The sequence below is a fragment of the Homo sapiens genome, chromosome 2 (assembly GCF_000001405.40).
Source record: "Homo sapiens chromosome 2, GRCh38.p14 Primary Assembly".
Taxonomy (NCBI): domain Eukaryota; kingdom Metazoa; phylum Chordata; class Mammalia; order Primates; family Hominidae; genus Homo; species Homo sapiens.
The window spans coordinates 117,007,888-117,079,976 of NC_000002.12; the positions used below are offsets into that span (position 1 = coordinate 117,007,888).

Here is a 72,089-nt window from a genome sequence, read left to right on the forward strand (position 1 = left end):
ATGATGTCTGGCACATCCGGACAATGGAATATGATGTCTGGCACATCCAGAGAAAGGAATATTATTTAGTGCTGTAAATAAATGAGCTATCAAGCCAAGAAAAGATGTGAAGGAAACTGAAGTGGCTATTATTAAGTGAAAGAAGCCAATCTGAAATAGGCATATACTGTATGATTCCAACTATATGACATTATGAAAATGTCAAAATTATGGGGACAGAAAGATCATCATTTGCCAGGGGTTGAAAGGGAGGAAGGGATAAATAGGTGGCACACAAAATATTTATAGGGCACTGAAACTACTCTGGATCATACTACAGTTGTGGATACTTGCCATTATACATTTGTCCAAACCCATAAAATGTACAATACCCAGTAACCCCTAATGTAAACTGGGGTCTTTCAGTGATAAAGATGTGTCAGTGCAAGTTCATTAATTGCAACAACACACCACTCTGGTAATGAAGGAACCTATGTATGCATAGGGGCAAGAGATATGGGGAATCACTATACCTTCTCAATTTTTCTGTGAACCTAAAATTGCTCTAAAAAATAAAGTCTAATTAAAAATATAAATAAACCACCACTAGGGTAACACATTTTGTTTTGTATTCTATAATCAACCATGACAATCTCCGGACCATGATAATCTCCAGACCATGATAAAAAGCTGTGTTCTAAGAGGATTTAATAAAGTAAGACACCAGAGAACAATGTGTACATAGTATCACAAACAAAATCTTTATTGAATTTCACACAGCATAGAGGAGTATTTCCTTATCCTAAGTAATTCAAAATAAATATTTGACAAGTATTTCTGTACTAATCAGTTATTGAACTTCTAGTTGTATTTCATGCAACCATTGTTTCTAAGCCTTAAAAAGTGTTAGCCAAAGAAGGAACGAATGAGAAAGATGAATTCCAACCATGTTTAAGTGAATCCCCAAAGTTAATTAAGGTAAAACACCTTATAAAGAATTCCCTGGGTGCCAAGCTGTATAACTATACTTTGGTAAATCAAAAAATTATAATTTTTCTGTTGTTTGAATTTTTAATGTATATGTTTTATGAAAACAATAGTTATTTTGTTTTTAAATGTCCTTACATTTATATGCTATAATATAATTACTAGCTGCGTATGCCCATGCTTTCTGTTAATTGTAAGCTCTCTGTGGGAGGGTATTTTGTCTTTTTAATGTAATACTCAAGACACGCAAAATATGTTAACAGATGTGTAATTTGTCATAATAATTATAACATGAAAAGCCATAAGCACACCAATCATCTTAGGAATATACGTATTCCTACGATAATAAATGCTTGATGCTCCACGTATTCTTTCTGACTCTGTATTTCTTCCACCACTAGTGGTACCAACTATCCTCAATTTTATTATTCATGGTTTTGCTGTCATGTTATGGTATTATTCACTCATGGATGCTTTCTGATGTGATATATCTTTTTTTTTTTAGCTTTATAAATATCAAGGTTTTTCTCCCCTAACATGCACCTATGCTGTTGCATGTAACTATAGCTCATTCATATTCCCTATTTTATACAATTCAACTGTTTGAGTCTCCCCAAATTTACTTACCCCATTTTCCTGAATGCCATTTGGTTTGTGTTCAGGGGATCAATGTTTGTTTGTTTTTCCTATTGTGAACAAGACACACTGCACATTCATGCCAGACCTCCTGCAAACCAGTAAGTTTCTCAAGTGAACACACACACATTCACACAAACACAAAGAAATGGATGAACTGTGTTTTATAATGTGTCCACCTTTATGAGTTAATGCTTTTTAAAAGTGAATTATTTATACCTCTACCAGAAGTATAAAAGTACATTCAGTCCTCCATATTTTTGCCAACATTTAATATAGCCAGGATTCTTGACTTGTGTTATGTGTTGCTTTGTAACCAATTTGGGGGTATAAAATGCTATCCTATTGTCGGATTAATTACCATTTTTCTGATCAGTAATGTAATTATGCATTCTTTTATTTCATTCACATTGTTTTTTCTCTTTTGTAAAATATCTCCTAATGTATTATGCTTACATCAAGGTTGAATCATTGATTATATATGGGTTTTGAGGCATGGTTTCTTTCAGCAAATTTTTTTGAGATTCATAAATTCTTCGGGTAGTTGTAGTTCATTCTTTTTTATTATTGAGTACCATTTGGCTGTATACACTTTATCAGTTTTTCTATTGACAGTTTTTGACTATTATGAATAAAGAGGCTCTAAATAGTTGCTTGTAAACAGTCATTGCCTGAACATAGTTTTTTTCTTTAATTTTCCTTGGGCAAATAGCTGAAAGTGAAGTTGTAAGGTCATATGGTAAGTATGTTTAACACTTACCAAAGCTGTTAGTTTTTCAGTGTCTATATGCAATTTTATATTCTCACTAGAAATGGATGAGTGTTACAGTTTTGCCAATCCCTACTACCACTTGATATTGTCAGTCTTCTTGATTATAACCATTCCAGTGGATGTGCAGTAGAATTTCATAATGGTGTTGAGTCGCATTTTAGTGCAACTCATGATGTTTCACATCTTTTCATTTGGTTATCGGTCATTTTTATATCTTCCATGTGAAATATTCCGTTGTTTTTTCCTATTTGGGGAGCCGAGTACCTTTTCGTAATTTAATTGTGAATGTTTATATATTCTAAATAAAAGCTGTTTTTCAGATATATGTATCATGTTTCACAGCGGGGTTTTTTCCACTTTGTGGCTTGTAATATATTTTCTTAATAATATTTTTAAACAACATAGGTTTTTGATTCAATAAAACACAATTTATTACTTTTTCTTACATGGCTCATGCTTTTTCTGTTTTTACTAAAAATATTTGTTTATCCCCAAATTGCAAAAATTTTCCCCATGTTTTCTTCAAGAAATATTATAACTTTAGTTTTTTTAGATTTACGTTTATACGCCACATTTTAAGTTGATATTGTTGTACGTAAGATAAAGGTTCAAGTTCATGTTTGCTAAGTTATGTCTTGTTGCTCTGCATCTAATTTTTTGGTATTGAAAAAATACGACACATATATTTTCCCATTGACACATCATGGTAGTGTTCGTAAGAATGTTAGTGGACCATATACACTGTGGGTCCATTTCTAGATTCTCTTCTGTTTCATTGACCTATGCAAATTTCCCTAGAGTCAGTCTTGGAATCAAATAGTTCAAATATTCAAGTTTTGTTATTCTTTAGCAAAACCCTTTTGGCTGTTTTAATTCCTCTTGTCAATATAACATATTTAATTATAGTGATAATTTTATGCTAAAGTCAATTGGCATTTTGATTTGAATTTCACTGAAGCTGTTTATCAATTTGATGAGAACAGATACCGTAGCATTATTGAATCTTCTGATTCCTAAACATGGCATATCTCCATTAATATATATATTATTTAATTTCTCTCAGGAGTGCAATTATAACACTCATTATTGCTTTTAAATTTTCAATTTCCAATTGTTCATTGTAAAAATATAAAAATATAATTGATTTTTTGTGTATTAACCATGTATTCTGTGATCTTGCTAAACTCACATATTAATGTTTAGTGGAATTTTTTGTAGATTGCTTTGGATTTAATATATACACAATTATGGCATCCGACAATAAAGACAATATCCTTATTTATATATCTGTATGTTTTATAATTGCTATTATTTATTTTCCTTTCCTTAATTCACTGGTTAGGAATTCTAGCGGAAGTCGTAAAGTGGCCATTATTGGTTTGTTCTTGATATTAGGAAGAAAATATTCTTTTTCATTATGAAATGTGATGTTAGTATAGGTTTGTTGTATATGTCCTTTCTCAGATTGAGAAAATAGGTATTTAAATTTTTCAAATTATTTTTCAGCATTCATTAATTGAGTTGGTAGAATGCTGTTTTCCTCTTATATTCTCCCAATATAATGAAACATATAAAATGGTTTTCAAAAGTTGCAACAGTATTTTTATTTTGCTTGAAATTTGTTTCACAGTAGGATATATTGACTATATTGGTGAATATTTCATGTACTGCAGTTGAATATGTATTTTTCAGTAAGTATGTGATACATTCTGTTAGGTTGATTGATAACATCTTATATATTCTTATTGGTGTTCTCTGTGTGTATTCTATTATTTACTCATCGAATAGTCGATATCTAGAACCATAATTGTGGATTTGTCTTTTTCTCTTTTTTTTTTTTTTTTAATTATACTTTAAGTTTTAGGGTACATGTGCACGTTGTGCAGATTAGTTACATATGTATACATGTGCCATGCTGGTGCGCTGCACCCACTAACTCGTCATCTAGCATTAGGTATATCTCCCAATGCTATCCCTCCCCCTTCCCCCCTCCCCACCACAGTCCCCAGAGTGTGATATTCCCCTTCCTGTGTCCATGTGATCTCATTGTTCAATTCCCACCTATGAGTGAGAATATGCGGTGTTTGGTTTTTTGTTCTTGCGATAGTTTACTGAGAATGATGGTTTCCAATTTCATCCATGTCCCTACAAAGGACATGAACTCATCATTTTTTATGGCTGCATCGTTTTTTCACTGACCCGGTGAGGCGGGGGGGTGAGCCCCGAGGGGCTCTCGGATTTGTCTTTTTCACCCACCAGTTTGATGTGTGGTTTGTTATATACATCAAAGCTCTGATTTAGATCTTTCACATATACCTTCTTAACAAGTTTACTGCTTTATTATTATAAACCGTTACGTTTTATGCTTGGTAATATTCTGTCTTCTGAGGTCTATTTTGTTAATATTGTAGAGTCAAATCAGTTTTCTTAATATTAGTGTTTGCATGGTGCATATTTTGCCATTGTTTTACTTTGTCATATTTTTATCTTTAAAGTGAGTTTCTTGCAGAGAATACTTAAGGCTCTTTTATTTTTTATTCATTCTAATCTGAATCTCTGACATTTGATTGAAATTTTAGACTATTGTCAATGAAAAATAGTCAAACTTTGTAAAATATTTTATAAGGTCTATTCTAAGCCAAATCTGAGCGGCCAAGGCCCAAGACAACAGTCTCAAGAGGTCCTAAGAACACATGCCCAATGTGGTTGGGCTACAGCTTATTTTTATACTTTTAGGGATCAAAAGTTATAGGCAGATATCAATCAATACATGTAAGGCATACATTCGTTTGGTCTGGAAAGGCAGGACATCTTGGAGCAGGGGCTTCCAGGTCATAGGTGTATTTAAAGATTTTCTGATTGGAAATTGGTGTAAGAATTAAGTTATTATCTAAAGACCTGGAATTAATAAAAAGCAATGTCTGGGTTAAGGTAAGGGACTGCAGAGGCCAAGATTCTTATTATGCAGATGAAATCTCCAGGTAGTAGGTTTCAGAGAAAAGAGTTGGTAAATGTCTCTTATCAGACCTAAAAAGGTATCAGATTCTTAAATTTCTCTTGGATTAAGAAAAGACCAGGAAAAGGAAAAAGACTCTCTATTGAATGTAGATTTTTCCCCACAAGAGACAGCTTTGCAGGACCATTTCAAAACACATCAAGGAAATATATTTTGAGGTAAAATATTTTGGTTTCTTTCAGGGCCTACTATCTGTCATGCAATGCTATACTACTGTCAGGTTGAAATTTGGTATTTTATTGCTACACACAGTCTGTTTTGACATTCTTAGGATCTCTGTTTTAATGTCAATGCTGGTGAGTTATGCCTGAATTCCAAAAGGCGGATAGTATAATGAGGCATGTCTGACCCTTCCTTCCTTCCCATCATGGTCTGGAGTAAGTTTTCAGGTTTTCTTTGGAATCCCCTTGGCCAAAAGGTGGGGACATTCAATCAATTGGGAGTGTTTGAAATTTTATTTTTTATTTATACTATTTATTATTAATGTAATTATTAATAAAAATAGGTTGGTGTCTATGATCTGAAAATATATATTAAAATTGTCTCATCTTTTCTTTGGTCGTTCTATTTCTTCTTTTCTCCTTGATTTATTTTGAGTTTATGAGATATATTTCTAATTACATTTTATGTCCTCTGCTGGCTTATTATTTATGCCTTTTTATTTTATTTCCTAGTGGTTATTCCTGAACTTATAATAGTATTTTAACTTATCACAGTCTATCACCTAATTTATTATTTTACATATAATTTATTAAGAGTACAAAAGTACAATTCCATTTCACCTCTTTCATCCTAGTTGCAATTTTGACAATAGCATTTAATCTCACAGATTTTGCAAACCTCATAAGACGTTATTATTTTTGCTTAAAACAGTTAACCATCAGTTTAAGAGGTTTGTTTCAAGTGCTTTATATACATATTTTGCATTTCTGGTGTGCTTTACTTCTTTGTGCAGATCAAAATTTTTATCTGGCATAACATTTCTTCTGAAGTTTCTCTAAAATTTTTTATTGGGTTGTTACTCTAAACAAGTTCTCCCAGTCTTTGAAAAATTATATAGTTTCTCTTCATTTATAAAATATATTTTATAGTTGACTGATAATTTTATTGTTTCCACATTTTAAGAGTATCATTCCATTGTCTCTTGAAACATATAGTTTATGATGAGAAGTATATGGTACTCTATTAGTTCCTTTTTTGTAGAAGACAGCAAACTTTCTCTGCAAAAATCTAAATTGTAAATATTTTAGAAAATAAATATTTTAGGCTTTGTCGCTGATAAAAGGTCTATGAGACAAAAGATCTCTGTCTCATATCCTTTTTTCTGTTTTTTATTGTTGTTTCTAAACTTGTAAAAAATGAGAAACTCATTCATAGTTTGAGAACTGTACAAAAACAGGCCATTAACTAAATTTGACCCATGGGCTGTAGTTTGCTGGCCTTTTCTCTATTGTAATTACATGTCCTTTTAATTTTTATTATTGTAATATTTTTATCTTGTTTTTTAGAAATTTATGTGTTTCTATCTTTGGTGTTCCTTAGCTAACATATATATGACATATATAATTCCCAAGATTAGTTATAACATAGTTATCAATATTTTAATAGCCTTATTGATGGATAATTTTCATGACATAAAGTCCACCTGTTTTAAGTGTACAATTTAATGACTTTTAGTAGATTTTCAGTGTTAATTCTTTCATCATCATAATTAAGTTTTAATACATTTTCTTCGTCCCAAAGAAATTGTTTATTCCCTTTTGTGGTCAGTCTTCTATTCCATCTCAAGCACAGGAAACTTCTAATCTATGTTCTGTCTCTGTAGATTTTCCTTATCTGAACATCTCCTATAAATACAGTCAGATAGTTGGTCTTTTGCTTATTGTAGTGACTCTCATCTAGGAGTAGTTTTGCAACCAGGGAATATCTTACAATGTCTACAGACATGTCTAGGTGTCACAACTAGGGTGGGTGCTATTAGCATCTAGTAGATGGATGTCAGGGATGTTAGTAGACACTCTACAAAGTAAAGACAGCTTCTGCATGACAAATAATTGTTTATCCTCAAAATTCAATACTACTAAAATTCAGAAACTCAGACTTAGTATAATGTTTTGGAGGTTTATCCATATCATAATTTTATCCATTGTTCGGTCCCTTGTATTGCTAAATGATTTTTATTATGTGGATATACAACATTATAACATATGTAACAGAGGATGCACATTTACATTGCTTACATTTGTGGCATCTTTTGCATTGCTGCCATGAACAGTTGTTTGTAAGACCTTTTATATATATACATTTTCATTTCGCGGGTAAATGCCTAAGAGTAGAATTGTCAGAGCATATAATTATTTTTCTGTTTATTAGTCATTTACATATCTTTGAGAGTATGTAATAAATATATATATGAGCCATCATATATCTTTATTTTGAGACTTAGTAATTCCATTAAACTCCATTGCTTATTTTACTTTGGTTTAGATATCCCCTTATTATTGGCTTTTAATGTTCTTTATACATTTTAGATATGAGCACTTTATCCTACATGTGGTTTGGAAATATTTTGTCTGTGGCTTGTCCTTTCGCTTTCTTAATAAAATCTCTTGTCTCACACATACATACACCCCTCACACACACCTCTCAAGAGTAGTAAATATATTGACATGACAAAAAAAATCAGAAAATATACGAAATAAACATGAGCAAGAGGTTATCTGAAATGCTTCAATGCATTGGTTTGTATTTTCAATTTGGAAAGATTGAACTTACTCCTTTATGTTTTTTAAGCAAGCCTGAAGTTAAAGCATTTGTAAAGGCTTTTGTTTTCACTGTGTTTACATATTTTATAGAGAATGAACTTATCTCCTTTGCTTGGTCTGTTTCTCTTTGGAAGTTATTGCCAGAAGTCTCAGGGAGCTCTGCATTCATAATTGAAGTCAATCTTCTCATGTTCTATCTTCTAGAGATAGAAACACTATGTTCATACCCTTTACAAAATAAACCTATCTTGAATGCTAATTATTCAGTCACCTCACAACTCTTTCTTCCCTAGGGTAAACACTACACTTTTTTATCCTAGCCATAGTGTTTATAGTTTTCATCCTTGAGCAGTTTGAGGCTTGTTAAAACACTCTTTAGTTTCTCCACATACTTTTTTAACTTAATAAATATTTCAGATAAAGAATAGCTATATTTGCATTTTTAAAACATGAGCATCATTAAACTTCTAATAAGAATACAAATACACAGTTAATATATGCATCTATATGATTTTGAATTTATGTTCAGTTTTATGAATTTTCACATGAATTTTGCACTGTTGATATTCATACATGCATAGTGGGTCATTTGTTATCATGCCAAAAGTTATCATTTGCTGTAGTATTACAGACACTTTTCATGAATAAATAATCTTTGTTGGTATTCCTCTCAAAAGGCTTATACAAAGTCTCTATCACACACTACTGAATAATCATTTTACTGTCGAACTTTTGAATAATTCTAGAAAAAATTTTTAAAAAGCAAGAAGAATACACACTAATGATTAATTAATGATTGAGAATAATATATCATCTAAAATGTTCGGAAAGATACGAAAAATGACAAAAGTCGACATACTTTAATAAGCAATGTAGCAATGGAAAGACACTGAGGAAAGTGTGTTAGTGATTGTGTTTTTGGTTGCCAAGAATTTGAGACTATTTTCCTGTAAATGGTCACCACGGTGGATATTAATATTAAAAAACAGTTTAAGGGAAAAGAGATAATGTTTAAGAAACAATCAATAAATGGTTGTATAATATTTACTGAAAACCAATTATGTGCTAGGCCAGTGTTATACACTCACAAAACAATAGTAAACAGGACAGAAAGTTGTGAGAACTAAAATCTAATCAGAACAAACTCATTCATACAAACAAATTTGTTTTCAGGTAATCCTTACAAGAACTTTTTGAGATGTATATAATGATTTCCATCAAATGATTTAGCAAACTGAGGCTTAGGAGGATGCAGTTCTATGCCCGAATACAGGCAGACATCAGAGATATTGCAGATTTAATTCTATGCCCGAATACAGGCAGACATCAGAGATATTGCAGGTTTAATCTCAGACCACTACAATAAAGTGAATATTGCAATCGGGCAAGTGACACAATGTTTTTTTGCTTTCCAGTGCATATACAAGTTATGTTTACACTAGGCTGTACTCTATTAAATGGTGTGCAATAGCATTATGTCTAAAATAACAATGTACACACCTTAATTAAAACTATTTTATGGCTAAACGATGCTGACACCAAGACATGAAATGATCACACACTATAGGACAGAGCTGATAGATTTGCTTGCCACAAGCCTTAAATTTGTAAAACATGTGATATCTGTGAAGCACAATGTAATGAGGTATACCCTATATCTGAACATGAAAAGAAGTCTTGTTCTAATCAATGTTTTCAAACTAAAATATCAATTTATCTCCAATCTACCCCATATATTAGCCAATATGTTCACAAGAAAGACTCATGCAAAGCTTGCATATTTAAATGAATAGCTACATATCAATCCAAATTAGAGTTCTGTTTCTCATATTTTCCTTATTCAACATGCATCCCAAGTAGAAATGTGCTTATAAAGACTTCTGCCCATGACACTGTAAAATATCAAGTAAAAGGGTATTCCCAATTATTAGCACTCACAATGATTTCTCAATTAGATATTAATACCTAGCTTGGAATACTGCTGGTCATCTGTTGAGCTAAATTACATGAAGTACTTTATCCCTAGATTACTTACGCAACTCTGTATTTATAAAATGAGGTTTCTGTGACAATAACCTATTCAATTTTAGTTGTGTTTGAGTAAGCAAAAACAAATATCTTCAGAACTAATCACTTATAAATTATTTCTATTCAGGACTATCCAATAGTCAAGAGGCAGAAATCTAGCCCCCATTGTTTGATGTCCAACATGTAACTGTGAAAATATTTTTGAACATTAAAATATCAAGAAAACAATAAAGTAATCACACCAAGAAAGAAAAAATTCTGGAACTGAGTCAATTCAAAACCCATATATACCCTGGGTAAATATATGAAAACTCTTCTGTGTCAATAAAGTGACTGCAAAATAGCAGATAATAAGATATATATGATTTATAAAAGAAAAAACTCAGAATTATGGTGAAGGGTTACAAAAACTGAAGTGTAATAGTGTAAATAAAAAAGATTTACATTTAATAAAATACAAAGTTTCAGTTATATTTAAATTTTAAAAAATCATATAATCTTATTCTTTAAAAGGTAAAATTTTTATGTATGACTATTGGTGTTTTAACAGCTATGACGGTGTTTTTGCGCAGCAGCAATTCTCAATCCAAATTTAGAGCTCAGATATTTGATTTCTGTTAGTGCTATTTGCTAAAAGGAAGCTGAGATATTTGGGGGTTGTGGATTCTGCATCCCGGTGAAAAATAATAGAGGCTAAAAATAGGCTTAGAACATCTTTATCCCACAATAAAGCAAAACATAGTTTCAAGGATGTAATGAATTGCTCTAAAACAAGCAAAGAAACGGTCTTTTCCTCATTAGATTTAATTATAATATGTGTTTGAAAGGTTATAAATATTAGATGATACATTGGTTAGTCCTGCTACATACCAAACATTTCTGAAGTCTCGATGACTTATAATAACATTCAATCCTCATCCATATTGTATACATGCATACATGCTACTGCAGCTCTGTTTAGCATGATTTTATGTGTCTTTTTCTGGGACCCAGGCTAAAAGGATATTCTCAATGTGAGACATGCACTTTCTTGGGACAGAGGAGAGGACCAAAAGAGACCAGTCTGCACCATAAAATCTTAAGACTTCTGCTTAGTTATAGGCTATGTTAGATCCACTCACATCCCCTTAGGCAAAGCAAGTTGCATGGCTAAGTCCAACATTGTTGAGGGAAGAAAAGATATCCCTCTTATGGGAGGAGAGAGAGAGTAAATATTTGCATAAAATAATATATTCTATCACAGCATTCCAAATAAGACAATTATAAGATATAGAAGTATATACAGTAGAACATGTTGAATTTTTAATTAAATATTTAAACTGAAGTGCTAACAAGCATAAGTATTTTCTTTAAATACAGGCCAGTTCATGAACTATAGATACATGTTATGTTTTCTTTCATTTTATTTTGAAGTGTGGTGATGGGTGTGGAAATACCAGTTAATTTCAATCGTTATTAATAATGAAAAGAAAAAAGTGATGCAACATTTATTCACTATAGGTGGTCATACTCTGTGATGAAGCAGAAAGAAATTTGAACTCTGTTTCAGTTGACAAATCAGCTAGCATCCTAAGAGAAGAGCTAATTGTGCTGGTTAGGTTTCTTATCCCTCAGGATTTAAATCTTCTATTAATTACAATAAGATACAATTAAGGCTTACATGTATTATCACATAAATTACCCCCATCAGGTTAATATATAAGGATGCCAGGATAATGGGTCATACAGCACTGAACAAATCTAAAGAACACATCCTTCTATAGAACAACAATCTGAAAAAGGATAAAAGTAAAACAAATGGAAAGAAAGTGGTTTCAAAAAATCCCGATGAGGGCTTTTTTTATAGTACTATTGTTGCTTATCAGTACATAGTACATTCATACATAACAACACATTACGAATCCAGTTCACATGCATATAGGCACGTATTAATAATGTCTTAATCAACTGTTACACATTTACTATTATTAGCTGTACAATCAAATCTAATCCACGTGGATATTGATCCGTACTATATATCCTTGATATTACATAGTACATACCTTCATTCATCAACCATGGCAAATTTTAGTCCGGACATCCCTTGTCCACATGGTTATCAATTTTTGGTCTACCTACCAATTTTTGGTCTCTTAATCAACCAACCTCTTAGAAATCATCATCCCACTCGGGAGTGCTACCCTCCTTGCTCCAGGCCCATAACATTTGGGGGTGAATATACTGAAACTATACCTGACATCTGGTTCTTACTTCAGGGCCATAATACTAAGATCGCCCACATGTTCCCCTTAAATAAGACATCTCAATGGACTAGTGACTGCCACCCTATTAACCAGTCAGGGGAGGACTGTCATGCATTTGGTATTTTTAACTTTGGGGGATGCTGTTACTCCCCATCGCGGAAGGCCTGGTCCCTGCCAGATCTGCTGTAGACGAACTCGGATTTGATTCCTAACAAACTAATTGTAGAAGCTGAGCTTATATTGAATATTCCGGGTTGACATAATAACCATAAGGTTAATTAATTCATGCTTGAAAGACATAACAATCAAGACGCTCAGGCACTTACCCTCACGCACTTTCGAGAACTATTTTTGATTAAATCCGCGACCCCTCTCCTCCTATCTGTGACTTTACCATCAACCTAAGTAAACTGTATCCTTGCCAAATCACAAAAACAAGAGACTAAAATGCAAACTAGTCAGAGTCCAGAGATCATATTTTAACCACAAACACTCCAACAGCTACTCCTCGACTGATGTAATTTTTCTAAAAATCTTAAGACTCTCCTACCAAAGTAATCCCCATTTTGTATAACAAATATAATAACTAAATTTCCACCCTAATACTAATACACCTTGAGCATCTCCCTCTGAAAGCCCTGCCCCATTATATCATACCCTAAATTAACCATACTCTAATTATGACCAATCCTCCCAGCTAAACCTCTGCCAATAAAGACCCTGAATTTCCAGAACTCTAAACAAATATTTACACTTCTTTCTTTCTTTTTCTTTCTCTCTCTCTCTTTTTCTTTCCTTTCTTTCTTTCCCTTCTTTCTTTCTTTCCTTCCTTTCTTTCTTTCTCTCTCATATTTTAACTTTTCTACTAAGTATTTATATAGTTAATGGATGTTAATTATTCAAAGCAAGACACTGAAAATGTCTAGTTGGGTCCACACCACCCGATGAACAGATAGGTTTTGTCCTGGCCTTTTTATTAGCTCTTAGTAAGATTAAACATGCAAGCTTCCCTGCCCCAGTGAAAATCCCCTCTAGATCACCGGGTCAAAAGGAGCAGGTATCAAGCACGCACGAATGCAGCTCAAAACACTTTGTTAACCACACCCCCACCGGAAACAGCGGTGATAAATCTTTAGTAATAAATGAAAGTTTGACTAAGCTATACTAATGTTAAGCGTTGGTTAATTTCGTGCCAGCCACCGCGGCCATACGATTAACCCGAGCTAATAGGACTCGGCATAAAGAGTGTTTAAGGTCTACCCTCAATAAAGCTAAACCCCATCTAAGTTGTAAAAAACTCAGCTGAAATAAAATATACTACGAAAGTGGCTTTAATACCCTGAAGACACAATAGCTAAGATGCAAACATTAGTTACCCCACTATGCCTAGCCATAAACTCTAATAGTTACATTAACAAAAACAGTCGCCAGAGTACTACAACAGCTTAAAATTCAAAGAACTTGGTGGTGCTTTATATCCCTCTAGAGGAGCCTGTTCTATAACTGATAAACCCCAATACACCTCACCACCTGTTGCCCTCCAGCCTTATACTGACTGCTATCTTCAGCAAACCCTTAAAAGGCTATAGAGTAAGCACAAGTACGCACATAAAAACATTAGGTCAAAGTGTAGCCCATAAGGTGGCAAGAAATGGGCTATATTTTGTATGTCCAGAAAATCTCATGACAATTCTTATGAAATCTAAGGACTCAAGGAGGATTTAGCCATAAACCAAGAGCAGAGCACTTGGTTAAATAAGGCCGTGAAGTACGCACACACCGCCCATCACCCTCCTCAAATATTACTGTAGAAATCACTATTACTAATAACTTTCTACATGCATACAGAAGAGATAAGTTGTAACATGGTAAGCATACTGGAAAGTGTGCTTGGACAAACCAAAATGTAGCTTAACTCAAAGCATCCGGCTTATACCCAGAATATTTCAGCATGACCTGATCAATTTGAACCAACTCTAGCCCCGAACGTTGCTAAAAATATTATCAAAATATCTTAAACCATTTACCTTAGACAAAAGTATAGGTGATAGAAATTTTTATCCTGGTGCAATAGACATAGTACCATAAGGGAAAGATGAAAGAACTGTATCAAGACCTAAAAATCAAAGACAAGCCCTATACCTTTTGCATAATGTATTAACCAGAAATAACTTTACACAGAGAACGACAGACAAGTCCCCTGAAACCAGATGAGCTACCCAAGAATAACTGAAAGCGCACACCCACCTATGTGGCAAAATAGTGGGAAGATTGATGAGTAGGGGGGACAAGCCTACCAAGCCTAGTGATAGCTGGTTGTCCAAGATAGAGTTTTAGTCCAACTTTAAACTTACCCACAGAATTACTTAATCTCCTTGTAAGTTTAACTGTTACTTTAAAGAGGGACAGCTCTTTAGAGCGTAGGAAACAACCTTCCTATAGAAAGTAAAAAATATTATTACCACCATACTTGGCCCAAAAGCAGCCACCAATTAAGAAAGAGTTTAAGCTCAACGTCTAACTACCTTAAATTCTAATCGCTCTACTGAACTCCTAACATCACGTTGGACTAATCTATTATTTAATAGAAGCAATAATGTTAGTATAAGTAACATGAAGACATTCTCCATTGCATAAGCTTACAGCAGACTGGAATAACCCATTGACAGTTAACAGCCTAATATTAATAAATGATACAATAAGCACCCTATTATTTACACTGTTAACCCATCTCAGGTAAGCTCTAAGGAAAGATTACAAAAAGTAAAAGAAACTCAGCAAATCATACCCTGACTGTTTACCAAAAACATCACCTCTAGCATTAACAGTATTAGAGGCACTGCCTACCCAGTGACATATGTTTAACGGCCACAGTATCCTGACAGTGCACAGGTAGCATAATCACTTGTTCCCTAAATAGGGACTTGTATGAATGGTTACATGAGGATTCAGCTGTCTTACTTTTAATCAGTGAAACTGACCTATCCGTGAAGAAACAGATATAAACAAATAAGAGAAGAAGACCCTATGGAGCTTTAATTCATTAATGCAAATAAAAACTCAAACAAGCCTACAGGCCCTAGCCTACTATCCTTGCATTTAAAATTTTGGTTGAGGTGACCTTGGAGCATAATTCAACCTCCGAACAACCTAAATTAAGACTGCACTAGCCTAAGTGAGTTAAAACACACTGACCCAATGATTCGATCAACAGAATAAGTTACCCTAGGGATAACAGCTCAATCCTATTCTAGAGTTCATATCGACAATAGGGTTTACGACCTCGATGTTGGATCAGGACATCCAAATGGTGTAGCCACTATTAAGGGTTTGTCTGTTCAAAGATTAAAGTCCTATGTGATCTGAGTTCAGACTAGAGTAATCCAGGCCGGTTTCTATCTATTTAACATTTCTCTTAGTATGAAAGGACAAGAGACATAGGCCCACTTCATAAAGTGCCCTCACTCCATAGATGATGCTCTCTCATTCTAACAAATCATCACACACACTATTCAAGAACAAGGTTTGTTAAGATGGCAGAGCCCAGCAATTGCATAAATCTTAAAACTTTATAATCAGAGGTTCGACTCCTCTTCTTAACAACATGCCTATAACTAACCTTCTCCTACTCATTATCCCCACTCTTATTGCTATAGCATTCTTTACACACATCAAACGCAAAATTTTAGGCTATATACAACTATGCAAAGGACTGAACATTGTAGGTTCCTACGAGATGCTTCAACCATTCAGTGATGCAATAAAACTTTTCACCAAAGAACTGTTACAGCCCTCAGCAAGTACTATTACCCTTATATTACTGCTCCAGTCCTTGCCCTTTCTATCACTCTCCTCTTACAAACTCCCCTCCCTATACCAAATCCTCTAGTTAATTTTAATATAGACCTCCTTTTTATACTAGCCACATCAAGCCTGACCATCTATTCTGTGATCAAGATGAGCACCTAATTCAAAATATGCACTAATGAGTCCATTACAAGTTATGGCCCAGACAATGTCTTATGAGGTCACCCTAGCCATTATCCTACTATCAGTCCTACTGAGAAGCGGCTCGTTTAACTTACCAAACACTCGTCATAATGCAAGAATTCGTATGACTGCTCCTACCATCATGGCCCCTAGACATAATATGATTTATCTCCACACTAACTAGCAGAAACTAACTGAGCCCCTTTTGATCTAGCAGAAGGATAGTCAGAGTTAGTCTCAGGCTTCAACATTGAATATGCTGCAGGCTCATTGGCCCTCTTTTTTATAGCAGAATACATGAATATTATCATAATAAATGCCCTAACCTCTTACTTTCCTAGGAGCACGACACATGATATATTCACCAGAACTCTATACCACAAATTTCATTACCAAAACCCTTCTTTTAACCACCCTATTTTTTATGAATTTCAATGGCATACCCTCGATTCCACTACAACTTACTCATATACCTTCTGTGAAAAAACTTCCTACCACTTACACTAGCATTCTACATATATCTCAATGCCTGTCCTAATTTCCAGCATCCCACCCCAAACATAAGAAATATGTCTGACAAAAGAATTACTTTGATAGAGTAAATAATAGAGATTAAATTCCTCTTATTTCTAGAACTATAGGAATTGAACCTACCCCTGAGAATTCAAAATTCTCCATTCTACCTATTACACCATGTCCTAGAGTAAGGTCACCTAAATAAACCATCAGACCCATACCCTGAAAATGTTGGTTACACCCTTCCCATACTAATTAATCCCTTGGCTCAACTTATTATTACTCTTACTATTTTCACAGGAACTCTTATCACCACAATGCTAGGCTCACACTGATTTCTCATCTGAACAGGCCTGGAAATAAACATACTAGTCCTTATCCCAAACTTAACTTAAAAAATAAATCCCTGCTCTGCAAAAGCAGCCACTAAATATTTCCTTACACAAGTAACTGCATCCATAATTCTCATGATAGGTATCCTTTCCAATAGCCTGTCCTCCAGACAAGGAACAATAATAAACACTATTAATCAATGTTCATCCTTAATAATAATAGTAGCCCTAATGATAAAACTAGGAATAGCCCCCCTTTCACTTCTGAGTCCCAGAGGTAACCCAAGGAATCTCTTTAACATCTGGTATACTTTTTCTCACATGACAAAAACTAGCCCCTATCTCGATCATGTTTCAAATTTTCCTATCAACACGAACATCCTCCTGTTGATCACAATCCTATCCATTATAGTGGGTGGTTGAGGAGGACTTAACCAAACACAATTGTGTAAAATCCTAGCCTACTCCTCAATCACTCACACAGACTGAATAATTAGCAGTACTAATCTATAACCCAAACATTACCATTCTAAACTTTATTATTTACCTCATCTTAACAACAACTGCATTTCTAGCACTCAACCTGAGTATAAGCACCACAACCCTGTCACTGTCTCATGCCTGAAACAAATTAGCATGGTTGACACCTATAATTCCACTAATTCTATTATCCCTAGGAGGTTTACCCCCATTAACAGGGTTCCTGCCTAAATGAATCATCATCCAAGAATTTACAAAAAACAATAGCCTTATTACACCAACCATTATAGCTATCATAACCCTACTCAACCTGTACTTTCATATAAGCCTAATTTATTCCATCTCAGTGACACTATTCCCTGCATCTAATAATATGAAAATAAAATGACAATTCGAAAACACAAAACCCACACTACTCTTCCCCCGACTTCTCATCTCTTCTACCCTCCTCTTACCCATCTCTCCATTAATACTAACCATAACTTAGAAATTTAGGTTAAATAAGACCAAGGGCCTTCAAAGCCCTTAGTAAGTAAGTCACACTTAATTTCTGTAACAGGTCTGAGGACTGCAAGACTCTATTCTGCATCAATTGAACGCAAACCAAGCATTTTAATTGAGCTAAGCCCTTGCTAGATTGGTGGAATTCAAACCCATGAAAATTTAGTTAACAGCTAAACACCCTAATCAACTGGCTTCAACCTATTTCTCCTGCTGTTGGGGGAGAAAGGCAGGAGAAGCCCCGGCAGGATAGAAGCTGCTCCTTTAAATTTGCAACTCAACATGAGAAATCACCTCAGCGCTGGTAAAAGGAGGCCTTGACCTCCATCTTTTGATTTACAGTCTAACGCTTACTCAGTCATTTTACCTTTTTTTCCCCACTTATGTTCATCAATTGTTGATACCACAAAGATATAGGAACACTAAAAGTGCTATTCGATGCGTGAGACGGGATAATAGGCACCGCCTTAAGCCTTCTAATTCGAGCAGACTTAGGCCAACTAGGAACTCTGCTAGGAGATAATCAGATCTACAATGTTATTGCTACCGCCCACGCATTCGTTATAATTTTCTTTAAGGTAATACCAATCATGATGGGGGGTTTCAGCAACTGTCTACTCCCTCTGATAATTCGTGCACCGATATGGCATTCCCCCGGATAAATAATATGAGCATCTGACTTCTCCCCCCATCTTTTCTACTCCTACTTGTGTCCTCAATAGAAGCCGGCGCTGGAACCAGCTGAACAGTTTATCCCCCTTTAGCAGAAAACCTAGCACATGGAGGAGCCTCTGTGGACCTGATCATCTTCTCGCTCCACTTAGCAGGTATTTCTTTTATTTTAGGGGCCATTAATTTTATTATCACAATTATTAACATAAAACCCCCCGCCATATTTTTATTCTTCTCTTTTTATTTCTTTTTTTTTTTTATTCTTTTCCCTGTTCCTCCTGCTTATTACAGAAAAAAAAAAAAAAAAAAAAGACCCAGAAGGTACAGAAAAGGAAGGACACAGACTACGGACTTTGGCACCCATGATATGACCCAGTGATGAATTCCAAGTTTACTTTTGCCTCATATAGTTCAGAGTTGGTATCAGGAACTTGGAAATGCCCACGGGTGCAGAGAAGAAACAACAACAACAACAACAACAAAAGTTTGCTCTCTCTAGCCAAAGGACCTGAAAACTGTCAGCCTAGAAAGACAGAAAAAGTTTAGACCATAACTGCTCTACTCTAGCCAAATGTGAGAGGAAAAATAACAGACAAAAATAAACAAGCCAACTGTATCCACGCCCCCCACCCATGCCAACAAAGCTACCTGGAGAGTCTAGATTTCCACCTTTATCAGCTGTCCCCACTCCTCCCACCCAGGGTGGTGTCACAGAAGGCCATAGAGGGAGCTGGAATTTTATGCCTGCCAGTTAGTAACAAGGTCCCCTTTCCTGAATGTGTCAGTGGAGAACACAGAGAACCTGAACTTCCACCCCTACCTGACCATAATAAGATGTCCCTCCACCATCCCCACTGGCTGATACCAGAGGAGGTCTAATTGAGTGGTAGAATTTTGCTACAGTCCAGCAGTAGCAAAGCTACTCCCTCCGCCCATGGTGCCAGTGGAAATCAGGATGGGAAGAGTAATGACATATTCTGATTTCTCCCAGCCAGGGAGGTATCAGGGGAGGCCTAGCGTGGAGCTGAAACTCCTACCCACACACAGTAGTAACAAGGAGCTCTCTTCCCTTCGATGCCGTGCATGTCACGTAAAGAATCAGGAGTTTTAATAGCATCTGGCAGTCATGAGGTGAAGACACCCCCCGTTTCTGCCAGAGTAGTATTGGAATAAGTCAGCTAAAAGAGATGGTTTATATATGATTCTTGGAGTCATAAAATAATGAAAATGATGCAAATTGACAGTCATATCAAAAAATAGGAAGATCTCAAACTGAATGGAAAAAGACAATTATTAGATGACAATACTAAGATTAGAGTTATCTGACATATTTTAAAACAGCCATTATTATAAAAATACTTCACTAAGAATTATAAACATGCTTGCTGATATGGTTTGGATACCTGTCCTCATCCAAATCTCTTGTACTGTAATCTCCAGTGCTGGAGATAGGGCCTGGTGGGAGGTGATTGGATCATGTGGGTGAATTTCTCATGAATAGTTTAGCACCATTTTCTTGGTACTGTCCCCATGATGGTGAGTGAGTTCTTGTAAGGTTCTCGTGATAGTGAGTGAGTTCTTGTAAGATCTGGTCTTTTAAAGTATGTGGTAACTCCCCTCCCTCATTCCTGCATTTGCAACATGATCTGCCTGCTCCTCTTCAGCTTCCGGCATGATTGTACATTTCCAGAGGCTTTCCCAAAAGCTGAGTAGATGCCAGCATCATACTTCCTATAAAGCTTGCAGAACCGTCAGCCAACGAAATCTCTTTTCTTTATAAATTACCCAGTCTCAGGTATTTCTTTATAACAATACAAGAATGGCTTAATACATTTGGAATAAATGACAAAAAGATAAATGAAATAAATAAAAAATATATAAAGTTTCACCAAGGTATAGAAGATACAAAGAAGAACCAAATGGAAATTTTGAAACTGAAAAATACAATGACTAGGTTTTTGGCCAAGATGATTGATTAGAAACAGTAACAGCCGGGCGCGGTGGCTCACGCCTGTGATCCCAGCACTTTGGGAGGTTGGAGGCGGGCGCATCACGTGGTCGGGAGATCAGCCCATCCTGGCTAACACGGTGAAACCTCATCTCTACTAGAAATACAACAAATTAACTGGGTGTGGTGGCGGGTGCCCGTAGTCCCAGCTACTTGGAAGGTTGAGGCAGGAGAATCGCTCGAACCCAGGAGGCGGAGGTTGCAGTGAGCCGAGATGGTGCCACTGCACTCCAGCGTGGGCAACAGAGCAAGACTCCGTCTCAAAAACAAAACAAAACAAAACAAAAGAACGAACGAAAGAAAGACAAAAGAAACAGCTATAATGCGTGGCACTAACAGAGAGAAACAAAAGGGGTGAGTAAATACAGCACCTTTAACTGAAACATCCAGGTACTAGCATGGGGACTGATCAGGGAAACAGCTGGACCCAGGGAGAATGAAGAAAAGCATGGCAGGGTCACAGCCCACCTGGGAGGACATGAAACCAACGGAGCCCCCACCCTCAGCCAAGAGAAGCAGTGAATGAATGTGCGACCCTAAGAAACCAGGCTTCTTCCAGGGATCTTTGAAACCCTCTGATTTAGGAGATACCCTCATGGGCCCACTCCACGCTGGCCTTGGGTCTGATACACAGAGCTGTGTGGAGTCTCAGCAGAGCACACACAGAGACCCAGGAGCTCTACATTCTCTGGCCTGGGGAATACCTGGCAAAAGTGACTGCAACTCAGGCAAGGCTGGTCTGTACACACCCCTAGAAAGGGAGCTGAGCAGTGTTGGTCTGAGGGCCCCACTTCCATGGCACCTCACGAGGTAAAACTGACTGGCTTGGAATTCCAGCCAGCTGCCGGTCACGGTGTGTGCCTACCTGAGATGGGATGGAACTTCTGGAGAGAGAGGCAGACTTGCCATCTTTGCTGTTCAGATGACTCAGCCATTCCAGCGTGCAGGCTTCGGAGAATCCAAATGGACTGGATGTGAAAGGGCATCCCCCAGCACACTACAGCTCCTTTATCAAAATATGACCAGACAGGTTTAAGCGGGACGGGATCCTTTTTTCTCACTGAGCAGAGCCTCCCAGCCAGGGCCTCCAGCCACCTCCACTGGCGTTCTATGGACAGAGTTCTGATTTCTCCTTGAGACAAACTGCCCGAGGGGAGGGGTGGGCCTCAACCTTTGCTAGTTGGGTTACTCAGCTGTTCCAGTCTGTGGGCTTTGGAGAGTCTAAGCGGACTGAGGCAGAAAGCAGTACCCGAGCACCTGGCCGCCACTTTGCTGAGGCGTGGCCAGACTGCTTCTTTATATGGGACACCTGGATCCATTCCTCTTCACTGGGAGGGATTCAGCTGGGGCCTCCCGCCACCCCTGCTCATGTTCTACAGCTGACAGAGTTCTAATTTCTCCCTGGGACAGAGTGGCCTGGTGGTGGGGCGGGCTGCCACCTTTGCTGTTTGGGTGTCTCAGCCATTCCAGCCTGAGCAAGGCAGGGGCTGAAGGGATCACCCAACAAGCACAGCTGCTCTACCAAAATCAGCCAGACTGCTTTTCTAAGTGGGGCCCTGATCCTGTTCTTCCTGTCTGGGTGAGAGCTCCCAACCGGGGTCTCCAGCCACCTTCTACAGGTGTGTTTGGGTGGCCACAGGTCTGTGCCTGCCTGGGACAGAGCTCCCAGAGAAAGGGACAATCTGCCATCTGTGCTGTTTTGCAGCCTTCACTGGTGATACTTCCAGGTACTGAAAAATGTCAGGTGACTAGGGTCTGGATTGGACCCTCAGCAAACCACCAGTAGCCCTACAGAAAAGTGCCATACTGTTAAAAGAAAAACAAACAAGCAAACAAAAAGAAATAAAACCCCATAAATTCCCCATCCAAACATCAGTCACCTCAAAGACTGAAGGTAGATAAGTCCACAAAGATGAGAAAAAGAGCAGAAACACTGAAAACTCACCCTCTTTCCACCAAATGACCACAACACCTCTCCAGCAAGGGATCAAAACCAAGCTGAGGCTGAGATGGCTGAAATGACAAAATTAGGTTTCAGAATGTGGATAAAAATGAACTTTGCTTAGCTAAAGGAACACATTAGAACCCAACACAAGGAAGCTAAAAATCATGATAATGAGGGAGCTGACAGCCAAAATAGCCAGTGTAGAGAAGAACATAACCAACCTGATGGAGCTGAGAGAAACACTACAAGAACCTCACAATGCAATCACAAGTATTAATAGCAGAATAGATCAAGCAGAGAAAAGAATCTCAGAACTTGAAGACTGTCTTTCTGAAATAAGACAGGCAGACAAGAATAGAGATTGAAAAAAGGAAATAACAGAACTTCACAGAAATATAGGATTATGTAAGCAGACCAAATCTATGACTTATTGGTTGCCCGAAAGAAATGGGGAGAATACAACAAATTTGGAAAACATATTTCAGGATATCATATAGAACTTTTGCAACCTAGCTAGAGAGGCCAAGATTCAAATTCAAGAAATGCAGAGAACCCCAGTAAGATACTCCATGAGAAGATCAACCCAAAGACACATAATAATCAGATTCTCCAAGGTCAAAATAAAAAAAAATATTAAAGGCAGCCAGAGAGAAAGGCCAGATCACCTACAAATGGCAGCCCATCAGACTAACAGCCAACCTCTCAGTAGAAACTCTACAAGCCAGAAGAGATTGGGAGTCAATATACAACATTTTTAAAGAAAAGAAATTCCAAGCCAGAATTTCATAAACGAAGCTTCATAAGTAAAGAAGAAATAAGATCTTTTTCAGACAAGCAAATGCTGAGGAATTCATTACCACTAGGCATGCCCTTACAACAGCTTCTGAAAGAAGCACTAAATATAGAAAGGAAAAACCATTACCAGCCACTACAAAAACACACTGAAGTACACAAACCAGTGACACTATGAAGCAACCATATAAACAAGCCTGCACAATAACCAGCTAGCATCATGATGACAGGATCAAATCCACACATAACAACATTGTATTAGTCAATTTTTATGCTGCTGATAAAGACATACCCAAGACTGGGAAGAAAAAGAGGTTTAATTGGACTTACAGTTCCACATGACTGGGGAGGCCTCAGAATAATGGTAGGAGGCAAAAGGCACTTATTACGTGGTGATGGCAAGAGAAAATGAGGAAGATGAAAAAGCAGAAATACCTAAAAAAACCATCAAATCTCATGAGACTTGTTCACTACCATGAGAACAGTATGGGGGAAACTGCCACCATGATTCAAATTATTTCCCACTGAGTCCCTCCCACAACACATGAGAATTATGGGAGTACAATCCAAGATGAGATTTTCATGGGGACACAGAGCCAAACCATATCATTCCACCCCTGGCCTCTCACAAATCTCATGTCCTCACATTTCAAAACCAATCATGCCTTCCCAACAGTACCCCAAAGTCTTAACTCATTTCAGCATTTACCCAAAAGTCCACAGTCCAAAGTCTTATCTGAATCAAGGCAAGTCCCTTCTGCCTATGAGCCTGTAAAATGAAAAGCAAGCTAGTTACTTCCTAGATACAATGGGCGTACAGGTATTATGTAAATACAACCTTTTCAAATGGGAGAAATTGGCCCAAATAAAGGGCTTACAGAGCCCATGCAAGTCCAAAATCCAGCAGGGCAGTCAAATTTTAAAGCTCCAAAATGATCTCCTTTGACTCCATGTCTCACATCCAAGTCACGCTGATGCAAGAACTAGGTTCCCATAGTCTTGGTCAGCTGTGTCCCTGTGGCTTTGCAGGGTATAGCACCCCTCGTGGCTGTTTTCACGGGCTGGTGTTGAGTGTCTGAGAATTTTCCAGGCACATGGTATAAGCTGTCAGTGGATCTACCGTTCTGGAGTCTGGAGGACTGTGGCCGTCTTCTCATAGCTCCAGTAGGCAGTGCCCCAGTAAGGACTGCGTGGGGACTCCAACCACACATTTCCCTTCCACGCTGCCCTAGCAGAAGTTCTCAATGAGAAGTTCCCCATGAGGGCCCCACCCCTGCAACAAACTTTTGTCTGAGCATCTAGGCATTTTCATACATCTTCTGAAATCTAGGTGCCTCAATTCTTGACTTCTGTGCACGAGCAGGCTCAACACCACATAGAAGCTGCCAAGGTTTGGGGTTTGCACACTCTGAAACCATAGACCAAGCTTTACCTTGGCCCCTTTTACAATGGCTGGAATGGCTGGGGAGCAGGGCATCAAGTCCCTAGGCTGCACACAGCATGGGGCCCCTGGGCCTGGCCCACAAAACCATTTTTTCCTCTTAGATTTCCAGGTCTGTGATGGGAGGGTCTGCCATGAAGACCCATGATATGCCCTGGAGACATTTTCTCCATTATCTTGGGGATTAACATTTGGCTCCTTGTTACTAATGCAAATTTCTGCAGCCAGCTTGAATTTCTCCTCAAAATATGGGTTTTTCTTTTCTACTGCATTGTCAGGCTGCAAATTTTCCTAACGTTTATGCTTTGTTTCTCTTTTGAAAGTGAATACTTTTAACAGCACCCAAGTCATCTCTTGAATACTTTTCTGCTTAGAGATTTCTTCTGCTAGATACCCTAAATCATCTCTCTCAAGTTCAAAGTTCCATAAATCTCTAGGGCAGGGGCAAAATGCCGCCAGTCTCTCTGCTAAAACATAACAAGAGTCACCTTTGCTCCAGTTCCCAACAAGTTATTCATCTCTATCTGAGACCACTTCAGCCTGGATTTCGTTGTCCATCCCATTATCAGTATTTTTGACAAAGCCATTCAACAAGTCTCTAGGAAGTTCCAAACTTTCCCACATTTTCCTGTCTTCTGAGTCCTCCAAACTGTTCCAACCTCCACCTGTTATCCAGTTCCAAAGTCGCTTCTACATTTTTGGGTATTTTTTCAGCAATGCTCCACTCTACTGATACCAGTTTATCGTATTAGTCCATTTACGTGCTGTTGATAAAGACGTACCCAAGACTGGGAAGAAAAAGAGGTTTAATTGGATTTACATGTCCACATGACTGGGGAGGCCTCAGAATTATGGTGGGAGGCAAAAAGCACTTATTACATGGATGCAGCAAGAGAAAATGAGGAAGCTGCAAAAACAGAACCCCCAATAAAACCATTGGCTCTTGTGAGACTTGTTCACTACCATGAGAACAGTATGGGGGAAACTGCACTCATGATTCAAATTATTTCTCACTGGGTCCCTCCCACAACACATGGAAATTATGAGAGTACAATTCAAGATGAGATTTGTGTGGGGACATAGAGCCAAACCATATCAGACACTAATCTTAAATGTAAATGGGCTAAATGCCTCCATTAAAAGACACAGAATGGCAAGCTGGAAAAAAAAATGAAGAACCGTTGGTATGCTGTCTGCAAGAGACCCATCTCACATGCAAAGACATACATAGGAAAGACAAACATAGACACACATAGGATGAAAATTTTTCAAGAAAATGGAAAACAGAAAAAAGCAGAGGTTGCAACCCTAGTTTCTGAGAAAACAGACTTTAAACCAACAAAGATTTTTAAAAAAACAAGAGCATTACATAATGCCAAAGGGTTCAATTCAACAAGAAGAGCTAACTATGCTAAATATGTATTCACCCAATACAGGAGGACCTAGAATCATAAAGCAAGTTTTTAGAGACCTTTAAAGAAACTTTACTTCCACACAAGAATAGTGGGAGACTTCAACACCCCACTGTCAATATTAGATTATCGAGGGAGAAAATTAACAAAGATATTCAGGACCTGAACTCAGCTGTGAATCAAATGGACCTGACAAATATCTACAGAACTCTCCACCCAAAAACAACAGAATTCTTCACATTGCCACATGGCGCATACTCTGAAATTGATCACATAAAATCAAAGCAAATGCAAAATAAATGAAATAATGACAGTCTCTTGGACCACAGCACAATGAAATTATAACTCAAGACTAACAAATTCACTCAACATACAACAACATGGAAGTTGAACAACGTGCTTCTGAATGACTTTGTGGTAAATAATGAAATTTAGGCATAAATCAAGGAGTTCTTTGAAACTAATAAGAACAAAAGTACAAGTGCCAGAGTCTCTGGGACATAGCTAAGGCAGTGTTAAGAGGGAAATTTACATCACTAAATGCCCACATCAAGCATTTAGAAAGATCTCAAGTTATCAACCTAACATCCCAACTAATAGAAGTAGAGAACCAAGAGCAAACAAACCCAAAACTAGCAGAAGATAAGAAATACCCCAAATCAGAGCTGAACTGAAGGAGTTAGAGACATGAAAAACCCTCCAAAGGATTGACAAATCTAGGAGCTGTTTTTTGAAAAACATAATCAAATAGATAGATCACTAGCTAGACACAAAAAGGGAAAAAGAGAGAAGATTCAAATAAACACAATCAGAAATGATGAGAAGAATATTACCACTGATACCATACAAATGTAAATAACCCTTAGAGAATATTATAAACACCTCCGTGAACATAAAGTAGAAACTCTAGAAGCAATGAGTAAATTCCTGAACACATACACCCTCCCAAGACTGAACCAGGAAGAACTGGAATTGCTGAGTGGACCAGTAACAAGTTCTGAAGCTGAGGCAGAAATAAATAGCGTACCAACCAAAAAAAGCTGAAGACCAGACAGATTCATAGCTGAATTCTACCAGATGTACAAAGAAGAGCTGCTACCATTCCTACTGAAACTTTTTCAAAGAATTGAAAAAGAGGGATTCATTTCTAACCCATTCAATGAGGCCAACATGATCCTGATAACAAAACAAACCTAGCAGAGATAAAACTAAAACAGAAAACTTCAGGCCAATATCCTTGATGAACATCAATGCAGAAATCCTCAACAAAATACTGGCAAACTGAATCCAGCAGCACATCAAAAAGCTTATCCATCATGATCAAGTAGGCTTCATCCCTGGGATGCAAGGTTGGTTCAACATACTCAAATCATTAAAAGTGATTTATCACATAAACAGAGCTAAAGACAAAATCCACATGATTATCTCAGTAGATGCAGAAAAGACTTTCAATAAAATTTAATACTGCTTCTAGTTAAAAAGTCTCAAGAAACTAGGTATTGAAGAAACATATCTCAAAATAATAAAAGCCATCTATGACAAAACCACAGCCAATATCATACTAAATGGGCAAAAACTGGAAGCATTCCCCTTGAAAACCAGCACAAGACAAGGATGCCCATTCTCATCACTCATATTCAGCATAATATTGGCTGTTCTTGCCTGGGTAATCAGGCAAGAGAAAAAAAATTAAGATATTCAAATAGAAAGACAGCAAGTCAAATTATCTTTGTTTGCAGTTTCTGCATTTAGAAAACCCCATTGTCTCAGCCCAAAAGCTTCTTCAGCTGATAAGCAGCTTCAGCAAAGACTCAGGATACAAAATCAATGGGCAAAAGAAACTAGAATTCCTATACACCAACAACAGGCAAGCAGAGAGCCTTGCACAATCCTATTTACGATTGTCACAAAAAGAATAAAATTCCTAGGAATACAGCTAACAAGGGAAGTAAAGAATCTCTACAAGAAGAACTACAAACCACTGCTCAGAGCAATCAGAGATGACACAAATGGAAAAACATTCCATGCTCATAGATGGTAAGAATCAATATTGCAAAAGTGGCCATACTTCCCAAAGCAATTCATAGATTTAATGCTACTCCCATTAAACTACCATTGACACTCTTCACAGAACTAGAAAAAAAAATCTTAAAATTCATACGGAACCAAAAAAGAGTAAGAATAGCCAAGACAAACCTAAACAAAAAGGAAGCATCACACTACCTGCCTTCAAACTATACTAAAAGACTACAGTAGCCAAAACACCGTGGTACTGGTAAAAGAACAGACACAGACCAATTGAACAGAATAGAGAACCCAGAAATAAGACTGTACACCTACAACCATCTGATCTATGAAAAACCTGGCAAAAACAAGCAATGGGGAAAGGATTCCCTATTTAATAAATGATGCTGAGAGAACTGGCTAGCAATATGCAGAAAATTGAAAATGGACCCCTTCCTTACACCACATACAAAAAAGAACTCAAGATGGATTAAATATTTAAATGTAAAACCCAAAACTATAAAAAAACCCTGGATACAACCTAGGCAATAAGTTTCAGGACACAGGCACAGACAAACATTTTTTGATGAAGACCCCAAAAGTAATTGCAACAAGCAAAAATTAACAAGTGGGACCTAATTAAACTGAGGAGCTTCTGCACAGCAAAAGAAATTACCAGAGTAAACAGACAGCCTATGGTATGAGAGAAAATCTTTGCAATCCATGCATTAGACTAAGGTCTAATATCCAGTATCTATAAGCAACATTTACAAGAAAAAAAAAAACCCTTAAAAAGGGGGCAAAGGACATGAACAGACACTTCTCAAAAGAAGACACATGGCAGCCAACAATCACGAAAAAAAGTTCAACATCACTTGTTACTAGAGAAATGTAAATCAAACCACAATGAGGCTGGGCACGGTGGCTCACGCCTGAAATTCCAGCACTTTGGGAGGCCAAGGTGAGTGGATCACCTGAGGTCAGGAGTTCGAGACCAGCCTGGCTAGCATGGTGAAACCGCGTCTCTACTAAAAATACAAAAATTAGCCGGATTTGGTGGCAGGCACCTGTAATCCCAGCTATTCAAGGGGCTGAGGAAGAATTGCTTGAACCTGGGAGGCAGAGGTTGCAGTAAGCCAAGATCATGCCACTGCACTCCAGCCTGGGTGACAAGAGTGAGACTCTGTGAAAAACAAAAAACAAACAAACAAAAAAACCCACAATGATATATATCTCACACCAGTCAGAACAGCTATTATTAAAAAGTCAAAAAAAAATAGATGCTTGTAAAGTGGTGAAGAAAATGGAAGACTTTTACACTGTTGGTGGGAGTGTAAATTAGTTCAGCCATTACAGAAGACAGTGTGGCTGTTCCTGAAAACCTAGAGACAGAAATACCATTTGACACAGCAATACCATTACATTATTTACCCAGAGGAAAATAAATTATTCTGTTACAAAGGCATGGGCTGGGCATAGTAGCTCATGCCTGTAATCTCAGCACTTTGAGAGGCCAAGGTGGGTGGATCACTTGAGGTCAGCAGTTTGAGACCAACCTGGCCAACATGGTAAAACCCCCTCTCTACTAAAAATACAAAAATTAGCCAGACGTGGTGGCAGGTGCCTTTAATCTCAGGTACTCAAGAGTCTCAGAAGGGAGAATCTCTTCAACCCAGGAGGTGGAGGTTGCCGTGAGCTGAGATTGTGCCACTGCATCCCAGCTTAGGTAGCAGAATGAGACTCTGTCTCAAAAAAAAAAAAATGTACATGTACACGACAAGTTCACTGCAGCACTATTCACAATAACAAAGGTATGGAATCAACCCAAATGCTTGTTTTTGTCAGATTTTTCATAGACCAAATGGTTGTAGATGTGCAGTCTTATATCTGGGTGTTCTATTCTGTTCCATTGGTCCATGTGTCTGTTCTTATACCAGTACCATGCTGTTTTGGTTACTACTGTAGCCTTATAGTATAGTTTGAAGGCGGGTAGTGTGGTGCCTCCTTTTTGCTTATGATTGCCTTGGCTATTCTGGCTTCTTTTCTTTGGTTCCACTGCATCATCCAATGATAGGCTGCTTAAAGAGAATGTAGTACATATACGGCATGCAATACTATGTAATCATAAAAAGCAATGAGATTATGTTCTTTGCAGGGACATGGATGGAGCTGGAGGCCATCATTTTCAGCAAACTAATGCAGAACAGAAAACCAAATACCACATGTTCTCACTTATAAGTCGGAGCTAAATGATGACAACACATACAAACATACAGAGGAACAATGCACACTGGGGCCTACCAGAGGGCAGACAGTGGAGGAAGGAGAGCTTCAGAAAAAATCACTAATGGATACTAAGCTTAATAACTGAGTAACAAAAAAATCTGCACAACAAGTGCCCATGACACACATTTACCTATGTAACAAACCTACCCATCCTGCACAAGTACTCCTGAACTTAAAAGTTAAAAGAAAGACACATTCAATCTATAAGTAAACTCTTAGAACTAAGTGAGTTGAGCAAGAACACATGATAAAAGATAAACATTTAAAAAGGTTTTATTTCTATATACTAAAAATGAACCAGAAATATTAAAAATGCAATTTAGAATCATTCAAAAAACAGGAAATACTTAGATGTAAATCCATTAATAAATATACAGAATGCTGAAAGCTACAAAACACAGATGAAATAAGTCAAAGAAGACACTGATTTATTGAAAGTTTATTGCATTTGAAGACTAAGATGCTATTTACCCCATTTGATACATAGGTTTGACATGACTTCTGTCAAAATCCCAGCAAAAAATTTTTGCTAATGTAAAATTTAAACAGAAAGGCAAAGGAACTAAAATAGCAATAACAATTTTGTATGAGAAAAATGAAGTGGGAAAAAAGTGTATCTGATTTTAAAACTTATTGTATAACTATAGTAATCAAAGCTGTATGGTATTGACAAAGGGGTAGACACATAGATTAATGTAAGAATAAATAATTGAGAAATAGACCCATCCGTATATACCCAACTGATTTTTGACAAAAGTTTAAAATTAATACAAGGAAGCAAAGATAGACTTTTCAACAAATGGTTCTGGGGCCACTGAACATTTGTAGGCAAAAAATAAGCTTCTACCTAAGCTTCATTCCTTTTACAAATATTAACTCAAAATGGATCACACTTAAGTATAACCATACAAATCTATAAAACTTTTAGTGAAAAAGCACAGAGGAAAATCTTTAGAATCTCAGGGTAGGTAAAAAGTTCTTAGACTTGTCACCAAAAGCATAATTCATAAACAGAAGAATTGATTAATTTGAATTCATCATAAAACAAAATAAAACAAAACAGAAAGCATTTGTTCAACAAAATACCCAGTTAAAAGGATGAAAAGACAAGTTATATACCGGGAGAAAATATTTGTAAATCACACACCTAACAAAGCACTAGTACTTAGAATACATAAAGAACTGTGAAAACTCAACTGCAAAAGCAAAATAGCAATTCAATTAGAAAATTGACAGAAGATGTTTAGTAGCATTTCGTTGAAGAGAATATATACATAACAAATAAGCATATGGAATAGATTCAAAGCCATTTGCCATTAGGGAAACACAAAATAAATACCCAATGAGATATCACCACACACTTGTCAAATTGCCTAAGTTTAAAAAGATGTGACAGCACAAAATACTGTTCAGGATGCAAACTCTATCATGTACACGTACTTTTGGGAATGTACAGCACCTCTAGTAAACAGGCAACCTCTTAAAAAACTTAAGAGGCAACTACCACATAACCCAGCAATTGCACTCCAGAACACTTATCCCAGAGAAGTGAAGACTTAGGTGCATATAAAAACTCATACAGAAATGTTCACAGCAGCTGTATTCATTATACATGATTCCCCCAAACTAGAAACAACCCAGAGGTCTTTCAACAGAAGAAGGATTAAACTGACATATTTGTATGATGGAATAGAACTCAGCAATAAAAAGGAGTGAACTGTTAATACATTAAACAATCTGGGTGAATCTGAAGGGCATTATTGTGAGTGAAAAAAAGTCAATTTCAAAAGATTATATGCTATATTATTCCATTTGCACAAATTTTGAAATGAGAAAATTATAGAAATGCAAAACAGATTAGTGTTTCCCAAGGGTGATGTAGAGAGCGTTGGGAGGAGGGAAGTGGAAGTGGTTTTAAAAGGCAACATAACAGATCTTTCTGCTGATAGAAATGTTTTGTATCTGTCAACATCTTGATTGTGATATTGTACTTTAGTTCTTTCAAGATATTACCCTGGGAGAAACTGATAAAGAGTATATGTGATTTCTGTCTACTGTTTATTAAACTTACATGTAAATCTATAATTATCTCAAAATAGAAAGTTTAGTTACAAGAAAAAGTAATGGTGAACAAATAAACTTTAGTGAGAAAAAGTGCCCTGTGGTTCTGAATCATCACAAGAGAAATTTTCATAACTTAAATTTAAGTTAAGAAGAATCTATAGGTTTGTAACTCAGATCTTGTAATTTTAGCTGATTGAGAAGGTATGAAAATAAGTATAGAAAAGTAACTCAAGATATGAGTAAAAGCAAGAATAAGAAAAAATTAAAAAGATAAAACCATGAAAAAATTACACATCAAATATCTTAATCATGTAAATGTTTTATACAATTTTAGCAAAAAAATGTAATAACTATGTATTTTCTATATTTTTGAGAAAAAATATTTGGTTTGTGATTATAATGGAATACATTTAAGTATACTATATATACACTATATGTACACTATATATACACTATAGTTTATATATAGTGTATATAAACTATAGTATATATGCACTATATATACTATAAATACACTATCGTATATATACTATACACTATGTTGTACTATACTATATATACACTATATATACCATATATGGCCTATATACTATATATACACTAGTATATACATACTATATACACCCTATATATAGTGTATACTACATACACGCTATATATAGTGTATACTACATACACGCTATATATAGTGTATACTACATACACGCTATATATAGTGTATACTACATACACGCTATATATAGTGTATACTACATACACGCTATATATAGTGTATACTACATACACGCTAAATATAGTGTATACTACATACACGCTAAATATAGTGTATACTACATACACGCTATATATAGTGTATACTACATACACGCTATATATAGTGTATACTACATACACGCTATATATAGTGTATACTATATATACGCTATATGCACACATAAACTATATATACAGTATATAATATGCGTATACTATATACACAGTATATACTACATGTATACTATATATAGTATATAAGATATATACTATGTATATAATATATATACTAGGTATATATATCCATATATATACTATATACTATAGTATATACATATATATGTACGTATATATGTATATGTACATATATATGTAGTATGTATATATATACATATATACACACTATAGTATATACATATATATACTATATATACCCTATATAGAGTATATTATATACAGTATACTATATATACTATATATACCCTATATAGAGCATGTCTATGCTATATATGGCATACTCTATGTATACTATAGAGTATGCTATATATAGTATATAGTATACTCTATGGTATACTATATATACTATAGAGTATACTTTATAGTATATATACCTATATTATATATATATACATACACTGTATAGTATATATGGTATATATACTATATATGGCATATATAGTTTATATATATACTATATATGGTATATATAGTTTATATATATACTATATATGGTATATATAGTTTATATATACCATATATGGTATATATAGTTTATATAGTACATATAGTATATATACACACTGTATAGTATATATTATGTAGTATATATACTATATATACTGTATATATAGTATAAATACTATATATAGTATACACTATATACTATACACTATATATACTATATACTATATACTATATATAGTATACTATATAGTATATAGTATACTCTATATGTACTATAGAGTATACTATATATACTATACATAAAATATTTTTATATATAGTACAGCGTATACTATATACTATATATAGTATACTCTATATGTACTATAGAGTGTAGTATATACTATACAGTATACTCTATATATACTATACAGTACACTATATATACTATATATAGTATATTTTATATATAGTACAGTATATACAGTATATATATTATACTATATGTAGTACATATATAGTTTAGTATATATAGTATATATACTATACTATATGTACTACATATATAATAGTATATATAGTATATATACTATACTATATGTAGTACATATATAGTTTAGTATATATACTAGTATATAGATATATAGTTATATAGATATATAATAGTATATATAGTATATATAGCATATATAGTATATATGCTATATATACTATATAGCATATACTATATACTATATATACAGTATATATAGCATATATAGCATATATAATATATATACTTTTGATATACATACTATATACAGTATATATAGTATATATACTGTATAAATATACTATATATACCGTATATGCACACTATATGCTATATATACTATATACACTATATACAGTATATATAGTACACTATACTATATAAAGTATATATAGTATACAGTACACTATACTATATACATTATATATAGTATATATTATACATAGTATATAGTATATAAATAGTATATATAGTATATACAGTATATATATAGCATACTTTATATAGTATACACAGTATATAGATACTATATATGCTATATATAGTATCTATATACTGTATATTATATATACTAATATAGTATATATGTATATATATACTGTATATATAATATATACATATATAGTATATATACTATACATACACACTATACATATGTATATATACTATACATACTATATACTATATATCCTATATATACTATATAGTATATTATATATCCTATATATACTATATAGTATATTATATATCCTATATATACTATATAGTATATTATATATACTATATACCATATATACTATATATACTGTATAGTATACTATATATACTATATAGTATACTGTATATACTATATAGTATACTGTATATACTATATAGTATACTGTATATACTATATAGTATACTGTATATACTATATAGTATACTGTATATACTATATAGTATACTGTATATACTATATATACTATATAGTATACTGTATATACTATATAGTATACTATATATACTATATACCATATATACTATGTATATACTATATATAGTATATACTATGTATATGCTATATATAGTATATATAGTATATATGCTATATATAGTATATATAGTATATATGCTATATATACAGTCTATATATAGTATATATACTATATAGACTATATATATAGCATATATACTATATATACTATATATAATATATATGGTATATACATAGTATCTATATGTAGTATCTATATATAGTACCTATATATACTATATATAGGTACTATATATAGTATATATACTTTATATAGATACTATATATAGTATATATACTTTATATAGTATATATAGTATATGTAGCATATATAGTATATATAGTATATATAGTATATAGTATGTATAGTATATATAGATTATATTGTATATACAGTATATATACTGTATATACTATATAAATAGTACATACAGTATATACAGTATATATGTACTATATATAGTATATACAGTATATACAGTATATATGTACCATATATAGTATATACAGTATATACAGTATATATGCACTATATGTTATATACAGTATATACAGTATATATGTACTATATAAATAGAATATACTCTATATACAGTATATATGTACTATATAAATATATACACTATGTACAGTATATATGTACTATATAAATAGTATATACACTATATACAGTATATATGTACTATATAGTGTATACAGTATATACAGTATATAGGTACTATATATGGTATATACAGTATATATGCACTATATGGTATATACAGTATATATGCACTATATATGGTATATACAGTATATATGTACTATATATGGTATATACAGTATATATGTACTATATATGGTATATACAGTATATATGTACTATATATGGTATATACAGTTTATACAGTATATATGCACTATATATGGTATATACAGTATACATGTACTATATATGGTATATACAGTATGTACAGTATACATGTACTATATACAGTATATACAGTATACATGTACTATATAGTATATACAGTTTATGCAGTTTACATGTACTATATACAGTATTTATAGTATATATAGCACATATATATGCTAGCATATATTATACTATCAGAGGCTTGGCAGATATTCCATATATACTGTATATATACATATATATGGAGTATTTATACTGTATATATACTATCTATACTGTATATAGTATATATATATCATAAGTATATATATCAAATATATATATCATATATATGATATATATATCATGTGATATATATATATCAAAACTATATATATCTCAAAAGTATATATATACTTTTGATAATCTCAACAGTATGGATTATTCTCTAATAATTATGCTAAGTAAAAGTCACCGTACAAAATAAAATACTTACCATATAATTGCAGTTACATAAAACTGTAGAAAATGCAAACCCATTGATAGTGAGTGAAAGCTGATTAGTGGTTGCCTAGGTACCTGAGGGTGGGGAAGATGGGAAAAAGAGGCTACAAACAGAAGTGAGGAAACTTTGTGGAGGATGAAAATGTTCATTATCTTGACTGTGGTAATGGTTTCATGGATATACGCATATGTCAACAGATTAAATTATACACTTAAAATTTGTGTCATTTATTTTAGTTTAGTTATATATTGATGAAATTTAGTAAAATTAAAGTAAAATGTGCTTTGATTTGTCCAGAGTCTCCAGAACATTAATTATTTCCAAGGCCAAAATAATTGCAAACACACGGCATGAGACCTTTACTTCAGGCCCTCTTTTCCACTTCTGCATGGACCTGGTCTTTCTTTCTAAGGAAATAAAAACCTAAATTCTCAGGGAGGACTGGCAGAAAGTTAATAATAAAGCTTTAGGCAAGAAAAGAAGAATCCAAAGCAAAGCACCTGAATTCAGGCTTCTTGCTCATGGCCAAAGTGTTTCATCTATGCTTCAAACATACTCGAATTTCATTAAGACCAAAATTTGCTCAAGAGTCCCATACAAACAAATTATCTGCATGTTTATGAGATGTGGGGACTGCTGTACCCTGAACCCTTAGAAATAGATAAGTGGCCCTGGCCTTCAGTCAATGACTCTGAGATGCTTCTTCTCTGTACAGTACCAGATTTCAGAGACTCAGCAAGACTCTCTAGCTCACATGAGGTCAATGGCTCCCAAATATCACAGCTTTATTCTACTTAAGCCTCATTTCCAACCTCCCAAATTCTAAAGGCCATTTTCATAAAGAGCAGACACAGTGTCAACTCAAGGACAACTATCAATACACAAAGTAAATTTCTCAACCATATGTACTATTGACTTCTGAAGGAGGAAATCATTGATCTATCTGTGCAGTGAAGGAAAATTTATTTAAAAAAATAATATGTGATAATCAAGTGTGGTAACCAATGTTGTTGAGGGGGAACAATGGGCTTTCAGAGGCTTTGCAGATATTCCACAAAAAGGGAAAGGAAAATGACAATTGTTCCAGTGAAATACAAATAAGATGATAAAATGCAATCCCTTTGTTCATGCAGTTTAATTTCTAAGAAAAATATCTGGAGGGAAAAGCTCCTGTAATTTTAATTTTAATCATGAAGCAGAGAAATATTCTAAATTTTTTTAAAATGACACCCAACTTAGAATAAATAAAAGAACACATTTCTTAACTTATATTAAAAAAAGAGTTTTGTCCTTCAGAGTCTGATCTTGCCTCATACATATGAAATTGTTTCTGCCAAGTGATATTTTTTTTCTCTCCCCAAATTGAAGAAAAGATACTGTTCCCCTAAGACATGGTAATACAATTTCCTTTTCTTCCATTTTGAGTTATCTGATATTTTAGCATGGAACTTGATTTTTTTTTTACAAGTATTGGGATCAGAGACATAACTCAAACCTATTGTATCTACAGTACAAAATATAGTAGCATCATATTTTCTACAGCTACAGCCAACACAACCATAAATACATGAAGAAACATAGAAATCTCTACCATATGGAAGAGAGTTTCAAATTCATTAATTATGATTTAAGGAAAAACACATATTCTTTGGTGTTAAAAAACCTTGAGTTCAAGCTTATCTTCACCTCCAATAAGAGATGAACAGTAGAGTGTTAAAAATTTTCACTGAGATTCTAATGTGGTAGATACTAAACACCAAAGTAAATTGTGAAACAGATCACCCAAGTTAGATGACTCTGAAGCTCCCCCATCTCCAGAGTATTAAAAGGTCAGAAGAAGAGCAGATGGGTGAAGTAGAGAGGAGTGAATTTGCCTGGAGAAGTCTCTGCTGTGGGTTCCATGCTCCCACATAACGGAAGTGTGGGAGGCACAGGTTTCTCCTCTAAATTCTGATAAGAAGGTCCTCAAAAACATTGATTCATGAGTGTGATAAGTTATGTCTGCTCTGCAGCTGAGAGAGAGAATGGGTTTGATCCCAACCAAAAAATAAAAAAATATAATAAAGCAAACAATTCTAGGATTATTTCAGGACACATCCAGTGGTGCTGCCAAGGGAAAAGGAAGCCCCTCAGGAAGAAGTAAAGGTGGGCAACTGAATTCTTAGTCAATGCAGACGTCTTTGCAAGCCACCTGCCAAACTAGACTCAATGACTTGCTGCTGTGAGAAAACTTCAGGAGAGATCTCCAACAACTGGGATTGGAGGGGGTTCAGAAGACTCAAATCCCAGTCTTCAAAGGACCCAGGAGGGGAAGAGGCAGATGTAAATATCTGCCTGTAGAGAGGGCAAAGCTGTGATTAGCCTGTCTGGACATGGAAGGCCACGCCTGTAATCCCAGGATTTGGAAGGCCAAGTCAGGAGGATCTCTTGAAATCGTGAGTTTAAGATCAGTCTGGGCAACATAGCGAGACCCCATATCTACCCCCACAAAGAAAAAAAAAATTAGCTGGCCATGGTGCTGCATACATGTAGTCCTAGCTACTTGGAAGACCTACATTGGAGGATAGCCTGAGCCCAGGAGTTGGAGGTTACAGTGAGCTATAGTCGCACCACTCCATTCCAGCCTGGGAGACAGAGAGAGATCATGTTTCTAAGATATGAGTCAAGGAGGATTGGAACTGCAAGAAAGAATTGCTGTTTTTTTCTTTCTGGAGGCTCATTTCTCATCTGCCTGAGGCCCTAACTGGGGAGGGGGACGTTGATGATTATATGGGATGGGACATTTCAATTTCTAATCTGAAACTATGTTTTACAATTTAAAATGATCCTAGGATTTCATATTCTCTAAAAGTAACCAAAACACTTATGAGATGCTTAAATATTCACTTAACAGAGTAGGGGCACCATTAGCCCTCTTGTGCTGTTTGAAAGAGAGAGTGGACTGCAAAAATTATTTTCTGTTTGCATTTTCTTGTTTAATATATGGGCTACCTACACAGTGTTAGAAAGTTATTTAGCTTCACTAAACATGTTTTTTCACTATTATTGAGATGCTTAAATAAGATAATATATGTAAATGATTGAATACAATTTAAAATACACTCATCTACCACTCTTGTGAATAGCGCCCTGAAGTCCTTCCCTACAATTGCTAGCTTCCTGTGGCCCTTCACATCCCCTTTCCTTTGACTTCTTCCCTTCATGCAATTCTTCTTTCTTCCTTCTGAGTCAGAATTGCTGTCACAAAACTCTTGCACTTTTGATTGTGAAAAGTAACAGGAAACAGGAAAGACTACATCAAAAACATTAGGTTGACATCAAAGAATTATCTTTAAAAAATGGGAAAAGAAACATCAGAGATATACAAACAATTTATACCAGATAAAAGAATTTGAAAAGTAAAAACAAAAAATAGGGTCTTTTCTGGAAGAATCGATCAGCTATTCAGCTAGCTATTACCTAGATATTAAAAATGAAAACTTCTAATGAAGCCTCTGAATTGTGGAGATAAAAATGAATTTTGTTTATAAGATTATATTTAATAAGGCAACGACAGAGGAACTTAAAATAGCTTGTTATCAAATATCACATTAATAGGTAATGCTAGTGATCAGAGAGTTGAAAGATGTGTAATTCAATAAAGTTTCAGTATTTATTCATAAAAATAAACACCTCAGTAAATAAATTAGTGCTAGTAGAATCACTCAAAAATAGTGTTTTTAACGGCTGACTACTTATGGCCAACAGTATATTTAGTGATACAATAATAAAGCATGCTTGTAAAACCTAGAAATAAAAGAAAATGGCTGGGATTATTATTATTATTTCCTATTGGTACAAAAACAATAGTCAATGAAATAAAACATCAAAAAGAAATAATTCAGATACTTTCTTGAAAATGATGAAACAAATTTTTGCTCTTAGAAGTAAACAATCCAAGATTATCACCTTATGAATTATTGTAATTAATAATAATCTCTGTTGTGAATTATTTTGAATGAACATATCAGTCAGTAATTGTCATATACATGGCAATAACTAATTTGAAGATGTAACAATTCCCAGGATGATTTTTAAATTGGAATACCCTACATAACAAGGTAATGAGTGGGGTCCAGGGAGGAGGGATATAAATATAGAACACAAGCCAAACAGGGAAAGTTGAATAAATGGAGAATCATACAGTGCTTCTTGAGAAGAAGAGCAAGGTTGTAATTGTGACAAATCACCAGAAGTTCATTTATATTTTTAAACTAATCTCAATCAAAAATTACAAGAAAAATACTCTCATTCTCACATGGAAAATTAAAGAGATTAAAACAGTTCAATAGCAAAAATCATATTTTTAAGCAATGTTGATATCATGGGGCTTGAATTTTTAGTCCAACTTGTAAATGATTTTAAAATATGCAGTAAAGCTGTAATCACTTAAAGCATAGAAAAATGATGACACAGAAAAGAGAAAGTAACATGAACTAAAATAGGGCTTTAAACATTTTCCAAGAATATATATCAAATATAATGTGATATTTTAAATGAAGTATCATAGATTTCAGGAAAGAAGAAAAACTACTTAACAAGAGCTACTGTAATTATTAAGTCAATTATAAAAATAATAATTTACATTATTTTTACATAATATTCTAAAGCAAATTCCAGAAGATTATAGTTTAAAAATAATAAAATAAGCCACGAAGGTGAAAACCCAACAGCTTTGATTCAAAATATTTAATAAGTCTATGCTTCAAAAGGTATTACAAACCCACTTAAAAGATAATCAACAAACAGGAAACCTATATTTAAAAATATATATGCCAAAAACAAGGTTAATAGCTATATTCTCTAATGAGTTTACAAAATTGAAATTAAATGAAGTGAAGTTCTCAGTAGTTAAAAGATAATTCACTAAAGAGAATATATAAATATCTAATAATCATATGCAGACTTTCAACTTAAGTAATCAAAGAAATGCAAATTAAAACAATGGGATATCATCTTCACCTTTAAAATGAGCAATTATGTTTCTGAAAGACTGATGAAATGCAAATTGTCACATAATTACCAGTCTGCAGGTTTTTTACTCATTCATCATTTTATTTATCCATTAAGCAAATAATTGTTCAAAACTAACTATGATTATGGTTCATGGCATTCAATTAATAGCTGTACCTTTCACCTCCAGACTTCCTGATTCTCTTGGCTCACAATAGGTGTGCCATCTTCTTTTAGATTAATTCCTCTATTTGCCTTCTATTACATTCCTATGCACATGATGTCTTTCTAACAAGCACAGAAGAATGTTTCTTGCTTTATTGGAGGATTGAAGAGCTTATATTAGTTTCCTATTGCTGCTCCAACCAATTACCATAAACTTGGCGACTTAAAACAACACACATTTCATCTTACAGTTGCGGTGGTCAGAAGTCTAAAGAGGATCTCACTGAGCTAGAATCAAGGTGTTTGCAAGGCTGCATTTTTTTCTGGAGGCTCTAAGACAAAATCCATTTTCTTGCCTTTTCCAGCTCTGGAGGCTGCCCACATTTCTTGGCTCATGGTCCTTTCCTATATTCAAAGTCAATGATGATTGTTTGAGTCTTTCTCATGACATCGTCTCTCTGCTTTTGATTCTTCTGCTTCCCTCTTCTTCATTTAGGAACCCTTGTGATTTCATTGGGACCACCCAGATAATCTCTTCATTTTAAGGCCGATAATTAGCAATCTTAGTTCCATCTAAGATCCCATCTTCCTTATCATGTAATACATTTACAGGTTTCAGAGACTAGGATATAACATTTCTGGCAAGGGTCAGGGGGTGGAAGAACAGGGTGGTGGGCGGGGGGATTACTAAATCTACCACAGTAGACTGGAAAAAACCATAGATTCTTAGTCATATTGTTCTGGTTTCGGATTTTCACTTTTTCACTTGTGTTCTATATTTGTGACACTGTACAAAATTTATAACTTCTTACACTATGGGTCTTCATTTGTACAATTAGAAAAACAAACAAGCTATTATAAAGATTAAAGATATCTCTAGTACACAGCAAACATTTAATAAATGGCAGCTATTGTCATTATTCAAAAAATTTACCAACATTTTGGCTTCAACCCAAGTCATACCTCCACAGTGGCCATTAACATACGTCCAATGAGGCCAATATTTCTCCCTGTGGCTTCCATCTGAACATACAGCAAAACAATCAAACAGCAATTTCGTGACAACCATTGTGCTTACACCACCAAAATTCATTTCCCAAATACAAATAGTACATTTATTGTAAACTTCAAAACACTCAAAATAATAGATATCATTTGGTTCTATTGGTGATTTAAATGTAAAAGGATTTAATTGTGAAACCAGAGAGATTATTAAAGAAATCAATGGAAGTAGAGGAATGATTTTACAAGCTTATTGTGAGGGGAGAGGGAATGCTATGTTTATTTCAGGTATGTAAGTAGATAAAGTGGAATATAGAGTGATATTCTGGGAGTTATTTGTAATCACAGATTAAGTATGTATTTCCTGATCATTATTGCTTATTGATTTGTAGGGATTTGCATATTATTGCTCCCATTATCCATTCTGGGTTAATGGAAAAATTTTGTACTGAGGGAATATTAATTAATGCTTTACTGGTACTCAGAACTTAGCATTACAGCTATGTTTCATGGTAAAAAAAAAAAAAAAAACAATAAAACCAATTACAAAATAAACTATTGACATAATAGAAAATAATTTTGGTGAAAGAGTCACATATCTGGTGAGATGTAAAGCATAATACATCTGATGGCTCTTAATATGATTCAAGCAGATAACAAATGACTGTGCCTTGAAATCGTTCTTTCTCAACTCTCTCTGTCAAAATCCTACCTGTTCTTAGCTCAATTTACCCATTATTAGATGTTTCTTATTTTATATGTTCATAGCCTTTATCAAACTATATAATAGCACAGTATATAGATTCACCTTTAATTAGATCTTATAAACTTGATTCATGGAGCTGTGTCTTGATTGTGGGATTATCCACCCCCCAACATGGGAGCTTGCATTATTCCCCAAACATATTTGTACTCAGTAAATTCCAGCTGAATCAAAGTAGATCACTGAATCATACAAAGATCAAAGATCTGCAATAACAGAGCTATGAAACCAACATTAAAAAAAAAAAAAACATGAGATAACTCAAAAGCCTTGACATTTCAATTTATTTGGTTTTAGAACATGGCTTTATGAAATGTGTTAGCACTGTAAATCCCCTAATCCTCGAGCAGCCACCTACACTTAGGTGCTCAGGAGGCATATCAGATAACACGCCAGGTCCATCAATATACAGTACTATCTAGCCAGGTCTTTGACCTCAAGCCATGTATGGAGAGGTGGGTGAAAACTTTCCCGGTCTTTTCTGTGAGGACTGCGTCTGTCCCTCCAGCTTCAACCTGGAGTAGATGTATACTGTAGCTTTCTCAATACATTTGCTGAGCCCCTGAAGATTTCCCTCTAGGGAAACAGGTTTTCCTCTGGCCAGAGGTCAAACACCCAAGGTTGCACACCTGAAGTGTTAAAGCCCACTTGCATGATCTGGGCAAAGATAAACTTCATAGTGTCATCATTAAAATAAATACATAAATAAAATAAACAAATAAATAAGAAAAAAGAATCAGAATGCATCTAGGCAGAGCATTCACTTTCACATGGGGCAGGCATCATGATTCCCCGCTGCGACTGCCCACATTCATGGTATCTCTCTGGCTCTGGATTTGTGTAACTTTTCAATTTCTGATAATTTGAAGAAACGTATCCTAAATCACCCACCTCAGATGCTCCATGATGGTGCACACATCATCTTCCAAATTTATGGTCTTTTTCTGGGGCAATGTATGTCCGTGTACGTGAGTGTCTAGATCCTAGGTCTGCCTCATTGTATCAGGTATTTGCGAACACAGGAGGAGTGATCTTTGACTTAGTTAAAAAAAAAAAAAAAGAGAGAGAGAAAAAAATAACTATCCACAGAAGGCTTTCTTAGGCTTTGCTACTACCTTAAAAAATCTCCACCATGCAGAGGCTGCAGTGAGCCAAGACTGTACCACTGCACTCCAGCCTGGGCAAGAGACTGAGACTCTGTCTCAAAAAAAAAAAAAAAAAAAAAAAAAAAAAAAAAATATATATATATATGTATACTTCACCATGTGTTAGCAATGCCAGGTTTGTCTTCCAGATCTATGAAATTTCCTCTTCTTTCCCTCAGAGTAGGGGAGGGGACTCTAAAAGTTCTGTCAATATTCAATGGAATTCAGATATACATTTCAAACCAAACAACTGCTCTGCAAAGACTCCATCCAGAAATTCTTTAAAGTTTATCAATAGAGTTTTTCTCAGTTCATTTATACTGTCTTCTGCCCAAGCCTGGGAAGGAGTTAACAGATTTTTTTTTTTAGGGGGATGAGAAATTAGTAATAAGTATCTTGAATTTTTTTTAAATAATGATTTTCTTTCAAACAAGATTATCCTGAGGGAATGATCACGACAATAGCTACTTAGTGTAGATTATTATGCATTGAATCAGGCACTTTTTGTAAGCCATCTCATTTGGCCACACACAGAACTACTTGAGGAAAACATCTTTAGCTCCATGTCGAAGATTAATTCAACAAATTCATTCAATTATTTATTGTTTACTATCTGCCTGACACTATTCTATGTGCTGAGAGATAACAGATAATGAGACAGACAAAAATCTCTGGGTCAGAAACTTACATTCTAATTGGGTGAGCAAACCACAAATAAATAAGTAAAATGCATAGTACATTACTTTTTCCAGATGGTGATAATTGTCATGAATTAAAATCAAGCAGAAGAAAAAGATGGTAATGTCAGAGTCAGGGTACGGGTTTATAATCCTAAACAGGTTTCTTTAGGACCCCATTGAGAAAGTGATACCTTAGCTAAAACCTAGGGGAAATAAAATTATGAACAATAGTGAAATGCTGGAATGAAGAACATTACTAACCACTATAAATGATAATAACAATGAGTGATGTAATAATAAGAATGTAATAGATTTCTTACAGAACCCAAGATTATGTTAATCTAGAGCTTGCTCTCTGAACCACTGTTTTTTTGTTTGTTTTGTTTTGTTTTGTTTTGTTTTGTTTTTCTTTTGAGACAGAGTTTTGCTCCTGTTGCCCAGGCTGGAGTACAATGACGCGATCTCGGCTAACTGCAACCACTACCTCCCAGGTTCAAGCGATTTTCCTGCCTCAGCCTCCCTAGTACCTGGGATTACAGGTGCCTGCCACCATGGCCAGATAATTTTTTTTTTCTTTTCTTTCTTTTTTTTTTTTTTTTTTTTTTTTTTTAGTAGAGACAGGGTTTTACCATGTTGGCCAGGCTGGTCTCGAACTCCTGACCTCAGGTGATCCACCTGCCTCGGCCTCCCAAAGTGCTGGGATTACAGACATGAGCCACCACACCCGGCCTGAACCAATGTGCTATTAATAGCAGTGTGCATAATTCTCTGGTAATTAATAATTAAAATTAAACAAAGTCATGAATTTTACTACAGTGTTAGTGGTTGTTCTGAATGCACATTAGTAATCTGTAATTCACAGACTTAGATTTTCGACTCCAGTACTTAACGCCATGACGAAAGTTTCCATTTTGATTTTTTTTTAATACTTTAAGTTCTAGGATACATGTGCAGAATGTGCAGGTTTGTTACATAAGTATACATGCGCCATGGTGGTTTGCCGCACCCATCAACCCGTCTGTTTTGATTTCTAACCAGACAGATGTGTCTGCATTTTACCTAATGGACCAGCAGGTAGAAGTCAGAGTTTAAAATTATGATGAGGATTGCACAGACGCTGTTCTTTTGATGTTTCAAATGTGCTTTCTATGTAGCCCCATCTGCATTTACCAAAAAAGAGATACAAATCCATTTAAATTGTATATAAATTCTCTAACAACAAAATTACAGGATATCAGTTCTCTCATGTTATAGTGACTTTTATAACTGTCTTCAAGACATTATGCTTTGCCGTTTGCGTATAACAAAATTAAAGTTTCCAAAAGTATTAAAGTCTTTTCTACCCCTTGATCATTTTCAGGGCTATGAAATCTCCAGTATCGGTTACTCTTAAGTTAACATAAGCAACCTACCATCAGTCACTAAACCTTTAGTAGGTCATGTAAGAGGAAAATGGGAAACTCAACATTTATTGAGCCCATATTTTAAGACAAGCCTTTTTTTTTTTTTTTTACTTTATTCTAATATTTCATCGATATGGAGAATCCTTCATAACTATGAGACCAAAAAGACGTCCGAGCTGTGTATTATTTTCTCTCATTCATTACTTAGAAAACTGAGGTTCAGAAAAAATTAAGTCACTTGTATAAATTCGCAGAGTAATTATTATATAGCTGAGAACCCTGCTTGGGATTTCAGAAAATGTCCAGAGTTGCTCAGCCAGTAAGTGACAGATCTACACAGCGAAACGGGAAAGGTGCCCTCGCCCCCCTCGCAGGGCGCGCGGCGGGGCTGCGGCTCGTTTCTCCGGTGCCCGCTGCCCGGAGCTCTAGGGGAGCGCACGGACACTCAGGCTGTGGGGCCGCGAACCCGCGGCAGCGCCCGGGGGGGAGCGTTTGCAGCTCCCAAGGCTCCTTGGGCGCGTGTTACGGGGGTGCTTTTTCACTGTTGCCACCCGCAGGCTGCTTGCGCTCACCAGCTCCGTTAGGCCCTCTGCCTTATGGCAAGGACAGGGGGCTTTCTGTAACCCAGGTTCTTACCTTAGTGCACCGGAGAAATCGGATCGCACGTCGGCTGAGAGAATGAATGCAAGCTTTTCTATTGAGTGGTGGTGGCTGGGGAGGCCAGAAGGGGCTGGTTGTCCCCCCGGAGTCCGCCTCGGTCAATCCCCGCGTCGTTCCACCGGTCGATGGCCTGCCGCAGTCTGCCGGCGCCTGTCGCTGTGCTCTTCCACCGATGTGTTCCTCTCGACGCCCGGCCACTTGTGTGTTCTTCGGCTGGTGTGTTTCTCTTGACGCCCAGCTGCTTGTGTCTCCGCTCGCTAGGGTCTCGGGGTTTTTACAGGCAGAGGGTGGGGGACATGGCGGGTCAGGGTGGTCTGGGAAAATGCAACATTTGGGCGGGATAACAGGCTTGCCTGTCCTCACCTAGGTCCGTGGGCACAGGCCCGAGGGTGGAGACATAGCCAGAGACCCGTTTTTCTCTATCTAGCACTTCCCTGCTCCCCTCCTGTGTCAATAGGATTGAGCCCCAATTGATATATGTTTTCCCAGGACATCAAGCTGTCTCTAATACATCCAGAAGAAATAGGAAAGAGATCATATCAATAATGATTAAATGAGAAGGTCTCTGGGCATGTAAAGCCATGCGGACAGACTGGACTCTGAAAGCCATCTGCAGAGTCCACCAGGAGGCAACGTGCAGTAAGCATCCACATGAGTGGTAGGTAGTGTTGCTACATAGAGCAGAAGTCAGATTACTGAGAGATGGAACACACAGAGGTCTCTTGGGAGAAGTGTAGTTTAATAGAGCCTGGAAGCATGAGGAGGAATTTAATAATAAAGAACAGTTGGGAACCAGAAAAAGAACAAAAAAGGAAAACGAGGCAATGCCCGTGAGGCAAGGGTTGGTACATAATGGTTGTCACAGAGCAATGGCGGGCCCTGAAAGATGAGTGCATCTGCCTTACACTTTTGCCCAGTGCCATCCCTGCTTAACATTGATAGAATAATTATTAGGGCCCAATTATACAATAAGCCTCAGTGATTTATGATGCTGTACAACCAGCACTGAATCAACCTGTCTCAGTAGCCATAAGTCTGCATAAAATTTTAATTACGAACATCATAAGTTGGTCAGAGCACATGGAGAAAAATTGATTATGAATTTATGATGCAGTGAATTTTCCTGCTGAGTCGCTCTCCTCCTGATCAGGGCCTGGAGACAGGATGACAAAGGCATGTAGGAGAAGCTAGATTCTTGACAAATGACTTGCTCTCTTTTAAAAGTGAAACTGGAGACTGGAGCAATGAGCACGTGCCAGAAGGGATGTCAAGAGACATCAGCTGGCTTAGTGACATTTTCATCCTGGCCTCAGGTGAAGTGCAGCTACCAGAGCTGTGACAGTGACATGCTAACCCACACTGGCATATGACAGGATAGAACTAAGCCCAGGGATAGTCTTGGCTTGCTTAACAGCTCTTTCAACATTGCTAATGTAAGAGGATTTCCCAAATAGGTGAACTATGTTTTCTCTTTACGATTTTATGGTTCAATAAGCATTTATTGAGAGCTGATGACGTGCCAGAAATCCAGTGACTGGTTGTTGTGATTTTTATTGCTATGGTTTCTTTCTTTTCTTTCTTTCTTTCTCTTTCTTTCTTTCTTTTCTTTTCTTTCTTTCCCTCTCTTTTTCTCTCTCTCTTCCTTTCTCTCTCTCTTTCTCTTACTCTTTCTTTCTTTTTCTTTTTCTTTTCTTCCCCTCTTTCTCTCTTTCTCTCTCCTTCTCTCTCTTTTTCTCTCTTTCTTTCTTTCCCTCTCTCTTTCTCTCTTTCTTTCTTTCCCTCTCTTTTTCTCTCTCTTTCTTTCTCTCTCTTTCTCTCTTCTTTCCTTCTTTCTTTCCTTCTTTCTTTCTTTCTTTCTTTCTTTCTTTCTTTCTTTCTTCTTTCTTTCTTTCTTTCTTTCTTTCTCTTTTGATGTAGCCTAGCTCTGTCTCCCGTGCTGGAGTACAGTGGCATAATCTCAGCTCACTGCAACCTCTGCCTCCCAGGTTCAAGTGATTCTGTCACCTTCTGCCTCCCAAGTAGCTGGGACTACAGGCACACACCACCACACTCGGCTATTTTTTGTATTTTTAGTAGAGACGGGGTTTCATCATGTTGCCCAGGCTGGTCTTGAACTTCTGATCTCAGATGATCCACCCACCTAGGCATCCCAAAGTGTTGGGACTACAGGCATGAGCCAACCGCGCCTGGCCTGTTATGGTTTCTTTCTAATTTTGTCTTGAGGTCTCTCTCTTGAAAGTAGCCAGAAGCCAGCTGGGCACAGTGGCTCACGCCTTTAATCCCAGCACTCTGGGAGGCCGAGGCAGGTGGATCACCTGAGGTCAAGAGTTCTAGACCAGCCTGGTCGACATGGGGAAACCTCATCTCTACTAAATACACAAAAATTAGCAGGGTATGGTGCTGTGTGCATGTAATCCCAGCTACTCAGGAGGCTGAGGCAGGAGAATAGCTTGAACCTGGGAGGCAGAGGTTTCAGTGAGCCAGGATGGTGCCACTGCACTCTAGCCTGGACAACAAGAGTGAAACTCCATCTCAAAAAAAAAAAAAAAAAAAATGTAACCAGAAGCCAAGGCAGCCACTCTTTAGGGGAGCAGGAGAGTCCTGACTGAGGAAATAGTTAGGTTCGAGTCAAATGAGAGACGATGAGGAAGTGAAACCAAATGCTTGTAACAGATGAAATTTATGACTCATGGGTCCCAGAGATGTTAGGGGAGCTGATGGGAGGCCGACAAGAAGCCTGGAGGTGACAGGGAGCAAAAACCAGCAGATGGGGAGCAGGAGAGAGGACCTGTGCAACTCTGCCTTTAATAAGGTCCAGGCTGTTAACCCTCTGCCTTCTGGCAGGAATTGGTCACTGGTGGGGGACTTATTTACATGACTCTAGTGTTTACCATAAGGCTTTATTGTGGTCAGTGGCTAGGAGATGTGTTGGATTTGGGGTCAGTGGGATGAGGAACGAGCAGGCTATATTTCAACCAAATAGGGAGAGAAAGTTTTAACTAAGCCAAAGGTGACAGGATACAACCAGATTTCAAAAAACTGATATAAGAGCTAAAAATGGATGCCAACACAGCAACTGTATTAAATAGATGTATGATACTGGTCTGTGTGTGTGTGTGTGTGTGTGTGTGTGTGTGTGTGTGTGTGTAGAGGCCTGGATGTTTGACCTAACTGCAGACAACTTTGCAGGGTGAGTATAGATGCAGAACTTCCTGAGGGAGTGGCCAAGTCTTTGTAACTGCAACTACTTCTCCCTCTGCCCCTTCCATTTTCTTCATTTCCCCTAGAAGTGGTGATCCAGAGAATACTCCTATAAAAACTTTCTGTATTCGTCCCCATCTCAGAATCAGCTTCACAGGGAGCCGGACCTCCAAAGCTGCATATTATTTGTAGAAACTTGTTTCCTGGGTAAGCACCCAGAGCTTTACACAAGTGAAAACATGTATTAATATGCTCTTGCATCTTTTCTTCATTTATTTACTCCAATATGTTTCATTAGTGCTTACTATGCAGCAAGCACTCCATTAGCCATTAGGGATAGAGAGGTGAAATAAAGCTCCCCACTGAAATTGTTCACAGCCCAGTCAAGAAGACAAACTAACGATAACCATTTGGTGTGGTAAACAGTGTGATCAAGGACAAGGAGCTGTGGGAACACCGAAGAGGGATACCTACCTCAATACGATTATTGGAAAAGGGTCAGGCAAGTCTCTGGAAATGGTAGCAGTTGAACCAAGTAGAAGTGTAGGCCATATGTTGCTTCTGGCTGAACACACGACTGGGGAGGTAATCAGCAAGGAGGGAGGGCAGGCTCTGCCAGCTGGTACTGAATCCGAGCTGGTGCTCCTACACACACAGTCAGACAAAAGGCCCTGCACCAACATTCCAGGAAAATTCTGCCCATTTCCGTAGTCTGTCCATCTGTGAATCACCTTCAGTCTAATTTCCTGGTTTCTCCTGGATTATAATCACAATTAGAGTGTGAAATTGGCAACCCCCCACCTCTGGACTTTGCAGAGGGATTGCCTTCTTCATACATAATAAACAAAGAAGTTGACAACCTCTGCACCAAGGCCACTAAAAACATGTGGTTGAGTAGTTCAAATGTAGGCTATTGATGTTGAATCTCTGACTAAAGGGCTCCACAGGTGTGATTAGCATAACTTTTTATGTTACTGAAGTCAATATTCTGAGGCAGCTACTTCTGCACATTCCAAATTTAAGCTGCTAATGAATTAGTAAACAGGACTTAGGCTGAAACTGATGCACAGAGTTTCGACTCCCCACTCCCCACTCCCCACTTAACTCTAGTAGCTTGAAAGATACAAAATACTCCTTTAATTTTGTAGTCTTTAAAATGAGTTAATAATAAAGCCACTCTGATTCTCTATCTCTGTGAATACATAAATAGATGATTGATAGATATTATTAAATGATAGAGCTATAGATAGATGAGATAGATGATAGATGATAGATAGATAATGATAGATAGACAGGTGATAGATAGATAGGTAATGGAGAGATAATGAATAGATAGAAACACAGAATGATTAAAAAAAGCAATCATACCCCAGCTCAATTGTAGCTTATTAGAGAAAAAAGAAAGAACTAAAAGGCTAAAAAGCACAAACAACCTACTGATCCACATGATGTTTTAAAAATATACTGGCCTGGAAATCTGAAGACCAACTGTTTTAGCTTGGTTTAAAACAGGCAAATACATAAAGGAACCCAGGTGTTTACACTGTCAGAGAACAAATAATGTGGTTACATTTTACAGTATATTTAAGCAATGACATTTCAGACATTTATGTCTTGAGTAGGTAGACGTAATATTTGACGTGGTGGAAGGTGTTTATGATGTGTGAAATAAATATAAGACAGACTACCAATAGCTAATAAATAAAATAAAAATGTTAAACATCACTAGTAAATTAAAAGTGAGAAATGTGAACTATTAAACTGGCAGATTGTGCCCAGTATCATTGACTGTGAAGACACTATGGCCTTCTTGTGCACTGCAAATGTTTGTGTAAACTGATAACACCATTCCAAGAGACAATTTTGCCTGTGTCAAGAGCCCTAAAAAATATATGTGCTTTTACCCACCAATTGACCTTCTAATAATTTATATTAGAAAAAAACCACAGCCACCACCACCATCATTGCTATCACTGGTGGTAACCCAAGACAAAACTTTATATTAGAGATTGTTTGCTGTAAAATTTTTATAATGCCAAACTATAATTGCAAATGTCTAATATCTTGTCAAAGGATATATAAATAGACAATTCACAGAAGAGTAAATCCAAATGGTTGACAAACAGGAAAAATTGCTTAAACTCAATAGTAGCAATCTGAAAAATATAGAATGTATCAAATTTTGGTATCAGAATTGCAACTATTTAAAAGACTGATAAGGTCTATTGCTCTTGAGATATTACTGAAATTCACATTCAAACATTGTTAGTTAAAATGTGCATGTGTATTGTCATTTTTGAAAAGAAATCTGATGATGCTATTAACATTAAAATGCATATATTCTTTGACTCTGCTCATCTGCTTCAATAAATTTATCCCGTGGTCTCAACAGAAATGATATTTAAGGTTGGGCACAGTGGCTCATGCCTGTAATCCAGCATTTTGGAAGGCTGAGGCAGTTGGATCGCTTGAACTCAAGAGTTGGAGACCAGCCTGAGTAACATGGTGAAACCCCGTCTCTACAAAAAAATACAAAAAATTAGTTGGGGGTTGTGGCGCATGCCCGTAGTCCCAGTTACTCTGGGGTGCTGAGGGAGGAGGATCACTTGAGCCCGAGAGGTGTAGGTTGCAGTGAGATTGTGCCAAGAATGCGCCACTGCACTCCAGCCTGGGTGACAGAGCCAGGCCCTATCAAAAAAAACAAAAAGGTATTTAAGATATCAATGCTTCTTGCGGTATTGTATACAGCAGACACACAAAGAAAGGTAAATATGTATCATAGGGAAATAGTTGAATGAGTTATTGTATATCCACATGATGAAATATTTTGGAACTATGTAAAATAAATTACAATTATATCAGTTAACTTAGAGATTTCAATAAAGTATTATTGGATGAGGAAGAAAATTGTAGAAAAATGTGCATATGATCTAATTTTTAAAAAATTAGGACTACACGATATGTATCACACAGAGTATTAAAACCATATTTAGCATATTTGTGTCTATGTGGGTGTGTATATACCACAAGAGTGATGAAAAATACGGAGAATGTATCCAAGGTGATAAATATAACTTATGTAAATGAGGGTGGGGTAGGAAGACAAGCACAAAAAAACAAAAAACAAAATATTGTATGTAAATACCAAAGACAGCATATATGATACAATTTCATTCATATATTTATGTAAAATTGTATGTGTATATACATAAAAATTGTATGTGTATATACATAAAAATTGTATGTGTATATACATACATAGGAAGACAAGCACAAAAAACCAAAATATTGTATGTAAATACCAAAGACAGCATATATGATATAATTTCATTCATATATTTATGTAAAATTGTATGTGTACATACATAAAAATGTGTTTTTTAAAGCAAAAATTAATTTTCACAAGACTCAGGGAACGTTAGTAAAAGTGCATCTTCCTGACTTATTTTTCTCAGCCATATTTGGAATGGGGAACTGGGGTGCTGTGGTTCATAAAGAACCCCGGGTCATTCCGATGCAGGTTGTCCATACACTACGTGTAAACACCCACTGCTGTGAAAAAACAGTGACGACGAGGAAACATTTACAATTTTGTCCTTCGTGACTTCAAACAGAATGAGGTGTCTGTCTCTTCATCTTCAAAGCCCAACATCTCCTAAAGAGTATCCCGGAGGTATGGTTATGCTTGGGAAAGCACCCGATTAAGGATTTGCTTGCGGAGCTGGGATTATGCCTCCTAGCCTTATCAATGAGGATGTTTCCTCTATCCAGATCCTCAATTTCACTCAGCTGTGAAGAATTCTGGAACTCCTACTTCAGCCCACATAGCTGGAGTGTCTAGCAAAAGGTTACCGAGCAATATTGTGCTTTATCACAAAGCTGTAATCCTACTAGAAAATGAGGGATGATCTTGCAGATTACACACTTCATAAATATTCTTCTCCCCATCTGTGTGCCTCTATTATATCTATTTTAAATGTCAATTCATTGGTTTAAGGAACAATACACTATGCTAAGTCTCAGAACATCGTAGTCTTTGATAGACGATGATTATAGTTCATAACAAAATCACATATTAGCAAAAAATGTATCTATGCTTTTGTGCAAATTAACACTGGAGTTACTTTTACAGTTTAATATGAAAGAGTGATTGTGTGACTGTCAAAAACAAATAGGACTCATTTCTGTAAAATGCAGAGCCATTTTTACAACTGGAAACTGACTTGCTTAAAGGCATAATAACATATATAGAGGAAATCCTAGAGTTAGCAGTTACTGAATAGTCTCTCCCCAATAAAGTGACAGTCTAGTGGGGTAGTGAGGACAGAACTTTCGCAAACAGGACCATATCAAGTGTATTTAATACCTGAAATAGATACGTCTTTAGCATTTTCCTCCTCTCTATACCCAAGTTATTTTAGAATTAATCATATAAATAAACAATAACATCAGAAAAGCTTTCTTAAATTGTCCCAGTTAATAGTCATGTCAATAAATAATAATTACTATTTAAAAATAATAGATTAAGCCTGGGCATGGTGGCTCACACCTGTAATCCCAGCACTTTGGGAGGCCAAGGCAGGCGGATCACCTGAGGTCAGGAGTTCAAGACCAGCCTGGGCAACATGGCGAAACCCCATCTCTACTGAAAATACAAAAATCAGCCGAGTGCAGTGTTGCGTGCCTGTAATCCCAGCTATTCGGGAGGCTGAGGCAGGAGAATCACTTGAACTCAGGAGGTGGAGGTTGCAGTGAGCCGATATTTTGCCGCTGTACTCCAGCCTAAGCGACAGAGAGAGACTCCATCTCAAAAAAAAAAAAAAAGAATAGATTAAAAATTTTAATTATACTTTATTCAAAGAGGGAAGAGGTATAAAGCATCCTTTCAAAAGAGTAAATTCCTCTAAGTTCATAGAATTATTTACAGTTAGAATGACAGAGTTGAAGCAACTAAAGTTCTATGTCTTTATCTTTATAATCACTGTGCTATCATTGTTTATTTCAAATTTGCTGCCTCGATACAGAAATATGTACAACAGTGGTGGGAGAGAGGGCTGCACCTAAGAAAAGCCTGCATGAACCTGAGCTGTTTAATGAGTTGATATTACAGTTCTCTAGGGAAATTAGTGTGCCAGCTGGGTGTTTTCTGAATTAACTCTGATATATTAAAAACAGGTTATTTTGGGGCTTACGTATAGATTATTAAAACCTGCACAGTAACCATAGTACTTGTGTAACATTTAGACCAGCAAACTATTTTTTCAGAGAGAAAGATTTTTCACTGACATTGTTTAAAGTTGCTGGAACATAGTGACAATAAAAACCAGACCACCTTTTAGATCACTTTATTATTTTTTAATAAGAAGAATTTTATTATGTAGATTATTTTATGATATTTAATTATTTTACAGACAATGCCCTCTGTGATCTCCTGCCTCTGGGAGACTGCTCCTCATACCCCATGTTTGTACGCCCACCCTTGCAACCCCCATGAAGGGCTGAATTGGATTCCAGAGTATAGCCAATGTAGCTGAATAGAGGACATCACTTAAGACCTTTTTCAAACTGTGTAATTTTAAGAAGTGTTGTCTCCCATCACCCACCATATACAAAGAGCCATAGGCAAGTTCAAAGATGGAGAATATTTAGTCCTCATGTCCTCTTCCTTCACTCATCACAGACATTCTTAATCCTTCACAGGACTTCCTTTCCAGTGAGCGGGACTTCTTTTCCAAAGGCATGTCTTTGGAAGCCTTACAAAAATATAGTCTAGGAAATACATTCAATTGTTCAGTGTTGGCCTGAAAGTTGAAAACTCTTTGCCATCCCTGCCTTAAATCTTTAACCTGGAACACAAAAGAAGTTTACTGTCTATTGAAGAGGGCCTGGTCCCCCGTGGACCCTCCGGCAGTAATGCTCAGGAAGGATGTGTGCTGCTTGTACTTGCATGTGAAAGGCAGGGTGCAGTCTTTAGTCCTACTAGAGCCTGGAAAAAATCATAAGCCCCTGAGAAGCCAAGCGTGTGGATCATTTGAGGTCAGGAGTTCGAGACCAACCTGACCAACATGGTGAAATCCCGTCTCTACTAAAAGTACAAAAAAATTAGCTGGGCAAGCTGAGATCGTGCCACTGCATTCCAGCCTGATTCAAAAACAAAAACAAAAAACAAACAAAAAAACAAAAAACGAAACAAAAAAACCAAAGTCCCTAGTATTCGTAAATGAAAAGAACAAGTATTTATTGACAATTTATTATACCATAATTAGATACTCCAACCAAAATTACTCTATTTATAAACAGCAATATGCTACCTACTTTATATTAATTCTAATAAGCTTTGTGACATTACTAAACACTAAAGATGACCAATTTCCAAAAGAATCTAAACTGAGGGAATTTAAGTGACTTTCCCAGTGAATCATGAAGCTGTCATTTGAACCTAAGTCTGCGTAATTTCAGAGCTCAGTTTTCATCACTGGTAAGTGTTCCTCTGCAGATTCAGCTTGCTAATTAAGTTTCAACCTTCCCCAACCGTTGTCTCTTCAACTAACTCTCCCAGGTTGTCACTCATATGGGATGCCTTTGCTTACCCAAAGATGGAACTCTTCACATATGCGTCAGACTTTCATTTTCAACAATGAAAACGGCAGGGAAAAAAGGGATAATCCTAACTGCATGATATCATATGTGGCTACTGACTGAAAGTCAAGAGAACGTGACACAAGGCCAGCATGAATTTATTAAATAAAAGTTTGTCAATGACATACTCACTGCCAGGTCCTGTGCTGGGTGTTGGGAACTGAAACAGAGGGGATAACATCATACACTTTTCCTTAGACTACGTTTCAAGTTTCTAGCATGCAAATAATTCAGAAAGTGCTGTTTTAAAGAATTAGAGCATTTCGTTGAAAACATTTTTGTTGCTGCTAAAGATATAAGAAGTGCTTTGTATATGGTACATTCATGCTTTATGCATCATCAGAGGCATGCCAACTTTCTCTTACGTTTGTGGGAAATGAAGTGCCTCTTGATTCACTAGCAGTGCTGTCTCATATAATCAAGCATGTTGAGATTCCAAGGGCTCCCTACCTACACTCTGCCCTCCTTATCTCCAGGATTCATTTCTAACTAACACAGTCTGATGTGATCCTCATAAGAATGGGCAGGTGCTCGGAAAAGTTGTGAGCTTGGTGAATTTATTCCTGTTGCTCTCTTTCTCCCAGCCTGTGCTTCTTTTCTTCAAGTTCCTGTGATATTAATGTTACCTGAGATTTGTGTGGCCTGAACTAGACAACGAATGAGTAGTGGACCTCTCCACTGGCTGTAGAGATGGGATTTGAAGCCAGACTTTATTACAACTTCCTATTCTGCTGTTCAAGACCTGTTCGGCCTTTGGCATTTTTAAACCTAAAAATGAAAAGTCTAATCGACATATTAGACATATTTTTAATTCCCTCATTTGAATTACCCTTATCTCTAAACCAGTGGTTTTCAAACGGGGATGATTTTGCCCTCCAGGGGACATTTGGCCAGGTCTGGAGACATATTTGGTTATTACAGTTGGGAGGGAGGAGAGTTGTGCTACCGGCATCCGGCAGGTGGAGGCAAGGGATGCTGCTTAAGCATCTTAAGATGTGTCAGCCCAGACTCACGACAAATAATTATGCAGCCCTACATTTCAGTAGCACGAAAGTAAAAAGACGCTGCCCTGCTCTCTCTCACATACCAACTGTTTCTATTCATGCTTGACCATGAAGAAGGTGGGCATAATACAGAAAGCAGAGCCCAGTCCTTGCAGCCTGTATGTACTAAGGGATATCTCAAACTGAGACAAAAGAGAAGTGAAAGACTGTCTCTTCTTCAGGCTTAAGTTGATTACAAGGAAGGAAGGGAAACGGGACAGGAGAGAGTAGACAATCTAATATATGCCTCAGTCTTTCTCTCTTTGGGCAGTTATTGGCAAAGTAGAATGTACACTTGAAAAATTAAGATGAACCTTAATGTCAGAGAGGTTGCTATGCCAATGAGGATGTTCTGAATTATTAGCAAGGGCTTAGGCAAGACTGAGTTCAGAGTGCAGATGACCAGGAAAAAGAAGAGAGAAAAGGAAAAGAAGGGGAGAGGAAGGAAACAGAAGGGGGAAGAAAAGAGAGAAGAAAGAAGAGAGTGGAGTGAGAAGAGGAAGGAGTGGGGAAGAGGCATTGAAAGGAGCTAGAGGCTTCAGCAGCATTTACTAAAGAACAACTGGGTACATAGCACACTTAATTGCAAGTTACACCCATCCTCTACACCACCAATTGACATCATGGAAAGAAGAAGAGAGGGAAAGAACTCTAAAATGTGCACTTTATTAAAAAATAATTTTTGTAAGTAAATAGAATGTCTGAATTACTGGTTCATGTCAAGTTTACTGAATGGAATGAAAATAATTTAGTTGTATAGGTAGATTATATCAAATCAATAAAAATGACATTTCTTCTATACATCTGAAGATGGTATGTAAATATTTTACTTCATATAGGTTAGCACTAACTTCATAGGCTTGCTGGAAAGAATAAATAAAATAATATGTAAAAGGCATATTACAAAGCGTCTGGCAGAGGGTAAGAACTCAGTAATCCAGAAGGAAACTTGTTTTCTGTTTTAATATGTGTGGCAGACAGACTTTCTGAAATGATGCCCCAAAGATAGCCCCTCTAGTCCCCAAAACCTGTGAATATAATGAGATATTACTCCTATAATTATTGTATGTTGTATGGGACAGTTGACTTGAACATATGGAGATCACCTGAGTATTCCTTATCTAACCACATAAGCATGCAAAAGCAGAGAGTTTTCTCTGGCTCATGGCAGAGAAGGCAGAAAGATAAGACAGAGATGTTTGAAGAACAAGACCTCTACACTTCAGTGTTTTGAAGTTGGAGAGGGTCACAGGAAAAGGAACGCAGGAGGCTTCCAGGAGCGAAAGGTAGACCTGGGACTGAGAGCTAGCAAGGAAACAGGAACGACACACCTACAACTGTAAGGAGCTGTCTCCTTTCAACAACCTGAATGCGCAGGGAAATGGATTCTCCCCCAGGAACTCCAGGTAAGAACCCAGTTGGCCAATTCCTTGATTTGGGCCTTTTGAGATCATAAGCAAAAATCCTAGAGGAACTATGCTGGACTCCTGTTGTACAGAATTGTGAAATAAAAGATACGTGTTGCTTTAAGCTGCTAAGTTTGTGGTGAGTTGCTTTGCAGCAATAGAAAACAGATATATAATGTAACATTATCTAATTCTGTGAGATAACACAACAGATAAAATTTATACTGCCTCTACTTAGTACATACTGCTAAAAGAACTTTAGACACATTTAACAGAGTTCATCTGAGCAAAGAACAATTATTGAATCAGGCAGCACTCAGCACCATAAGGGGTTCAGAGAACTCCACCCAGCAGTATGAGCAATAAGCTTTTATAGGCCAAACACAGAAGCAAAGTCGATAAGTCACCTGATTTGTGGCAATGAGGCATCTTCCTTGTTTGAGCATGTTCTGGTCAGTTGTCTGCCTGTGACTGGCTGAAGCTCAGTTGCTTGTGATTGACTAAAACCTGGCTATTTGTTACAAAAAATACGTCCTAAGTTAAGTTTAAATTTGTTTACTTATTAAGTTGAGGTGTGTTACATAGAAACGCAAAGTATGGAGATAGTTTCAGGCTAATGGCCTCCTGCCTATTTAATTTAACGAAACCCTTACTTTGTTTCTATATCTTTACTATCTTAGTGCATAAGGTACTAAGGTATTTGGATGTCCTCCAACCAGTGGCAGGTTTTCCATGAAACCAGTGGTGCCTAAGTGCCCTTCATTTGTATGAGCCTTGCCCAAGGGTCTAGAAGGCACTCAAGTAAGAAAATCATATTTTTTTTGGGAATTGGAAAATATATTTCACCTGCAACTGGTTAAAACTTCTGGCTCTTTCTGCTGCATCCTGCACCCACTTACAGATGGCATTGGTATGACTAGGGGCAATTTTAGCATCTGGCCAAGACGATATGAAATTCAGAAAATATTCAGCTTGAGTTCAGTGGGATATTTTTATGTGATTTACAGCTACTTCCCTATGTCGTTTATTGCTAGCCACCACTGCATAGGAATATCTTATAAGAATATTCCAATTGTCTATCATATCATGACCTAGTGTACAAGGCAAGAGATAGATCAACATATGGATTCATCTTACGGTGTCAGGCACTGGAAGTCTGTGAATAGAAGAAGATATACAAGGTTTTAAATGTACAGAGCGAGAACTGAGGAAACTTATTCTAATCATTAGATGCATAAACTTTTATTTATACCTGCCTAAAAGATATTTTTTTCCTAAAAGTCCAGAATGAGGTTGATAGTGCTGTATAAATAATTATTTATATAACATATACTTCTCTTATTGGATATAAATCATGTGAAGTAGAATATACCAGAATTTCTCAGTTTGTAGACTTAAACATGTAAGAGTACCAAGAACACTAAGAACATCTATGCAATAAATTTTGTGTTCCTTGCATCCCTATGTGTTAGATCACATCTTGGTGTGTCAGCGCGTATTGTCCTGTTCAAATCTCAAGGTGTTCATTGTAATTGTGCACTAAATTGCCTTAATGGCTTGAAGAAATGAGTGTTTCTGTGACAAAACTTCTGTATCTATTAATCAAGTCAGGTATTAATAGATGACTAATTTGATTATTAAAATGTATAGCTTTAGATAATGCATTTATATGTTTAAAGCAAAATTTTACATAATTATGTATTTAACATGTGTGAAAATGTAAGATTTTACAAATTTAAAATAAAAACATATGTAATTTAAATTTCAGATTAATTTTTCTTTCAGGATTGTTGACTGTATCAAAATTCAAATATAACAAGAAACAGCTTAGTGAAAGCCAAGAAAAGTAAACAAATAAAGAGTAATGAACAAAATCTCAAAATGTTTAAACTATTATACTAAAATCAAGAAGAAATTATCAACTAGTTCTCAATTGAAAGATATTATTAAAAAATTGAAAAAAGAATAAATTAATAACAAATAATAGTAATCATAATCAAATGTAGACCCATCATACTAAAAAAGTATTTTTCTTCATTCTAAAATATTACAAATTTATTGTATTTTGACATAAGGAAGTAAACAGAATTATCTATCAAAAAATAAAAATTTAAGATTGAGATTTATCATAATGTTAATTCAAAAAAAATACATGGCTATTTTTCTAGAATTTTTAAATTAGGGGATATTGTCAGCTTTTGTATATTTGTAATTTTGTCTTAATTTTTTTTTTATTTTCATTTTTTAGAAACGGGGTCTAACTCTGTCACCCAGGCTCAAGTGCAGTGGTGTTGTGTCCGGAATTAGTGGGTTCTTGGTCTCACTGACTTCAAGAATGAAGCTGTGGACCCTTGCGGTGAGTGTTACAGTTCTTAAAGATGGTGTGTCCGGAGTTAGTTCCTTCAGATGTTCAGATGTGTCCAGAGTTTCTTCCTTCTGGTGGGTTCGTGGTCTCACTGACTTCAGGAATGAAGGCGCAGACCTTCGTGGTCAGTGTTACAGCTCTTAAAGGCAGCACGTCTGGATTGTTCATTCCTTCTGGCGGGTTCGTGGTCTTGCTGGCTTCAGGAGTGATGCTGCAGACCTTCGTGGTGAGTGTTACAGCTCACAAAGGTGGCGTGGACCCAAAGAGCGAGCAGCAGCAAGAGTTATTTGCAAAGAGCGAAAGAACAAAGCTCCCGCAACGTGGAAGGCGACCTGAGCAGACGTGGCCCTGCTGACTCAGGCAGCCTGCTTTTGTTCCCTTATCTGGCCCCACCCACATCCTGCTGATTGGTCCATTTTACAGAGAGCTGATTGGTCTGTTTTGACAGGGTGCTGATTGGTGTGTTTACAATCCCTGAGCTAGACACAGACTGCTGATTGGTGCATTTACAATCCTCTAGCTAGACATAGAAGTTCTCCAAGTCTTCACTAGAGTAGCTAGACACAGAGCACTGATGGTGCCTTTACAAACCTTGAGCTAGTCACAGAGTGCTGATTGGTGCATTTACAATCCTTTAGCTAGACATAAAATTTCTCCAAATCCCCACCAGATTAGCTAGATACAGAATGCTGATTGGTGCATCCACAAACCTTGAGCTAGCCACAGGGTGCTGATTGGTGCATTTACAAACCTTGAGCTAGACATAAAGTACTGATTGGTGCACTTATAAATCTTTAGCTAGACATAAAAGTTCTCCAAGTCCCCACCAGATTAGCTAGATACAGAGTGCTGATTGGTGCATCCACCAACCCCAAGCTAGACACAGTGCTGATTGGTGCATATACAATCCTCCCTCTGGACACAAAAGTTCTCCAAGTCCCTCCTGACTCAGGAGCCCAGCTGGCTTCCTGTAGTGGATCCCGCACCAGGGCCAAGGGCGGAGCTGCCTGCCAGTCCCACACCACGGGCGTGCACTCCTCAGCCCTTGGGCGGTCGATGGGACTGGCCCCTGGACAAGGGGGCGGCACCCGTCCGGGAGACTTGGTGGCAGCCCACCGCGGTGGGGGGGCTTGGGCATGGCTGGCTGCAGGTCCCGAGCCCTGCCCCACGGGGAGGTGGCTAAGGCCCAGCGAGAATTCGAGCGCAGCGCAGGCAGGCCGGCAGTGCTGGGGAACCCAGCGCCCCCACTGCAGTTGCTGGCCCGGGTGTTAAGCCCCTCACTGCCCGGGGCCAGCGGGCCGCTCCGAGTGCAGGGCTTGTGGAGCCCGCGTCCACCTGGAACTGGCACTGGCCTGCCATAGCCACAGGCAGTCCCGGTTCCCGCCCACGCCTATCCCTCCACACCTCCCTGCAAGCAGAGGGAGCCGGCTCTGGCCTCAGCCAGCCCAGAGAGGGGCTCCCACAGTACAGCCGCAGGCTGAAGGGCTCCTCAAGTGTGGCCAGAGTGGGCACCCAGAGGGAGCGAGGACTGCCAGCACACTGTCACCTCTCAGTGTGATCATAGTTTTCTGTAGCCTAGAACTCCTGGGCTCAAGTGCTTCTTCCACCTCAGCCTCCTGTGTAGCTGGAACAATAGGTATAGGCCACCATGGCTGGCTAATTTTTTAATATTTTGTAGAGACAGGGTCTTTCTATGCTGCTCAAACTTTTATTTATTTATTCTAAATAAATATAATCTTTTCAACTTAATTTCATATTTGTATAATGTATTTTTTTTTTCTTAAAGAGCAACTCCCCCAGGTGGAAAAATGTCATGTCCCACTTCTGTTTTCCACTGACCTAGCTGTGAGCTCAGCCCAATCCAAGACCCTCAGTCCATCCAAGCCAGGGCAGGCCACACACCCAGGTTCAGCTGCTCCCTCATATGATTGTTAAAATAAGGTGGTGCCCCATTTCTCCTCCAAGAGACTAACTCTGGGCTTCAGTGGGCCAAAAGTAACTTCTGGATGTTCATGCAGCCCCTTAAATTAAAGGGCCAGCTGACTTCCATAGGCCACTTATTAGGACCGGGCTTAGCTTCAGCTCAGTGAGACCATCCTACAGAACAGGCCTAGGGTCCTGGGGATGGGTTGTATTCTGAAGCATCTGAGATTAGAAGCACTCTGATCTTTGTGACTAAAACCTACTCACTGCATTCACATAAGACCCACATTTGCTCCTGGATAAATATTCCCCAGCTGTCACTCTTGCTGCCGAAAACTGTTCCACTTCTCCAGGCTTCTTTGTGCCCCCCACCCCCCAGGAGGACAGCATGTTCCTCTTCTCCTTGCTTCTTTGTCCCCCTTAGGAAGAGTTGAGAGCAGCAGGCTAAGTAAATTAGGCAACCTTGTTGTGAGTCCTGCGAAGGGGTCAGGGAAATATCCTGCTACACTATAATTTCTTATTTATTTATCAGCATTCACCAATCTAAACTCCAGGAAGGCAGGAGGATGTTCATATTGATTCTTCAATATCTATTGCATTACCAACATGTAGTAGGTGCTCAAAAATATCAGTTAAACGAATCCTTTAGTTCTATGTCTAGTGAGCGGTAAATCTTTCACTTGTTAAGTAAAATGTACTTTTCTGATTACAAAAGTAAAAAATGCTAAATACAGAAGAGTATAGAGAAAAAAGTTGACCCATGTGATTCAGGAATATGATTTTTATAGCTTCCTGATAAATATATATGTTCAGGCATCTACTGATCATTTATGCATTTATAAGTGACATTACTATATTTACATTTCTTTGAATTTTTATCATGTAATAGGCATTATATTAATTACTTAAATATTATTCAAAAATATGATATACGATTTTTCTGCTACATTCCATTATATGGATGTGTCATTATTTAACCAATCTAGTCTTGAAAGATATTTATTTCTAGATTTTTGTCTTCACTAATAGCCCTGTATTGAGCACCTCTGTATATGTGTGTGCTTGTGTGTGCGTTCACTGAGTCAGTGGGTCAGTCATTATACCCACCGACTCAGTAAACACACACACACACACACACACACACATATACAAGGGTGGTCATTACACTGAATCAACATAACCCTTTAATCAAATTCTGGCATGAATAAATATTATTGTAAGAAGGACTGAGCTTAATTGGGCATAGAAATGATCTGTAGCACAGGATTTCATTAGTCTGAATCGAGAGCCAAATGTTGTACTAGTGAAAAAAATTAGAAAAAGAGATCATAATCTAAATAATTTAAAAAGCATGCCTCTTAAATTTTTCTGATGGTTTGACTTCTTGCTGCCTTCCTCAGGGTTAACTAATTCCTAGAAATGGCAAACAACTCACCTAGGAGTGTGCCTTTTATACGCCAATCAACCAATCCAGAGCCCATATCTCCCGCTGACTCCCAATGGGGTTCTTATACTCAAGGCCCTATAGCCCTGCCTTAATCACTCCAGGGTCAGATACCAGACAACTGGAGACAGCCCCTATTCCCCAGAGCCGACTGAAATTATTAAAACTAGTCAATCCTAAACATGCTTATTTTGCCTTTCTCATTTCTTCCTGTGGAAACCACAATAGGGGCTCTTACCCAGGTTTTCCCTCAATCCCTCTGCCTCTTCACTGATGCTGGCACTTCCCCATGTGGTCCTGTGAGGTGCAGTGTGGGGTCCTTCCTTGTTTCCAGGAATCAATAAATGTAAAAAGTTTTCTTGCTTCATGACAATCATTTGCCTGTTTGAATGTCTTACCACACCTGATTAGAAAAAAATCCCAAGCACCCTTAAAACAAAGGGTCATGCTCATACTCCTTTGTCACAAAAATAGAAAAGGAACAGAAGTAATGGCCAGAAAACTAAGCCTGCTCACAGACAAATGTATGTCACATTGAAATAAGTGCATGCATGGGGCCTGGAAAGAACTCTGTACTTTCTGCTGCTTTAGACGGCAGTTTTACCCCACACATTGAACTGACAGAAGTTTCTGTCCCTTTTAAGGGTAACTTAAAGGCACCAAAATAAGACATGCTCAGAGAAGATTCAATTTATATTATTCTGTAATGGCTCCCAGTGTCTTACACACAGGAGACACTCGATAAACACATTGAATGAATCAATGATAATGGATCTAGGCAGTGTGGGACGCCTAGATACCCAACTATAATTCAGTGTGGGAAGGGATATGATAGAATTAGAACTAAGTATAGTGGAATCACAGAGGGGAGGAAGATTGATTTAACTAATACTTAGCTTCATCCCAAAGCTTCCCTTTTGCTTATCTTCTGGTGCTGCCTCTGTGCATTTCACCCGGGAGTTCCTTCAGTCCCGGTGTATCCAGAGCTGGGGAGAAGGGATCAAACTGGAGCCTGCAGCCCCTCCTGTCTGCCCATTGTGAGGCTCAACACAGAAGCTTTATTAAAGGAGTTGAAAGTAATCATTAAAACGAGTCTTAGGGATTACCCTCAGATTTCTTTTATCCCTGCTTGCTCCTTCCCCATAGGCAAGAATAATGAGTTGCTTGCATTTTTATTCTCGGAAAGTCAATGAAAATTTGAACTCCAGGAAGTGTATTCCATTAAAATTAGAGGAATATATCAGATAAATTGTCCAAAGAAGAATCTGCCCAAATTTAAATTTTTGAGGCAAGCTTGATTTATATTAATACAATAGAATATTACAGTTACATAAAATATTCATATGATTAAGGAGAAAATTGTCTTGAACTTGGAGCAGTTGAGACTCTGAGGAGAAAGTCTTGAAAAATTACATTATGAAAAGGTTTCTCTCTTAGGAATTTGAAATCTATATGAAAATTTAAAAAGAGATACACTTTTAAACTTTTCAGAGAACATTTTTTATTACATAGACTTTTTTTAAAACCACAAGTGATTGAAGTAGCTAGACGCAGGCCCAATTTTTTATTAAAGGATAACCACCAACATTATGATTACTATAATGTTTTAATATAAAATTAATACTGAGAAGTTGTTTTCCACATATGCTTCATATATGAGTTCATATAACAATACTTCTCTAAAAAATATGTAGCTAAATTGCAGCTATGAATCACCTTTATATTTCTCAAGGAAAGATCATGAAAAAGAGCACTGTCCCATGAGATCTACTTAATTAAATGCACCTGGCACCAAGTAGGTGTTCAATAACACTACTGAATGAATGAATGGATGAATGGGTTCTGTTTTTTCCCAGGACATCTATGTAATACCCTAGACATTTCTTAGAAAGATCTATAATGTTAATAAGCTATGATGTTTAGAGGACTCTAGTTACTAAAAATTAAGCAACGTTTATTACTCTTACATTATGTCATATATTTATCACACATTATAAATTCCTGATATTTCTCTGATCTTTCTTCGTAAGTAAGGTCATTTTTAGGGGTTCATTTAGTACTTCATTAATGGGACGAATTTTAAAATAAATCAGTCTCAGGTGACAAATACTTCTCTAAGTTAAAGAGAGACATGATGATGATGTTGATAAGGGGAAATAGAGAAGCAGGAAGATGAATGAGTGTGGTCTAAAAATTTTTTTAATATCATTTTATGAATTAAAAAAAGATTAAAATATTTATCATCCAGTGTCCAAATGATTAAGAAAGGATGTCCCTTCTACATGTTGCATTCTTTTTTTTTTTTTTCTTTCCTTCTTTCTTTCTTTCTTTTTTTTTTTTTTTTTTTTTTTTTGAGATAGAGTTTCGCTCTTGTTGCCCAAGCTGGAGTAAAGTAGTGCAATCTCAGCTCACTGCACCCTCTGCCTCCTGGGTTCAAGCGATTATCCTGCCTCAGCCTCCTGAGTAGCTGGGATTAGAGGTGTTCATCATCACGCCCAGCTAATTTTTGTATTTTTAGTAGAGACGGGGTTCAGGATGGTCTCGATCTCCTGACCTCGTGATTCGCCCACCTCGGCCTCCCAAAGTTCTGGGATTACAGGCATGAGCCACCGCGCCCAGCTGTATTGTTTCTAACTGTTAAATCAATGCTATATTTTTACACAAAAGGATAATGTCCATTAATCTTAACTGCAAAAGCAAAGAAAGACAAAATAGCAACAGTGTCTCCCTGAGGTTGCTATGGGGACTGAATCAAGAGGGAGTCAATTTTTGTGACATTTACATGAGACTCTGTTTTAGACAGCAGTTGTCATCCCTATCCTATGCTATCCTATCCTATGCTATCCTATCCTATGCTACGCTATGCTACGCTACGCTATGCTATGCTATGCTATGCTATCCCATCCCATCCTGTCCCTTCCCTTCCCTTCCCTTCCCTTCCCATCTCATCCCATTCTATCCCATCCCATCCCATCCCATCCCATCCCATCCCTTCATATCCTATCCTACCCTAACCTATCCTATGCTATCCTATTCCATCCTATCCTATTCCATTCTATCCATTCATATGCTATCCCACATCCCATCCTATCCTATCCTATGCTGTCCTATTCCATCGTGTCCTATCCTACCCTTTCCTATGCTATCCCATCCCACCCCACCCCATCCCATTTCATCCTATCTTATCCCATCCCATCCCATCCCATCCCATCCCATCCCATCCCATCCTATCCTATCCTATCCTATCCTATCCTATCCTATCCCATCCCATCCCATCCTATCCCATCCTATCCCATCCCATCCCATCCCATCCTATCCTCTCCTATCCCAACCCACCCCATGCCACCCCATGCTATCCTATCCTATCCTACCCCATGCTATCCTCTCTTCTCCTCTCCTATCCTGTACTATCCCATCCTATCCTATCCTATTCTTTCTTTTCCTATCTTATCCTATCCTATCCTATCCTATCCTATCCTATCCTATCCTATCCTATCCTATCCTATCCTATTCCATCCCATCCCATCCCATCCCATCCCATCCCATCCCATCCTATCCCATCCCATCCCCTCTCATCCTATCCTATCCTATCCTATCCTATCCTATCCTATCCTATCCTATCCTATCCTATCTTATCCCATCCCATCCCCTCTCATCCCACCCCATTCCATCCTATCCTATCCTATCCTATCCTATTCCATCCCATCCCATCCCATCCCATCCCATCCTATCCTATCCTATCCCATCCCATCCCCTCTCATCCTATCCTATCCTATCCTATCCTATCCTATCCTATCCTATCCTATCCTATCCTAGCCCATCCCATCCCATCCCCTCTCATCCCATCCCATTCCATCCTATCCTGTCCTATCCTATCCTATCCCATCCCATCCCGTCCCGTCCCGTCCCGTCCCGTCTCATCCCATCCCATTCCATCCTATTCTATTCTATCCTATCCTATCCTATCCTATCCTATCCTATCCTATCCTATCCTATCCCATCCCATCCCATCCCATCCCATCCCATCCCCTCTCATCCCATCCCATTCCATCCTATCCTATCCTATCCTATCCTATCCTATCCTATCCTATCCTATCCTATCCCTTCAGCTCTCTGTTCCCAGGATGGGCCCAAATTTTCTCCTGTGCTGTGTAGATGGATAAGAAAGAGATACAGGGAAACTAATGGTACTAGGGACAGTAAAATGAATGCATACTCTGTGAAGAAGTTAAATAACCAATTGAAGAAAAACAACTAAAATGTGTAAAAAAGAAGTTTCAGCACTGATGTTGCCACAGCCTCCCCTCTCCAAAAAAAGATGCTTAGTTGTCTGGAAATAGCAACATGCCAGTCATAAAGCTCAAAGCCCAGTTTCTTATTCCCATCAGTGAGAAATCAGCAGTTTTATGGCTTTGATATCTACCTCTGCATGTCAGTAAATTAGTAGCCAAACTATGTGAACCATGATTCAGACACACATCTGTACTATTGATTTCTTCATCATCCTGTGTTTACTTATTTTATTAAATGAATTGAGTATCTAATAGATACTCATAATTGCTAATTAACCTTTTGCACTAGTGTGCAAATGCATCATACATACATATATACATATCTGCATATATATGTACATATATACACATATTATATATGTATATATTTACTTTTCCATTATATATGTACTTAACTCCTCTTTTTCTATCACATTGACTAATCTAGTACTCGGCACCAAATGTGTACTTTGGGACATACATTTTAATGTATAACAATATCTTACATTTGTAGAATATTTTTTAGAGAACTGCTGCCAGAATTGAATGAGACGATGAGCTATTTATAATTTCTCTCCCAAAGAGCAAACAAATCTCCTTCAAATCTTTCAAAACCTAAATTGCATTCTGATTCCTCACAAATTTAACATAATAAACTCATTCCCTTCCCATCTCCTGGCTGTCCCTTCTTCAGAGTTCTTTATTCCTCTGCTAGCAGGAGTATGCATTTCTGCTTTCAGTGATGCTTTCCTACATTTTTCTGTTGATTGAAATACTCTTTGGAGACTTTCTTTGAACTCCCTTTTTTATTTTCCCTTTTGACTTCTTGATTCCATTTCCTCCGAGATCAGATTCTCTGCTATTTCCTCCTGGGCCTCCTTACTGCGGCTCTCCTGGGGAACCCTCTATTCTGGGGATGGGAGGTGGTAGCCCTTTTCTTTCTGACCCGTCTTTCCTCATGTTGCCTCTGTTTCTTCCCTTTCATCTCCTGTGGCTCTCACACAACTTATTTTTAAAATAAAATAGACCTTGTTTGTCTCATTCCTCAACAGGAGCTAGCTTCCCACCTCCCCTGCCCCTAACTTGTCTTGCTCTATGTATTATTCACCTCAGCTTCTTTATTTTGCTATTGTGGAATCAATTCCATCAACAACCTGAAATTCACCTTTCTAATTTTCCTTGCCATATCTTCTTGGCAATGACTTTCTAAAGCTTCACTCTTCTCCTACAGCTACATTAACTTGGGCAGGGGTGACCAGCTCTTTCATTCTGGGCCTGTGAAGCTGGCCCCATGGGGCTGTCTTCTTCTCCAGCTGACATGCTTTCACGGTTTGCATAGCTATGATCTTTCTCATTACAAAAGTTACACACCATTCCATTTCTGCAAAGGCTCAGCAATGTCCTTGTTCTCCACACCTGGAGCACATTTTCTGACTGCATGGTATATTCAGATGCTCTCTTGAGCCCACCTAGCGTGGGTTTTTAGTTCTTTTCTGTGAAGGTTATATCATTAGTTACCCCTAGAAAAAGTCACAAATGGCACATAGTTAATCCTCTCCTCCTTGATTTCAAACTTTTAGAGTCCATTGACCCAGCCATCCCATTACTGGGTATATACCCAAAGGATTATAAAACATGCTGCTATAAAGACACATGCACACCTATGTTTGTTGCGGCACTATTCACAATAGCAAAGACTTGGAACCAACACAAATGTCCATCAATGACACACTGGATTAAGAAAATGTGGCACATATACACCATGGAATACTATGCAGC

The 72,089-nt window shown here is 36.9% G+C and overlaps 4 pseudogenes; all 4 read left to right on the forward strand.

Moving 5' to 3' along the window:
* Window positions 15,954-16,028, forward strand: NMTRL-TAA2-1 (nuclear-encoded mitochondrial tRNA-Leu (TAA) 2-1; annotated as a pseudogene).
* Window positions 16,031-16,977, forward strand: MTND1P28 (MT-ND1 pseudogene 28; annotated as a pseudogene).
* On the forward strand, window positions 17,187-18,225 carry MTND2P21 (MT-ND2 pseudogene 21; annotated as a pseudogene).
* Window positions 18,650-19,137, forward strand: MTCO1P43 (MT-CO1 pseudogene 43; annotated as a pseudogene).